Source organism: Astyanax mexicanus, chromosome 1, assembly GCF_023375975.1.
Source record: "Astyanax mexicanus isolate ESR-SI-001 chromosome 1, AstMex3_surface, whole genome shotgun sequence".
Taxonomy (NCBI): Eukaryota; Metazoa; Chordata; class Actinopteri; order Characiformes; family Acestrorhamphidae; genus Astyanax; species Astyanax mexicanus.
Genome location: NC_064408.1, coordinates 43277955 through 43350043, shown reverse-complemented (window position 1 = coordinate 43350043; position 72089 = coordinate 43277955).

Genomic DNA, 72089 nt, shown 5'->3' with positions numbered 1-72089 from the left:
TAATGCGTGCTGGAACCATACTTTAAAAGGCCCCCGTCTCCCAGGCACTAATGTATTGGCTCTGTAGTCATTACTGAACACTGGGAAACTGGTACTTGTCTAAAGTATGTGAAATCAAAAACACAAGGGAAATCTAATGGGAAAAAGTGGGTATTCAGGGAAATAACTGGAATTTATTTATTTATTTACTTTTTTTTTCTGTTTACTATTTTAATCTCTTTTACAAAAGTTTACTTATTTTTCAATCTCCGTCCTACTTCAAATCACATGTTTGTCATGAGCTCTTTAGTGAGTTATTTTTGTTCTTTTTGTGGCACTGGCTTTGCATTTACTGTGTACCTTTTAATATATAAAATAGAAACACACACTGACCCACACAGTGTCATGTGATACTGTGACATAGGCTTTCCCATGATGCATTGGGGTGCAGTTGAATTTTTAAATTTCATTAATAACTAAGGAATTGTGTATGGAGGATTTTTTCTGAGGTATTGTGGTGTTAGTTTGTGGTGAAATAGATGTTTTAGGATTGTTGTTTTGCGTTTTTTGGTGTTTTTGGGTAATTCTGAGCAGTCACCATGAAGAAGTAATGCGTGCTGGAACCATACTTTAAAAGGCCCCCGTCTCCCAGGCACTAATGTATTGGCTATGTAGTCATTACTGAACACTGGGAAACTGGTACTTGTCTAAAGTATGTGAAATCAAAAACACAAGGGAAATCTAATGGGAAAAAGTGGGTATTCAGGGAAATAACTGGAATTTATTTATTTATTTACTTTTTTTTTCTGTTTACTATTTTAATCTCTTTTACAAAAGTTTACTTATTTTTCAATCTCCGTCCTACTTCAAATCACATGTTTGTCATGAGCTCTTTAGTGAGTTACTTTTGTTCTTTTTGTGGCACTGGCTTTGCATTTACTGTGTACCTTTTAATATATAAAATAGAAACACACACTGACCCACACAGTGTCATGTGATACTGTGACATAGGCTTTCCCATGATGCATTGGGGTGCAGTTGAATTTTTAAATTTCATTAATAATTAAGGAATTGTGTATGGAGGATTTTTTCTGAGGTATGGTGGTGTTAGTTTTTGGTGAAATAGATGTTTTAGGGTTGTTGTTTTGCGTTTTTTGGTGTTTTTGGGTAATTCTGAGCAGTCACCATGAAGAAGTAATGCGTGCTGGAACCATACTTTAAAAGGCCCCCGTCTGCCAGGCACTAATGTATTGGCTCTGTAGTCATTACTGAACACTGGGAAACTGGTACTTGTCTAAAGTATGTGAAATCAAAAACACAAGGGAAATCTAATGGGAAAAAGTGGGTATTCAGGGAAATAACTGGAATTTATTTATTTATTATTTTTTTTCTGTTTACTATTTTAATCTCTTTTACAAAAGTTTACTTATTTTTCAATCTCCGTCCTACTTCAAATCACATGTTTGTCATGAGCTCTTTAGTGAGTTACTTTTGTTCTTTTTGTGGCACTGGCTTTGCATTTACTGTGTACCTTTTAATATATAAAATAGAAACACACACTGACCCACACAGTGTCATGTGATACTGTGACATAGGCTTTCCCATGATGCATTGGGGTGCAGTTGAATTTTTAAATTTCATTAATAACTAAGGAATTGTGTATGGAGGATTTTTTCTGAGGTATGGTGGTGTTAGTTTGTGGTGAAATAGATGTTTTAGGGTTGTTGTTTTGCGTTTTTTGGTGTTTTTGGGTAATTCTGAGCAGTCACCATGAAGAAGTAATGCGTGCTGGAACCATACTTTAAAAGGTCCCCGTCTCCCAGGCACTAATGTATTGGCTCTGTAGTCATTACTGAACACTGGGAAACTGGTACTTGTCTAAAGTATGTGAAATCAAAAACACAAGGGAAATCTAATGGGAAAAAGTGGGTATTCAGGGAAATAACTGGAATTTATTTATTTATTTACTTTTTTTTTCTGTTTACTATTTTAATCTCTTTTACAAAAGTTTACTTATTTTTCAATCTCCGTCCTACTTCAAATCACATGTTTGTCATGAGCTCTTTAGTGAGTTACTTTTGTTCTTTTTGTGGCACTGGCTTTGCATTTACTGTGTACCTTTTCATATATAAAATAGAAACACACACTGACCCACACAGTGTCATGTGATACTGTGACATAGGCTTTCCCATGATGCATTGGGGTGCAGTTGAATTTTTAAATTTCATTAATAATTAAGGAATTGTGTATGGAGGATTTTTTCTGAGGTATGGTGGTGTTAGTTTGTGGTGAAATAGATGTTTTAGGGTTGTTGTTTTGCGTTTTTTGGTGTTTTTGGGTAATTCTGAGCAGTCACCATGAAGAAGTAATGCGTGCTGGAACCATACTTTAAAAGGCCCCCGTCTCCCAGGCACTAATGTATTGGCTCTGTAGTCATTACTGAACACTGGGAAACTGGTACTTGTCTAAAGTATGTGAAATCAAAAACACAAGGGAAATCTAATGGGAAAAAGTGGGTATTCAGGGAAATAACTGGAATTTATTTATTTATTTACTTTTTTTTTCTGTTTACTATTTTAATCTCTTTTACAAAAGTTTACTTATTTTTCAATCTCCGTCCTACTTCAAATCACATGTTTGTCATGAGCTCTTTAGTGAGTTACTTTTGTTCTTTTTGTGGCACTGGCTTTGCATTTACTGTGTACCTTTTAATATATAAAATAGAAACACACACTGACCCACACAGTGTCATGTGATACTGTGACATAGGCTTTCCCATGATGCATTGGGGTGCAGTTGAATTTTTAAATTTCATTAATAACTAAGGAATTGTGTATGGAGGATTTTTTCTGAGGTATGGTGGTGTTAGTTTGTGGTGAAATAGATGTTTTAGGGTTGTTGTTTTGCGTTTTTTGGTGTTTTTAGGTAATTCTGAGCAGTCACCATGAAGAAGTAATGCGTGCTGGAACCATACTTTAAAAGGCCCCCGTCTCCCAGGCACTAATGTATTGGCTCTGTAGTCATTACTGAACACTGGGAAACTGGTACTTGTCTAAAGTATGTGAAATCAAAAACACAAGGGAAATCTAATGGGAAAAAGTGGGTATTCAGGGAAATAACTGGAATTTATTTATTTATTTACTTTTTTTTTCTGTTTACTATTTTAATCTCTTTTACAAAAGTTTACTTATTTTTCAATCTCCGTCCTACTTCAAATCACATGTTTGTCATGAGCTCTTTAGTGAGTTACTTTTGTTCTTTTTGTGGCACTGGCTTTGCATTTACTGTGTACCTTTTAATATATAAAATAGAAACACACACTGACCCACACAGTGTCATGTGATACTGTGACATAGGCTTTCCCATGATGCATTGGGGTGCAGTTGAATTTTTAAATTTCATTAATAACTAAGGAATTGTGTATGGAGGATTTTTTCTGAGGTATTGTGGTGTTAGTTTGTGGTGAAATAGATGTTTTAGGGTTGTTGTTTTGCGTTTTTTGGTGTTTTTTGGTAATTCTGAGCAGTCACCATGAAGAATTAATGCGTGCTGGAACCATACTTTAAAAGGCCCCCGTCTCCCAGGCACTAATGTATTGGCTCTGTAGTCATTACTGAACACTGGGAAACTGGTACTTGTCTAAAGTATGTGAAATCAAAAACACAAGGGAAATCTAATGGGAAAAAGTGGGTATTCAGGGAAATAACTGGAATTTATTTATTTATTTACTTTTTTTTTCTGTTTACTATTTTAATCTCTTTTACAAAAGTTTACTTATTTTTCAATCTCCGTCCTACTTCAAATCACATGTTTGTCATGAGCTCTTTAGTGAGTTACTTTTGTTCTTTTTGTGGCACTGGCTTTGCATTTACTGTGTACCTTTTAATATATAAAATAGAAACACACACTGACCCACACAGTGTCATGTGATACTGTGACATAGGCTTTCCCATGATGCATTGGGGTGCAGTTGAATTTTTAAATTTGATTAATAATTAGGGAATTGTGTATGGAGGATTTTTTCTGAGGTATTGTGGTATTAGTTTGTGGTGAAATAGATGTTTTAGGGTTGTTGTTTTGCGTTTTTTGGTGTTTTTTGGTAATTCTGAGCAGTCACCATGAAGAAGTAATGCGTGCTGGAACCATACTTTAAAAGGCCCCCGTCTGCCAGGCACTAATGTATTGGCTCTGTAGTCATTACTGAACACTGGGAAACTGGTACTTGTCTAAAGTATGTGAAATCAAAAACACAAGGGAAATCTAATGGGAAAAAGTGGGTATTCAGGGAAATAACTGGAATTTATTTATTTATTATTTTTTTTCTGTTTACTATTTTAATCTCTTTTACAAAAGTTTACTTATTTTTCAATCTCCGTCCTACTTCAAATCACATGTTTGTCATGAGCTCTTTAGTGAGTTACTTTTGTTCTTTTTGTGGCACTGGCTTTGCATTTACTGTGTACCTTTTAATATATAAAATAGAAACACACACTGACCCACACAGTGTCATGTGATACTGTGACATAGGCTTTCCCATGATGCATTGGGGTGCAGTTGAATTTTTAAATTTCATTAATAACTAAGGAATTGTGTATGGAGGATTTTTTCTGAGGTATGGTGGTGTTAGTTTGTGGTGAAATAGATGTTTTAGGGTTGTTGTTTTGCGTTTTTTGGTGTTTTTGGGTAATTCTGAGCAGTCACCATGAAGAAGTAATGCGTGCTGGAACCATACTTTAAAAGGCCCCCGTCTCCCAGGCACTAATGTATTGGCTCTGTAGTCATTAATGAACACTGGGAAACTGGTACTTGTCTAAAGTATGTGAAATCAAAAACACAAGGGAAATCTAATGGGAAAAAGTGGGTATTCAGGGAAATAATTGGAATTTATTTATTTATTTACTTTTTTTTTCTGTTTACTATTTTAATCTCTTTTACAAAAGTTTACTTATTTTTCAATCTCCGTCCTACTTCAAATCACATGTTTGTCATGAGCTCTTTAGTGAGTTACTTTTGTTCTTTTTGTGGCACTGGCTTTGCATTTACTGTGTACCTTTTAATATATAAAATAGAAACACACACTGACCCACACAGTGTCATGTGATACTGTGACATAGGCTTTCCCATGATGCATTGGGGTGCAGTTGAATTTTTAAATTTCATTAATAATTAAGTAATTGTGTATGGAGGATTTTTTCTGAGGTATGGTGGTGTTAGTTTGTGGTGAAATAGATGTTTTAGGGTTGTTGTTTTGCGTTTTTTGGTGTTTTTTGGTAATTCTGAGCAGTCACCATGAAGAAGTAATGCGTGCTGGAACCATACTTTAAAAGGCCCCCGTCTCCCAGGCACTAATGTATTGGCTCTGTAGTCATTACTGAACACTGGGAAACTGGTACTTGTCTAAAGTATGTGAAATCAAAAACACAAGGGAAATCTAATGGGAAAAAGTGGGTATTCAGGGAAATAACTGGAATTTATTTATTTATTTACTTTTTTTTTCTGTTTACTATTTTAATCTCTTTTACAAAAGTTTACTTATTTTTCAATCTCCGTCCTACTTCAAATCACATGTTTGTCATGAGCTCTTTAGTGAGTTACTTTTGTTCTTTTTGTGGCACTGGCTTTGCATTTACTGTGTACCTTTTAATATATAAAATAGAAACACACACTGACCCACACAGTGTCATGTGATACTGTGACATAGGCTTTCCCATGATGCATTGGGGTGCAGTTGAATTTTTAAATTTCATTAATAACTAAGGAATTGTGTATGGAGGATTTTTTCTGAGGTATGGTGGTGTTAGTTTGTGGTGAAATAGATGTTTTAGGGTTGTTGTTTTGCGTTTTTTGGTGTTTTTAGGTAATTCTGAGCAGTCACCATGAAGAAGTAATGCGTGCTGGAACCATACTTTAAAAGGCCCCCGTCTCCCAGGCACTAATGTATTGGCTCTGTAGTCATTACTGAACACTGGGAAACTGGTACTTGTCTAAAGTATGTGAAATCAAAAACACAAGGGAAATCTAATGGGAAAAAGTGGGTATTCAGGGAAATAACTGGAATTTATTTATTTATTTACTTTTTTTTTCTGTTTACTATTTTAATCTCTTTTACAAAAGTTTACTTATTTTTCAATCTCCGTCCTACTTCAAATCACATGTTTGTCATGAGCTCTTTAGTGAGTTACTTTTGTTCTTTTTGTGGCACTGGCTTTGCATTTACTGTGTACCTTTTAATATATAAAATAGAAACACACACTGACCCACACAGTGTCATGTGATACTGTGACATAGGCTTTCCCATGATGCATTGGGGTGCAGTTGAATTTTTAAATTTCATTAATAATTAAGGAATTGTGTATGGAGGATTTTTTCTGAGGTATTGTGGTGTTAGTTTGTGGTGAAATAGATGTTTTAGGGTTGTTGTTTTGCGTTTTTTGGTGTTTTTTGGTAATTCTGAGCAGTCACCATGAAGAATTAATGCGTGCTGGAACCATACTTTAAAAGGCCCCCGTCTCCCAGGCACTAATGTATTGGCTCTGTAGTCATTACTGAACACTGGGAAACTGGTACTTGTCTAAAGTATGTGAAATCAAAAACACAAGGGAAATCTAATGGGAAAAAGTGGGTATTCAGGGAAATAACTGGAATTTATTTATTTATTTACTTTTTTTTTCTGTTTACTATTTTAATCTCTTTTACAAAAGTTTACTTATTTTTCAATCTCCGTCCTACTTCAAATCACATGTTTGTCATGAGCTCTTTAGTGAGTTACTTTTGTTCTTTTTGTGGCACTGGCTTTGCATTTACTGTGTACCTTTTAATATATAAAATAGAAACACACACTGACCCACACAGTGTCATGTGATACTGTGACATAGGCTTTCCCATGATGCATTGGGGTGCAGTTGAATTTTTAAATTTCATTAATAATTAAGGAATTGTGTATGGAGGATTTTTTCTGAGGTATTGTGGTGTTAGTTTGTGGTGAAATAGATGTTTTAGGGTTGTTGTTTTGCGTTTTTTGGTGTTTTTTGGTAATTCTGAGCAGTCACCATGAAGAAGTAATGCGTGCTGGAACCATACTTTAAAAGGCCCCCGTCTGCCAGGCACTAATGTATTGGCTCTGTAGTCATTACTGAACACTGGGAAACTGGTACTTGTCTAAAGTATGTGAAATCAAAAACACAAGGGAAATCTAATGGGAAAAAGTGGGTATTCAGGGAAATAACTGGAATTTATTTATTTATTATTTTTTTTCTGTTTACTATTTTAATCTCTTTTACAAAAGTTTACTTATTTTTCAATCTCCGTCCTACTTCAAATCACATGTTTGTCATGAGCTCTTTAGTGAGTTACTTTTGTTCTTTTTGTGGCACTGGCTTTGCATTTACTGTGTACCTTTTAATATATAAAATAGAAACACACACTGACCCACACAGTGTCATGTGATACTGTGACATAGGCTTTCCCATGATGCATTGGGGTGCAGTTGAATTTTTAAATTTCATTAATAACTAAGGAATTGTGTATGGAGGATTTTTTCTGAGGTATGGTGGTGTTAGTTTGTGGTGAAATAGATGTTTTAGGGTTGTTGTTTTGCGTTTTTTGGTGTTTTTGGGTAATTCTGAGCAGTCACCATGAAGAAGTAATGCGTGCTGGAACCATACTTTAAAAGGCCCCCGTCTCCCAGGCACTAATGTATTGGCTCTGTAGTCATTAATGAACACTGGGAAACTGGTACTTGTCTAAAGTATGTGAAATCAAAAACACAAGGGAAATCTAATGGGAAAAAGTGGGTATTCAGGGAAATAACTGGAATTTATTTATTTATTTACTTTTTTTTTCTGTTTACTATTTTAATCTCTTTTACAAAAGTTTACTTATTTTTCAATCTCCGTCCTACTTCAAATCACATGTTTGTCATGAGCTCTTTAGTGAGTTACTTTTGTTCTTTTTGTGGCACTGGCTTTGCATTTACTGTGTACCTTTTAATATATAAAATAGAAACACACACTGACCCACACAGTGTCATGTGATACTGTGACATAGGCTTTCCCATGATGCATTGGGGTGCAGTTGAATTTTTAAATTTCATTAATAATTAAGTAATTGTGTATGGAGGATTTTTTCTGAGGTATGGTGGTGTTAGTTTGTGGTGAAATAGATGTTTTAGGGTTGTTGTTTTGCGTTTTTTGGTGTTTTTTGGTAATTCTGAGCAGTCACCATGAAGAAGTAATGCGTGCTGGAACCATACTTTAAAAGGCCCCCGTCTCCCAGGCACTAATGTATTGGCTCTGTAGTCATTACTGAACACTGGGAAACTGGTACTTGTCTAAAGTATGTGAAATCAAAAACACAAGGGAAATCTAATGGGAAAAAGTGGGTATTCAGGGAAATAACTGGAATTTATTTATTTATTTACTTTTTTTTTCTGTTTACTATTTTAATCTCTTTTACAAAAGTTTACTTATTTTTCAATCTCCGTCCTACTTCAAATCACATGTTTGTCATGAGCTCTTTAGTGAGTTACTTTTGTTCTTTTTGTGGCACTGGCTTTGCATTTACTGTGTACCTTTTAATATATAAAATAGAAACACACACTGACCCACACAGTGTCATGTGATACTGTGACATAGGCTTTCCCATGATGCATTGGGGTGCAGTTGAATTTTTAAATTTCATTAATAATTAAGTAATTGTGTATGGAGGATTTTTTCTGAGGTATGGTGGTGTTAGTTTGTGGTGAAATAGATGTTTTAGGGTTGTTGTTTTGCGTTTTTTGGTGTTTTTTGGTAATTCTGAGCAGTCACCATGAAGAAGTAATGCGTGCTGGAACCATACTTTAAAAGGCCCCCGTCTCCCAGGCACTAATGTATTGGCTCTGTAGTCATTACTGAACACTGGGAAACTGGTACTTGTCTAAAGTATGTGAAATCAAAAACACAAGGGAAATCTAATGGGAAAAAGTGGGTATTCAGGGAAATAACTGGAATTTATTTATTTATTTACTTTTTTTTTCTGTTTACTATTTTAATCTCTTTTACAAAAGTTTACTTATTTTTCAATCTCCGTCCTACTTCAAATCACATGTTTGTCATGAGCTCTTTAGTGAGTTACTTTTGTTCTTTTTGTGGCACTGGCTTTGCATTTACTGTGTACCTTTTAATATATAAAATAGAAACACACACTGACCCACACAGTGTCATGTGATACTGTGACATAGGCTTTCCCATGATGCATTGGGGTGCAGTTGAATTTTTAAATTTCATTAATAATTAAGGAATTGTGTATGGAGGATTTTTTCTGAGGTATTGTGGTGTTAGTTTGTGGTGAAATAGATGTTTTAGGGTTGTTGTTTTGCGTTTTTTGGTGTTTTTTGGTAATTCTGAGCAGTCACCATGAAGAATTAATGCGTGCTGGAACCATACTTTAAAAGGCCCCCGTCTCCCAGGCACTAATGTATTGGCTCTGTAGTCATTACTGAACACTGGGAAACTGGTACTTGTCTAAAGTATGTGAAATCAAAAACACAAGGGAAATCTAATGGGAAAAAGTGGGTATTCAGGGAAATAACTGGAATTTATTTATTTATTTACTTTTTTTTTCTGTTTACTATTTTAATCTCTTTTACAAAAGTTTACTTATTTTTCAATCTCCGTCCTACTTCAAATCACATGTTTGTCATGAGCTCTTTAGTGAGTTACTTTTGTTCTTTTTGTGGCACTGGCTTTGCATTTACTGTGTACCTTTTAATATATAAAATAGAAACACACACTGACCCACACAGTGTCATGTGATACTGTGACATAGGCTTTCCCATGATGCATTGGGGTGCAGTTGAATTTTTAAATTTCATTAATAATTAAGGAATTGTGTATGGAGGATTTTTTCTGAGGTATTGTGGTGTTAGTTTGTGGTGAAATAGATGTTTTAGGGTTGTTGTTTTGCGTTTTTTGGTGTTTTTTGGTAATTCTGAGCAGTCACCATGAAGAAGTAATGCGTGCTGGAACCATACTTTAAAAGGCCCCCGTCTGCCAGGCACTAATGTATTGGCTCTGTAGTCATTACTGAACACTGGGAAACTGGTACTTGTCTAAAGTATGTGAAATCAAAAACACAAGGGAAATCTAATGGGAAAAAGTGGGTATTCAGGGAAATAAGTGGAATTTATTTATTTATTATTTTTTTTCTGTTTACTATTTTAATCTCTTTTACAAAAGTTTACTTATTTTTCAATCTCCGTCCTACTTCAAATCACATGTTTGTCATGAGCTCTTTAGTGAGTTACTTTTGTTCTTTTTGTGGCACTGGCTTTGCATTTACTGTGTACCTTTTAATATATAAAATAGAAACACACACTGACCCACACAGTGTCATGTGATACTGTGACATAGGCTTTCCCATGATGCATTGGGGTGCAGTTGAATTTTTAAATTTCATTAATAACTAAGGAATTGTGTATGGAGGATTTTTTCTGAGGTATGGTGGTGTTAGTTTGTGGTGAAATAGATGTTTTAGGGTTGTTGTTTTGCGTTTTTTGGTGTTTTTGGGTAATTCTGAGCAGTCACCATGAAGAAGTAATGCGTGCTGGAACCATACTTTAAAAGGCCCCCGTCTCCCAGGCACGAATGTATTGGCTCTGTAGTCATTACTGAACACTGGGAAACTGGTACTTGTCTAAAGTATGTGAAATCAAAAACACAAGGGAAATCTAATGGGAAAAAGTGGGTATTCAGGGAAATAACTGGAATTTATTTATTTATTTACTTTTTTTTTCTGTTTACTATTTTAATCTCTTTTACAAAAGTTTACTTATTTTTCAATCTCCGTCCTACTTCAAATCACATGTTTGTCATGAGCTCTTTAGTGAGTTACTTTTGTTCTTTTTGTGGCACTGGCTTTGCATTTACTGTGTACCTTTTAATATATAAAATAGAAACACACACTGACCCACACAGTGTCATGTGATACTGTGACATAGGCTTTCCCATGATGCATTGGGGTGCAGTTGAATTTTTAAATTTCATTAATAATTAAGGAATTGTGTATGGAGGATTTTTTCTGAGGTATTGTGGTGTTAGTTTGTGGTGAAATAGATGTTTTAGGGTTGTTGTTTTGCGTTTTTTGGTGTTTTTAGGTAATTCTGAGCAGTCACCATGAAGAAGTAATGCGTGCTGGAACCATACTTTAAAAGGCCCCCGTCTGCCAGGCACTAATGTATTGGCTCTGTAGTCATTACTGAACACTGGGAAACTGGTACTTGTCTAAAGTATGTGAAATCAAAAACACAAGGGAAATCTAATGGGAAAAAGTGGGTATTCAGGGAAATAAGTGGAATTTATTTATTTATTATTTTTTTTCTGTTTACTATTTTAATCTCTTTTACAAAAGTTTACTTATTTTTCAATCTCCGTCCTACTTCAAATCACATGTTTGTCATGAGCTCTTTAGTGAGTTACTTTTGTTCTTTTTGTGGCACTGGCTTTGCATTTACTGTGTACCTTTTAATATATAAAATAGAAACACACACTGACCCACACAGTGTCATGTGATACTGTGACATAGGCTTTCCCATGATGCATTGGGGTGCAGTTGAATTTTTAAATTTCATTAATAATTAAGGAATTGTGTATGGAGGATTTTTTCTGAGGTATTGTGGTGTTAGTTTGTGGTGAAATAGATGTTTTAGGGTTGTTGTTTTGCGTTTTTTGGTGTTTTTAGGTAATTCTGAGCAGTCACCATGAAGAATTAATGCGTGCTGGAACCATACTTTAAAAGGCCCCCGTCTCCCAGGCACTAATGTATTGGCTCTGTAGTCATTACTGAACACTGGGAAACTGGTACTTGTCTAAAGTATGTGAAATCAAAAACACAAGGGAAATCTAATGGGAAAAAGTGGGTATTCAGGGAAATAACTGGAATTTATTTATTTATTTACTTTTTTTTTCTGTTTACTATTTTAATCTCTTTTACAAAAGTTTACTTATTTTTCAATCTCCGTCCTACTTCAAATCACATGTTTGTCATGAGCTCTTTAGTGAGTTACTTTTGTTCTTTTTGTGGCACTGGCTTTGCATTTACTGTGTACCTTTTAATATATAAAATAGAAACACACACTGACCCACACAGTGTCATGTGATACTGTGACATAGGCTTTCCCATGATGCATTGGGGTGCAGTTGAATTTTTAAATTTCATTAATAATTAAGGAATTGTGTATGGAGGATTTTTTCTGAGGTATTGTGGTGTTAGTTTGTGGTGAAATAGATGTTTTAGGGTTGTTGTTTTGCGTTTTTTGGTGTTTTTAGGTAATTCTGAGCAGTCACCATGAAGAAGTAATGCGTGCTGGAACCATACTTTAAAAGGCCCCCGTCTGCCAGGCACTAATGTATTGGCTCTGTAGTCATTACTGAACACTGGGAAACTGGTACTTGTCTAAAGTATGTGAAATCAAAAACACAAGGGAAATCTAATGGGAAAAAGTGGGTATTCAGGGAAATAACTGGAATTTATTTATTTATTTACTTTTTTTTTCTGTTTACTATTTTAATCTCTTTTACAAAAGTTTACTTATTTTTCAATCTCCGTCCTACTTCAAATCACATGTTTGTCATGAGCTCTTTAGTGAGTTACTTTTGTTCTTTTTGTGGCACTGGCTTTGCATTTACTGTGTACCTTTTAATATATAAAATAGAAACACACACTGACCCACACAGTGTCATGTGATACTGTGACATAGGCTTTCCCATGATGCATTGGGGTGCAGTTGAATTTTTAAATTTCATTAATAATTAAGGAATTGTGTATGGAGGATTTTTTCTGAGGTATTGTGGTGTTAGTTTGTGGTGAAATAGATGTTTTAGGGTTGTTGTTTTGCGTTTTTTGGTGTTTTTGGGTAATTCTGAGCAGTCACCATGAAGAATTAATGCGTGCTGGAACCATACTTTAAAAGGCCCCCGTCTCCCAGGCACTAATGTATTGGCTCTGTAGTCATTACTGAACACTGGGAAACTGGTACTTGTCTAAAGTATGTGAAATCAAAAACACAAGGGAAATCTAATGGGAAAAAGTGGGTATTCAGGGAAATAACTGGAATTTATTTATTTATTATTTTTTTTCTGTTTACTATTTTAATCTCTTTTACAAAAGTTTACTTATTTTCCAATCTCCGTCCTACTTCAAATCACATGTTTGTCATGAGCTCTTTAGTGAGTTACTTTTGTTCTTTTTGTGGCACTGGCTTTGCATTTACTGTGTACCTTTTAATATATAAAATAGAAACACACACTGACCCACACAGTGTCATGTGATACTGTGACATAGGCTTTCCCATGATGCATTGGGGTGCAGTTGAATTTTTAAATTTCATTAATAACTAAGGAATTGTGTATGGAGGATTTTTTCTGAGGTATGGTGGTGTTAGTTTGTGGTGAAATAGATGTTTTAGGGTTGTTGTTTTGCGTTTTTTGGTGTTTTTGGGTAATTCTGAGCAGTCACCATGAAGAAGTAATGCGTGCTGGAACCATACTTTAAAAGGCCCCCGTCTCCCAGGCACTAATGTATTGGCTCTGTAGTCATTAATGAACACTGGGAAACTGGTACTTGTCTAAAGTATGTGAAATCAAAAACACAAGGGAAATCTAATGGGAAAAAGTGGGTATTCAGGGAAATAACTGGAATTTATTTATTTATTTACTTTTTTTTTCTGTTTACTATTTTAATCTCTTTTACAAAAGTTTACTTATTTTTCAATCTCCGTCCTACTTCAAATCACATGTTTGTCATGAGCTCTTTAGTGAGTTACTTTTGTTCTTTTTGTGGCACTGGCTTTGCATTTACTGTGTACCTTTTAATATATAAAATAGAAACACACACTGACCCACACAGTGTCATGTGATACTGTGACATAGGCTTTCCCATGATGCATTGGGGTGCAGTTGAATTTTTAAATTTCATTAATAATTAAGTAATTGTGTATGGAGGATTTTTTCTGAGGTATGGTGGTGTTAGTTTGTGGTGAAATAGATGTTTTAGGGTTGTTGTTTTGCGTTTTTTGGTGTTTTTTGGTAATTCTGAGCAGTCACCATGAAGAAGTAATGCGTGCTGGAACCATACTTTAAAAGGCCCCCGTCTCCCAGGCACTAATTTATTGGCTCTGTAGTCATTACTGAACACTGGGAAACTGGTACTTGTCTAAAGTATGTGAAATCAAAAACACAAGGGAAATCTAATGGGAAAAAGTGGGTATTCAGGGAAATAACTGGAATTTATTTATTTATTTACTTTTTTTTTCTGTTTACTATTTTAATCTCTTTTACAAAAGTTTACTTATTTTTCAATCTCCGTCCTACTTCAAATCACATGTTTGTCATGAGCTCTTTAGTGAGTTACTTTTGTTCTTTTTGTGGCACTGGCTTTGCATTTACTGTGTACCTTTTAATATATAAAATAGAAACACACACTGACCCACACAGTGTCATGTGATACTGTGACATAGGCTTTCCCATGATGCATTGGGGTGCAGTTGAATTTTTAAATTTCATTAATAACTAAGGAATTGTGTATGGAGGATTTTTTCTGAGGTATGGTGGTGTTAGTTTGTGGTGAAATAGATGTTTTAGGGTTGTTGTTTTGCGTTTTTTGGTGTTTTTGGGTAATTCTGAGCAGTCACCATGAAGAAGTAATGCGTGCTGGAACCATACTTTAAAAGGCCCCCGTCTCCCAGGCACTAATTTATTGGCTCTGTAGTCATTACTGAACACTGGGAAACTGGTACTTGTCTAAAGTATGTGAAATCAAAAACACAAGGGAAATCTAATGGGAAAAAGTGGGTATTCAGGGAAATAACTGGAATTTATTTATTTATTTACTTTTTTTTTCTGTTTACTATTTTAATCTCTTTTACAAAAGTTTACTTATTTTTCAATCTCCGTCCTACTTCAAATCACATGTTTGTCATGAGCTCTTTAGTGAGTTACTTTTGTTCTTTTTGTGGCACTGGCTTTGCATTTACTGTGTACCTTTTAATATATAAAATAGAAACACACACTGACCCACACAGTGTCATGTGATACTGTGACATAGGCTTTCCCATGATGCATTGGGGTGCAGTTGAATTTTTAAATTTCATTAATAATTAAGGAATTGTGTATGGAGGATTTTTTCTGAGGTATTGTGGTGTTAGTTTGTGGTGAAATAGATGTTTTAGGGTTGTTGTTTTGCGTTTTTTGGTGTTTTTTGGTAATTCTGAGCAGTCACCATGAAGAATTAATGCGTGCTGGAACCATACTTTAAAAGGCCCCCGTCTCCCAGGCACTAATGTATTGGCTCTGTAGTCATTACTGAACACTGGGAAACTGGTACTTGTCTAAAGTATGTGAAATCAAAAACACAAGGGAAATCTAATGGGAAAAAGTGGGTATTCAGGGAAATAAGTGGAATTTATTTATTTATTATTTTTTTTCTGTTTACTATTTTAATCTCTTTTACAAAAGTTTACTTATTTTTCAATCTCCGTCCTACTTCAAATCACATGTTTGTCATGAGCTCTTTAGTGAGTTACTTTTGTTCTTTTTGTGGCACTGGCTTTGCATTTACTGTGTACCTTTTAATATATAAAATAGAAACACACACTGACCCACACAGTGTCATGTGATACTGTGACATAGGCTTTCCCATGATGCATTGGGGTGCAGTTGAATTTTTAAATTTCATTAATAACTAAGGAATTGTGTATGGAGGATTTTTTCTGAGGTATGGTGGTGTTAGTTTGTGGTGAAATAGATGTTTTAGGGTTGTTGTTTTGCGTTTTTTGGTGTTTTTGGGTAATTCTGAGCAGTCACCATGAAGAAGTAATGCGTGCTGGAACCATACTTTAAAAGGCCCCCGTCTCCCAGGCACGAATGTATTGGCTCTGTAGTCATTACTGAACACTGGGAAACTGGTACTTGTCTAAAGTATGTGAAATCAAAAACACAAGGGAAATCTAATGGGAAAAAGTGGGTATTCAGGGAAATAGCTGGAATTTATTTATTTATTTACTTTTTTTTTCTGTTTACTATTTTAATCTCTTTTACAAAAGTTTACTTATTTTTCAATCTCCGTCCTACTTCAAATCACATGTTTGTCATGAGCTCTTTAGTGAGTTACTTTTGTTCTTTTTGTGGCACTGGCTTTGCATTTACTGTGTACCTTTTAATATATAAAATAGAAACACACACTGACCCACACAGTGTCATGTGATACTGTGACATAGGCTTTCCCATGATGCATTGGGGTGCAGTTGAATTTTTAAATTTCATTAATAATTAAGGAATTGTGTATGGAGGATTTTTTCTGAGGTATTGTGGTGTTAGTTTGTGGTGAAATAGATGTTTTAGGGTTGTTGTTTTGCGTTTTTTGGTGTTTTTTGGTAATTCTGAGCAGTCACCATGAAGAATTAATGCGTGCTGGAACCATACTTTAAAAGGCCCCCGTCTCCCAGGCACTAATGTATTGGCTCTGTAGTCATTACTGAACACTGGGAAACTGGTACTTGTCTAAAGTATGTGAAATCAAAAACACAAGGGAAATCTAATGGGAAAAAGTGGGTATTCAGGGAAATAACTGGAATTTATTTATTTATTTACTTTTTTTTTCTGTTTACTATTTTAATCTCTTTTACAAAAGTTTACTTATTTTTCAATCTCCGTCCTACTTCAAATCACATGTTTGTCATGAGCTCTTTAGTGAGTTACTTTTGTTCTTTTTGTGGCACTGGCTTTGCATTTACTGTGTACCTTTTAATATATAAAATAGAAACACACACTGACCCACACAGTGTCATGTGATACTGTGACATAGGCTTTCCCATGATGCATTGGGGTGCAGTTGAATTTTTAAATTTCATTAATAATTAAGGAATTGTGTATGGAGGATTTTTTCTGAGGTATTGTGGTGTTAGTTTGTGGTGAAATAGATGTTTTAGGGTTGTTGTTTTGCGTTTTTTGGTGTTTTTAGGTAATTCTGAGCAGTCACCATGAAGAATTAATGCGTGCTGGAACCATACTTTAAAAGGCCCCCGTCTCCCAGGCACTAATGTATTGGCTCTGTAGTCATTACTGAACACTGGGAAACTGGTACTTGTCTAAAGTATGTGAAATCAAAAACACAAGGGAAATCTAATGGGAAAAAGTGGGTATTCAGGGAAATAACTGGAATTTATTTATTTATTTACTTTTTTTTTCTGTTTACTATTTTAATCTCTTTTACAAAAGTTTACTTATTTTTCAATCTCCGTCCTACTTCAAATCACATGTTTGTCATGAGCTCTTTAGTGAGTTACTTTTGTTCTTTTTGTGGCACTGGCTTTGCATTTACTGTGTACCTTTTAATATATAAAATAGAAACACACACTGACCCACACAGTGTCATGTGATACTGTGACATAGGCTTTCCCATGATGCATTGGGGTGCAGTTGAATTTTTAAATTTCATTAATAATTAAGGAATTGTGTATGGAGGATTTTTTCTGAGGTATTGTGGTGTTAGTTTGTGGTGAAATAGATGTTTTAGGGTTGTTGTTTTGCGTTTTTTGGTGTTTTTAGGTAATTCTGAGCAGTCACCATGAAGAAGTAATGCGTGCTGGAACCATACTTTAAAAGGCCCCCGTCTGCCAGGCACTAATGTATTGGCTCTGTAGTCATTACTGAACACTGGGAAACTGGTACTTGTCTAAAGTATGTGAAATCAAAAACACAAGGGAAATCTAATGGGAAAAAGTGGGTATTCAGGGAAATAACTGGAATTTATTTATTTATTTACTTTTTTTTTCTGTTTACTATTTTAATCTCTTTTACAAAAGTTTACTTATTTTTCAATCTCCGTCCTACTTCAAATCACATGTTTGTCATGAGCTCTTTAGTGAGTTACTTTTGTTCTTTTTGTGGCACTGGCTTTGCATTTACTGTGTACCTTTTCATATATAAAATAGAAACACACACTGACCCACACAGTGTCATGTGATACTGTGACATAGGCTTTCCCATGATGCATAGGGGTGCAGTTGAATTTTTAAATTTCATTAATAACTAAGGAATTGTGTATGGAGGATTTTTTCTGAGGTATGGTGGTGTTAGTTTGTGGTGAAATAGATGTTTTAGGGTTGTTGTTTTGCGTTTTTTGGTGTTTTTAGGTAATTCTGAGCAGTCACCATGAAGAATTAATGCGTGCTGGAACCATACTTTAAAAGGCCCCCGTCTCCCAGGCACTAATGTATTGGCTCTGTAGTCATTACTGAACACTGGGAAACTGGTACTTGTCTAAAGTATGTGAAATCAAAAACACAAGGGAAATCTAATGGGAAAAAGTGGGTATTCAGGGAAATAAGTGGAATTTATTTATTTATTTACTTTTTTTTTCTGTTTACTATTTTAATCTCTTTTACAAAAGTTTACTTATTTTTCAATCTCCGTCCTACTTCAAATCACATGTTTGTCATGAGCTCTTTAGTGAGTTACTTTTGTTCTTTTTGTGGCACTGGCTTTGCATTTACTGTGTACCTTTTAATATATAAAATAGAAACACACACTGACCCACACAGTGTCATGTGATACTGTGACATAGGCTTTCCCATGATGCATTGGGGTGCAGTTGAATTTTTAAATTTCATTAATAATTAAGGAATTGTGTATGGAGGATTTTTTCTGAGGTATTGTGGTGTTAGTTTGTGGTGAAATAGATGTTTTAGGGTTGTTGTTTTGCGTTTTTTGGTGTTTTTGGGTAATTCTGAGCAGTCACCATGAAGAATTAATGCGTGCTGGAACCATACTTTAAAAGGCCCCCGTCTCCCAGGCACTAATGTATTGGCTCTGTAGTCATTACTGAACACTGGGAAACTGGTACTTGTCTAAAGTATGTGAAATCAAAAACACAAGGGAAATCTAATGGGAAAAAGTGGGTATTCAGGGAAATAACTGGAATTTATTTATTTATTTACTTTTTTTTCTGTTTACTATTTTAATCTCTTTTACAAAAGTTTACTTATTTTTCAATCTCCGTCCTACTTCAAATCACATGTTTGTCATGAGCTCTTTAGTGAGTTACTTTTGTTCTTTTTGTGGCACTGGCTTTGCATTTACTGTGTACCTTTTAATATATAAAATAGAAACACACACTGACCCACACAGTGTCATGTGATACTGTGACATAGGCTTTCCCATGATGCATTGGGGTGCAGTTGAATTTTTAAATTTCATTAATAACTAAGGAATTGTGTATGGAGGATTTTTTCTGAGGTATTGTGGTGTTAGTTTGTGGTGAAATAGATGTTTTAGGGTTGTTGTTTTGCGTTTTTTGGTGTTTTTGGGTAATTCTGAGCAGTCACCATGAAGAAGTAATGCGTGCTGGAACCATACTTTAAAAGGCCCCCGTCTCCCAGGCACTAATGTATTGGCTCTGTAGTCATTACTGAACACTGGGAAACTGGTACTTGTCTAAAGTATGTGAAATCAAAAACACAAGGGAAATCTAATGGGAAAAAGTGGGTATTCAGGGAAATAACTGGAATTTATTTATTTATTTACTTTTTTTTTCTGTTTACTATTTTAATCTCTTTTACAAAAGTTTACTTATTTTTCAATCTCCGTCCTACTTCAAATCACATGTTTGTCATGAGCTCTTTAGTGAGTTACTTTTGTTCTTTTTGTGGCACTGGCTTTGCATTTACTGTGTACCTTTTAATATATAAAATAGAAACACACACTGACCCACACAGTGTCATGTGATACTGTGACATAGGCTTTCCCATGATGCATTGGGGTGCAGTTGAATTTTTAAATTTCATTAATAACTAAGGAATTGTGTATGGAGGATTTTTTCTGAGGTATTGTGGTGTTAGTTTGTGGTGAAATAGATGTTTTAGGGTTGTTGTTTTGCGTTTTTTGGTGTTTTTGGGTAATTCTGAGCAGTCACCATGAAGAAGTAATGCGTGCTGGAACCATACTTTAAAAGGCCCCCGTCTCCCAGGCACTAATGTATTGGCTCTGTAGTCATTACTGAACACTGGGAAACTGGTACTTGTCTAAAGTATGTGAAATCAAAAACACAAGGGAAATCTAATGGGAAAAAGTGGGTATTCAGGGAAATAAGTGGAATTTATTTATTTATTTATTATTTTTTTTCTGTTTACTATTTTAATCTCTTTTACAAAAGTTTACTTATTTTTCAATCTCCGTCCTACTTCAAATCACATGTTTGTCATGAGCTCTTTAGTGAGTTACTTTTGTTCTTTTTGTGGCACTGGCTTTGCATTTACTGTGTACCTTTTAATATATAAAATAGAAACACACACTGACCCACACAGTGTCATGTGATACTGTGACATAGGCTTTCCCATGATGCATTGGGGTGCAGTTGAATTTTTAAATTTCATTAATAATTAAGGAATTGTGTATGGAGGATTTTTTCTGAGGTATTGTGGTGTTAGTTTGTGGTGAAATAGATGTTTTAGGGTTGTTGTTTTGCGTTTTTTGGTGTTTTTGGGTAATTCTGAGCAGTCACCATGAAGAAGTAATGCGTGCTGGAACCATACTTTAAAAGGCCCCCGTCTGCCAGGCACTAATGTATTGGCTCTGTAGTCATTACTGAACACTGGGAAACTGGTACTTGTCTAAAGTATGTGAAATCAAAAACACAAGGGAAATCTAATGGGAAAAAGTGGGTATTCAGGGAAATAACTGGAATTTATTTATATATTATTTTTTTTCTGTTTACTATTTTAATCTCTTTTACAAAAGTTTACTTATTTTTCAATCTCCGTCCTACTTCAAATCACATGTTTGTCATGAGCTCTTTAGTGAGTTACTTTTGTTCTTTTTGTGGCACTGGCTTTGCATTTACTGTGTACCTTTTAATATATAAAATAGAAACACACACTGACCCACACAGTGTCATGTGATACTGTGACATAGGCTTTCCCATGATGCATTGGGGTGCAGTTGAATTTTTAAATTTCATTAATAACTAAGGAATTGTGTATGGAGGATTTTTTCTGAGGTATGGTGGTGTTAGTTTGTGGTGAAATAGATGTTTTAGGGTTGTTGTTTTGCGTTTTTTGGTGTTTTTGGGTAATTCTGAGCAGTCACCATGAAGAAGTAATGCGTGCTGGAACCATACTTTAAAAGGCCCCCGTCTCCCAGGCACTAATGTATTGGCTCTGTAGTCATTACTGAACACTGGGAAACTGGTACTTGTCTAAAGTATGTGAAATCAAAAACACAAGGGAAATCTAATGGGAAAAAGTGGGTATTCAGGGAAATAACTGGAATTTATTTATTTATTTACTTTTTTTTTCTGTTTACTATTTTAATCTCTTTTACAAAAGTTTACTTATTTTTCAATCTCCGTCCTACTTCAAATCACATGTTTGTCATGAGCTCTTTAGTGAGTTACTTTTGTTCTTTTTGTGGCACTGGCTTTGCATTTACTGTGTACCTTTTAATATATAAAATAGAAACACACACTGACCCACACAGTGTCATGTGATACTGTGACATAGGCTTTCCCATGATGCATTGGGGTGCAGTTGAATTTTTAAATTTCATTAATAATTAAGGAATTGTGTATGGAGGATTTTTTCTGAGGTATTGTGGTGTTAGTTTGTGGTGAAATAGATGTTTTAGGGTTGTTGTTTTGCGTTTTTTGGTGTTTTTGGGTAATTCTGAGCAGTCACCATGAAGAAGTAATGCGTGCTGGAACCATACTTTAAAAGGCCCCCGTCTGCCAGGCACTAATGTATTGGCTCTGTAGTCATTACTGAACACTGGGAAACTGGTACTTGTCTAAAGTATGTGAAATCAAAAACACAAGGGAAATCTAATGGGAAAAAGTGGGTATTCAGGGAAATAACTGGAATTTATTTATTTATTTTTTTTTTTCTGTTTACTATTTTAATCTCTTTTACAAAAGTTTACTTATTTTTCAATCTCCGTCCTACTTCAAATCACATGTTTGTCATGAGCTCTTTAGTGAGTTACTTTTGTTCTTTTTGTGGCACTGGCTTTGCATTTACTGTGTACCTTTTAATATATAAAATAGAAACACACACTGACCCACACAGTGTCATGTGATACTGTGACATAGGCTTTCCCATGATGCATTGGGGTGCAGTTGAATTTTTAAATTTCATTAATAACTAAGGAATTGTGTATGGAGGATTTTTTCTGAGGTATTGTGGTGTTAGTTTGTGGTGAAATAGATGTTTTAGGGTTGTTGTTTTGCGTTTTTTGGTGTTTTTGGGTAATTCTGAGCAGTCACCATGAAGAAGTAATGCGTGCTGGAACCATACTTTAAAAGGCCCCCGTCTCCCAGGCACTAATGTATTGGCTCTGTAGTCATTACTGAACACTGGGAAACTGGTACTTGTCTAAAGTATGTGAAATCAAAAACACAAGGGAAATCTAATGGGAAAAAGTGGGTATTCAGGGAAATAACTGGAATTTATTTATTTATTTACTTTTTTTTTCTGTTTACTATTTTAATCTCTTTTACAAAAGTTTACTTATTTTTCAATCTCCGTCCTACTTCAAATCACATGTTTGTCATGAGCTCTTTAGTGAGTTACTTTTGTTCTTTTTGTGGCACTGGCTTTGCATTTACTGTGTACCTTTTCATATATAAAATAGAAACACACACTGACCCACACAGTGTCATGTGATACTGTGACATAGGCTTTCCCATGATGCATTGGGGTGCAGTTGAATTTTTAAATTTCATTAATAATTAAGGAATTGTGTATGGAGGATTTTTTCTGAGGTATTGTGGTGTTAGTTTGTGGTGAAATAGATGTTTTAGGGTTGTTGTTTTGCGTTTTTTGGTGTTTTTAGGTAATTCTGAGCAGTCACCATGAAGAATTAATGCGTGCTGGAACCATACTTTAAAAGGCCCCCGTCTCCCAGGCACTAATGTATTGGCTCTGTAGTCATTACTGAACACTGGGAAACTGGTACTTGTCTAAAGTATGTGAAATCAAAAACACAAGGGAAATCTAATAGGAAAAAGTGGGTATTCAGGGAAATAACTGGAATTTATTTATTTATTATTTTTTTTCTGTTTACTATTTTAATCTCTTTTACAAAAGTTTACTTATTTTTCAATCTCCGTCCTACTTCAAATCACATGTTTGTCATGAGCTCTTTAGTGAGTTACTTTTGTTCTTTTTGTGGCACTGGCTTTGCATTTACTGTGTACCTTTTAATATATAAAATAGAAACACACACTGACCCACACAGTGTCATGTGATACTGTGACATAGGCTTTCCCATGATGCATTGGGGTGCAGTTGAATTTTTAAATTTCATTAATAACTAAGGAATTGTGTATGGAGGATTTTTTCTGAGGTATGGTGGTGTTAGTTTGTTGTGAAATAGATGTTTTAGGGTTGTTGTTTTGCGTTTTTTGGTGTTTTTGGGTAATTCTGAGCAGTCACCATGAAGAAGTAATGCGTGCTGGAACCATACTTTAAAAGGCCCCCGTCTCCCAGGCACTAATGTATTGGCTCTGTAGTCATTACTGAACACTGGGAAACTGGTACTTGTCTAAAGTATGTGAAATCAAAAACACAAGGGAAATCTAATGGGAAAAAGTGGGTATTCAGGGAAATAACTGGAATTTATTTATTTATTTACTTTTTTTTTCTGTTTACTATTTTAATCTCTTTTACAAAAGTTTACTTATTTTTCAATCTCCGTCCTACTTCAAATCACATGTTTGTCATGAGCTCTTTAGTGAGTTACTTTTGTTCTTTTTGTGGCACTGGCTTTGCATTTACTGTGTACCTTTTCATATATAAAATAGAAACACACACTGACCCACACAGTGTCATGTGATACTGTGACATAGGCTTTCCCATGATGCATTGGGGTGCAGTTGAATTTTTAAATTTCATTAATAATTAAGGAATTGTGTATGGAGGATTTTTTCTGAGGTATTGTGGTGTTAGTTTGTGGTGAAATAGATGTTTTAGGGTTGTTGTTTTGCGTTTTTTGGTGTTTTTAGGTAATTCTGAGCAGTCACCATGAAGAATTAATGCGTGCTGGAACCATACTTTAAAAGGCCCCCGTCTCCCAGGCACTAATGTATTGGCTCTGTAGTCATTACTGAACACTGGGAAACTGGTACTTGTCTAAAGTATGTGAAATCAAAAACACAAGGGAAATCTAATAGGAAAAAGTGGGTATTCAGGGAAATAACTGGAATTTATTTATTTATTATTTTTTTTCTGTTTACTATTTTAATCTCTTTTACAAAAGTTTACTTATTTTTCAATCTCCGTCCTACTTCAAATCACATGTTTGTCATGAGCTCTTTAGTGAGTTACTTTTGTTCTTTTTGTGGCACTGGCTTTGCATTTACTGTGTACCTTTTAATATATAAAATAGAAACACACACTGACCCACACAGTGTCATGTGATACTGTGACATAGGCTTTCCCATGATGCATTGGGGTGCAGTTGAATTTTTAAATTTCATTAATAACTAAGGAATTGTGTATGGAGGATTTTTTCTGAGGTATGGTGGTGTTAGTTTGTTGTGAAATAGATGTTTTAGGGTTGTTGTTTTGCGTTTTTTGGTGTTTTTGGGTAATTCTGAGCAGTCACCATGAAGAAGTAATGCGTGCTGGAACCATACTTTAAAAGGCCCCCGTCTCCCAGGCACTAATGTATTGGCTCTGTAGTCATTACTGAACACTGGGAAACTGGTACTTGTCTAAAGTATGTGAAATCAAAAACACAAGGGAAATCTAATGGGAAAAAGTGGGTATTCAGGGAAATAACTGGAATTTATTTATTTATTTACTTTTTTTTTCTGTTTACTATTTTAATCTCTTTTACAAAAGTTTACTTATTTTTCAATCTCCGTCCTACTTCAAATCACATGTTTGTCATGAGCTCTTTAGTGAGTTACTTTTGTTCTTTTTGTGGCACTGGCTTTGCATTTACTGTGTACCTTTTAATATATAAAATAGAAACACACACTGACCCACACAGTGTCATGTGATACTGTGACATAGGCTTTCCCATGATGCATTGGGGTGCAGTTGAATTTTTAAATTTCATTAATAATTAAGGAATTGTGTATGGAGGATTTTTTCTGAGGTATTGTGGTGTTAGTTTGTGGTGAAATAGATGTTTTAGGGTTGTTGTTTTGCGTTTTTTGGTGTTTTTTGGTAATTCTGAGCAGTCACCATGAAGAAGTAATGCGTGCTGGAACCATACTTTAAAAGGCCCCCGTCTGCCAGGCACTAATGTATTGGCTCTGTAGTCATTACTGAACACTGGGAAACTGGTACTTGTCTAAAGTATGTGAAATCAAAAACACAAGGGAAATCTAATGGGAAAAAGTGGGTATTCAGGGAAATAACTGGAATTTATTTATTTATTATTTTTTTTCTGTTTACTATTTTAATCTCTTTTACAAAAGTTTACTTATTTTTCAATCTCCGTCCTACTTCAAATCACATGTTTGTCATGAGCTCTTTAGTGAGTTACTTTTGTTCTTTTTGTGGCACTGGCTTTGCATTTACTGTGTACCTTTTAATATATAAAATAGAAACACACACTGACCCACACAGTGTCATGTGATACTGTGACATAGGCTTTCCCATGATGCATTGGGGTGCAGTTGAATTTTTAAATTTCATTAATAACTAAGGAATTGTGTATGGAGGATTTTTTCTGAGGTATGGTGGTGTTAGTTTGTGGTGAAATAGATGTTTTAGGGTTGTTGTTTTGCGTTTTTTGGTGTTTTTGGGTAATTCTGAGCAGTCACCATGAAGAAGTAATGCGTGCTGGAACCATACTTTAAAAGGCCCCCGTCTCCCAGGCACTAATGTATTGGCTCTGTAGTCATTACTGAACACTGGGAAACTGGTACTTGTCTAAAGTATGTGAAATCAAAAACACAAGGGAAATCTAATGGGAAAAAGTGGGTATTCAGGGAAATAACTGGAATTTATTTATTTATTTACTTTTTTTTTCTGTTTACTATTTTAATCTCTTTTACAAAAGTTTACTTATTTTTCAATCTCCGTCCTACTTCAAATCACATGTTTGTCATGAGCTCTTTAGTGAGTTACTTTTGTTCTTTTTGTGGCACTGGCTTTGCATTTACTGTGTACCTTTTAATATATAAAATAGAAACACACACTGACCCACACAGTGTCATGTGATACTGTGACATAGGCTTTCCCATGATGCATTGGGGTGCAGTTGAATTTTTAAATTTCATTAATAACTAAGGAATTGTGTATGGAGGATTTTTTCTGAGGTATTGTGGTGTTAGTTTGTGGTGAAATAGATGTTTTAGGGTTGTTGTTTTGCGTTTTTTGGTGTTTTTGGGTAATTCTGAGCAGTCACCATGAAGAAGTAATGCGTGCTGGAACCATACTTTAAAAGGCCCCCGTCTCCCAGGCACTAATGTATTGGCTCTGTAGTCATTACTGAACACTGGGAAACTGGTACTTGTCTAAAGTATGTGAAATCAAAAACACAAGGGAAATCTAATGGGAAAAAGTGGGTATTCAGGGAAATAACTGGAATTTATTTATTTATTTACTTTTTTTTTCTGTTTACTATTTTAATCTCTTTTACAAAAGTTTACTTATTTTTCAATCTCCGTCCTACTTCAAATCACATGTTTGTCATGAGCTCTTTAGTGAGTTACTTTTGTTCTTTTTGTGGCACTGGCTTTGCATTTACTGTGTACCTTTTAATATATAAAATAGAAACACACACTGACCCACACAGTGTCATGTGATACTGTGACATAGGCTTTCCCATGATGCATTGGGGTGCAGTTGAATTTTTAAATTTCATTAATAACTAAGGAATTGTGTATGGAGGATTTTTTCTGAGGTATTGTGGTGTTAGTTTGTGGTGAAATAGATGTTTTAGGGTTGTTGTTTTGCGTTTTTTGGTGTTTTTGGGTAATTCTGAGCAGTCACCATGAAGAAGTAATGCGTGCTGGAACCATACTTTAAAAGGCCCCCGTCTGCCAGGCACTAATGTATTGGCTCTGTAGTCATTACTGAACACTGGGAAACTGGTACTTGTCTAAAGTATGTGAAATCAAAAACACAAGGGAAATCTAATGGGAAAAAGTGGGTATTCAGGGAAATAACTGGAATTTATTTATTTATTATTTTTTTTCTGTTTACTATTTTAATCTCTTTTACAAAAGTTTACTTATTTTTCAATCTCCGTCCTACTTCAAATCACATGTTTGTCATGAGCTCTTTAGTGAGTTACTTTTGTTCTTTTTGTGGCACTGGCTTTGCATTTACTGTGTACCTTTTAATATATAAAATAGAAACACACACTGACCCACACAGTGTCATGTGATACTGTGACATAGGCTTTCCCATGATGCATTGGGGTGCAGTTGAATTTTTAAATTTCATTAATAATTAAGGAATTGTGTATGGAGGATTTTTTCTGAGGTATTGTGGTGTTAGTTTGTGGTGAAATAGATGTTTTAGGGTTGTTGTTTTGCGTTTTTTGGTGTTTTTAGGTAATTCTGAGCAGTCACCATGAAGAATTAATGCGTGCTGGAACCATACTTTAAAAGGCCCCCGTCTCCCAGGCACTAATGTATTGGCTCTGTAGTCATTACTGAACACTGGGAAACTGGTACTTGTCTAAAGTATGTGAAATCAAAAACACAAGGGAAATCTAATGGGAAAAAGTGGGTATTCAGGGAAATAACTGGAATTTATTTATTTATTATTTTTTTTCTGTTTACTATTTTAATCTCTTTTACAAAAGTTTACTTATTTTTCAATCTCCGTCCTACTTCAAATCACATGTTTGTCATGAGCTCTTTAGTGAGTTACTTTTGTTCTTTTTGTGGCACTGGCTTTGCATTTACTGTGTACCTTTTAATATATAAAATAGAAACACACACTGACCCACACAGTGTCATGTGATACTGTGACATAGGCTTTCCCATGATGCATTGGGGTGCAGTTGAATTTTTAAATTTCATTAATAACTAAGGAATTGTGTATGGAGGATTTTTTCTGAGGTATGGTGGTGTTAGTTTGTGGTGAAATAGATGTTTTAGGGTTGTTGTTTTGCGTTTTTTGGTGTTTTTGGGTAATTCTGAGCAGTCACCATGAAGAAGTAATGCGTGCTGGAACCATACTTTAAAAGGCCCCCGTCTCCCAGGCACTAATGTATTGGCTCTGTAGTCATTACTGAACACTGGGAAACTGGTACTTGTCTAAAGTATGTGAAATCAAAAACACAAGGGAAATCTAATGGGAAAAAGTGGGTATTCAGGGAAATAAGTGGAATTTATTTATTTATTTATTTACTTTTTTTTTCTGTTTACTATTTTAATCTCTTTTACAAAAGTTTACTTATTTTTCAATCTCCGTCCTACTTCAAATCACATGTTTGTCATGAGCTCTTTAGTGAGTTACTTTTGTTCTTTTTGTGGCACTGGCTTTGCATTTACTGTGTACCTTTTAATATATAAAATAGAAACACACACTGACCCACACAGTGTCATGTGATACTGTGACATAGGCTTTCCCATGATGCATTGGGGTGCAGTTGAATTTTTAAATTTCATTAATAATTAAGGAATTGTGTATGGAGGATTTTTTCTGAGGTATTGTGGTGTTAGTTTGTGGTGAAATAGATGTTTTAGGGTTGTTGTTTTGCGTTTTTTGGTGTTTTTTGGTAATTCTGAGCAGTCACCATGAAGAAGTAATGCGTGCTGGAACCATACTTTAAAAGGCCCCCGTCTGCCAGGCACTAATGTATTGGCTCTGTAGTCATTACTGAACACTGGGAAACTGGTACTTGTCTAAAGTATGTGAAATCAAAAACACAAGGGAAATCTAATGGGAAAAAGTGGGTATTCAGGGAAATAACTGGAATTTATTTATTTATTATTTTTTTTCTGTTTACTATTTTAATCTCTTTTACAAAAGTTTACTTATTTTTCAATCTCCGTCCTACTTCAAATCACATGTTTGTCATGAGCTCTTTAGTGAGTTACTTTTGTTCTTTTTGTGGCACTGGCTTTGCATTTACTGTGTACCTTTTAATATATAAAATAGAAACACACACTGACCCACACAGTGTCATGTGATACTGTGACATAGGCTTTCCCATGATGCATTGGGGTGCAGTTGAATTTTTAAATTTCATTAATAACTAAGGAATTGTGTATGGAGGATTTTTTCTGAGGTATGGTGGTGTTAGTTTGTGGTGAAATAGATGTTTTAGGGTTGTTGTTTTGCGTTTTTTGGTGTTTTTAGGTAATTCTGAGCAGTCACCATGAAGAAGTAATGCGTGCTGGAACCATACTTTAAAAGGCCCCCGTCTCCCAGGCACTAATGTATTGGCTCTGTAGTCATTACTGAACACTGGGAAACTGGTACTTGTCTAAAGTATGTGAAATCAAAAACACAAGGGAAATCTAATGGGAAAAAGTGGGTATTCAGGGAAATAACTGGAATTTATTTATTTATTTACTTTTTTTTTCTGTTTACTATTTTAATCTCTTTTACAAAAGTTTACTTATTTTTCAATCTCCGTCCTACTTCAAATCACATGTTTGTCATGAGCTCTTTAGTGAGTTACTTTTGTTCTTTTTGTGGCACTGGCTTTGCATTTACTGTGTACCTTTTAATATATAAAATAGAAACACACACTGACCCACACAGTGTCATGTGATACTGTGACATAGGCTTTCCCATGATGCATTGGGGTGCAGTTGAATTTTTAAATTTCATTAATAACTAAGGAATTGTGTATGGAGGATTTTTTCTGAGGTATGGTGGTGTTAGTTTTTGGTGAAATAGATGTTTTAGGGTTGTTGTTTTGCGTTTTTTGGTGTTTTTTGGTAATTCTGAGCAGTCACCATGAAGAATTAATGCGTGCTGGAACCATACTTTAAAAGGCCCCCGTCTCCCAGGCACTAATGTATTGGCTCTGTAGTCATTACTGAACACTGGGAAACTGGTACTTGTCTAAAGTATGTGAAATCAAAAACACAAGGGAAATCTAATGGGAAAAAGTGGGTATTCAGGGAAATAACTGGAATTTATTTATTTATTTATTATTTTTTTTCTGTTTACTATTTTAATCTCTTTTACAAAAGTTTACTTATTTTTCAATCTCCGTCCTACTTCAAATCACATGTTTGTCATGAGCTCTTTAGTGAGTTACTTTTGTTCTTTTTGTGGCACTGGCTTTGCATTTACTGTGTACCTTTTAATATATAAAATAGAAACACACACTGACCCACACAGTGTCATGTGATACTGTGACATAGGCTTTCCCATGATGCATTGGGGTGCAGTTGAATTTTTAAATTTCATTAATAACTAAGGAATTGTGTATGGAGGATTTTTTCTGAGGTATGGTGGTGTTAGTTTGTGGTGAAATAGATGTTTTAGGGTTGTTGTTTTGCGTTTTTTGGTGTTTTTGGGTAATTCTGAGCAGTCACCATGAAGAAGTAATGCGTGCTGGAACCATACTTTAAAAGGCCCCCGTCTCCCAGGCACTAATGTATTGGCTCTGTAGTCATTACTGAACACTGGGAAACTGGTACTTGTCTAAAGTATGTGAAATCAAAAACACAAGGGAAATCTAATGGGAAAAAGTGGGTATTCAGGGAAATAACTGGAATTTATTTATTTATTTACTTTTTTTTCTGTTTACTATTTTAATCTCTTTTACAAAAGTTTACTTATTTTTCAATCTCCGTCCTACTTCAAATCACATGTTTGTCATGAGCTCTTTAGTGAGTTACTTTTGTTCTTTTTGTGGCACTGGCTTTGCATTTACTGTGTACCTTTTAATATATAAAATAGAAACACACACTGACCCACACAGTGTCATGTGATACTGTGACATAGGCTTTCCCATGATGCATTGGGGTGCAGTTGAATTTTTAAATTTCATTAATAATTAAGGAATTGTGTATGGAGGATTTTTTCTGAGGTATTGTGGTGTTAGTTTGTGGTGAAATAGATGTTTTAGGGTTGTTGTTTTGCGTTTTTTGGTGTTTTTGGGTAATTCTGAGCAGTCACCATGAAGAAGTAATGCGTGCTGGAACCATACTTTAAAAGGCCCCCGTCTCCCAGGCACTAATGTATTGGCTCTGTAGTCATTACTGAACACTGGGAAACTGGTACTTGTCTAAAGTATGTGAAATCAAAAACACAAGGGAAATCTAATGGGAAAAAGTGGGTATTCAGGGAAATAAGGGGAATTTATTTATTTATTTATTATTTTTTTCTGTTTACTATTTTAATCTCTTTTACAAGAGTTTACTTATTTTTCAATCTCCGTCCTACTTCAAATCACATGTTTGTCATGAGCTCTTTAGTGAGTTACTTTTGTTCTTTTTGTGGCACTGGCTTTGCATTTACTGTGTACCTTTTAATATATAAAATAGAAACACACACTGACCCACACAGTGTCATGTGATACTGTGACATAGGCTTTCCCATGATGCATTGGGGTGCAGTTGAATTTTTAAATTTCATTAATAACTAAGGAATTGTGTATGGAGGATTTTTTCTGAGGTATGGTGGTGTTAGTTTTTGGTGAAATAGATGTTTTAGGGTTGTTGTTTTGCGTTTTTTGGTGTTTTTTGGGTAATTCTGAGCAGTCACCATGAAGAATTAATGCGTGCTGGAACCATACTTTAAAAGGCCCCCGTCTCCCAGGCACTAATGTATTGGCTCTGTAGTTATTACTGAACACTGGGAAACTGGTACTTGTCTAAAGTATGTGAAATCAAAAACACAAGGGAAATCTAATGGGAAAAAGTGGGTATTCAGGGAAATAACTGGAATTTATTTATTTATTTACTTTTTTTTTCTGTTTACTATTTTAATCTCTTTTACAAAAGTTTACTTATTTTTCAATCTCCCTCCTACTTCAAATCACATGTTTGTCATGAGCTCTTTAGTGAGTTACTTTTGTTCTTTTTGTGGCACTGGCTTTGCATTTACTGTGTACCTTTTAATATATAAAATAGAAACACACACTGACCCACACAGTGTCATGTGATACTGTGACATAGGCTTTCCCATGATGCATTGGGGTGCAGTTGAATTTTTAAATTTCATTAATAACTAAGGAATTGTGTATGGAGGATTTTTTCTGAGGTATGGTGGTGTTAGTTTGTGGTGAAATAGATGTTTTAGGGTTGTTGTTTTGCGTTTTTTGGTGTTTTTGGGTAATTCTGAGCAGTCACCATGAAGAAGTAATGCGTGCTGGAACCATACTTTAAAAGGCCCCCGTCTCCCAGGCACTAATGTATTGGCTCTGTAGTCATTACTGAACACTGGGAAACTGGTACTTGTCTAAAGTATGTGAAATCAAAAACACAAGGGAAATCTAATGGGAAAAAGTGGGTATTCAGGGAAATAACTGGAATTTATTTATTTATTTACTTTTTTTCTGTTTACTATTTTAATCTCTTTTACAAAAGTTTACTTATTTTTCAATCTCCGTCCTACTTCAAATCACATGTTTGTCATGAGCTCTTTAGTGAGTTACTTTTGTTCTTTTTGTGGCACTGGCTTTGCATTTACTGTGTACCTTTTAATATATAAAATAGAAACACACACTGACCCACACAGTGTCATGTGATACTGTGACATAGGCTTTCCCATGATGCATTGGGGTGCAGTTGAATTTTTAAATTTCATTAATAACTAAGGAATTGTGTATGGAGGATTTTTTCTGAGGTATGGTGGTGTTAGTTTGTGGTGAAATAGATGTTTTAGGGTTGTTGTTTTGCGTTTTTTGGTGTTTTTAGGTAATTCTGAGCAGTCACCATGAAGAAGTAATGCGTGCTGGAACCATACTTTAAAAGGCCCCCGTCTCCCAGGCACTAATGTATTGGCTCTGTAGTCATTACTGAACACTGGGAAACTGGTACTTGTCTAAAGTATGTGAAATCAAAAACACAAGGGAAATCTAATGGGAAAAAGTGGGTATTCAGGGAAATAACTGGAATTTATTTATTTATTTACTTTTTTTTTCTGTTTACTATTTTAATCTCTTTTACAAAAGTTTACTTATTTTTCAATCTCCCTCCTACTTCAAATCACATGTTTGTCATGAGCTCTTTAGTGAGTTACTTTTGTTCTTTTTGTGGCACTGGCTTTGCATTTACTGTGTACCTTTTAATATATAAAATAGAAACACACACTGACCCACACAGTGTCATGTGATACTGTGACATAGGCTTTCCCATGATGCATTGGGGTGCAGTTGAATTTTTAAATTTCATTAATAATTAAGGAATTGTGTATGGAGGATTTTTTCTGAGGTATTGTGGTGTTAGTTTGTGGTGAAATAGATGTTTTAGGGTTGTTGTTTTGCGTTTTTTGGTGTTTTTGGGTAATTCTGAGCAGTCACCATGAAGAAGTAATGCGTGCTGGAACCATACTTTAAAAGGCCCCCGTCTGCCAGGCACTAATGTATTGGCTCTGTAGTCATTACTGAACACTGGGAAACTGGTACTTGTCTAAAGTATGTGAAATCAAAAACACAAGGGAAATCTAATGGGAAAAAGTGGGTATTCAGGGAAATAACTGGAATTTATTTATTTATTATTTTTTTTCTGTTTACTATTTTAATCTCTTTTACAAAAGTTTACTTATTTTTCAATCTCCGTCCTACTTCAAATCACATGTTTGTCATGAGCTCTTTAGGGAGTTACTTTTGTTCTTTTTGTGGCACTGGCTTTGCATTTACTGTGTACCTTTTAATATATAAAATAGAAACACACACTGACCCACACAGTGTCATGTGATACTGTGACATAGGCTTTCCCATGATGCATTGGGGTGCAGTTGAATTTTTAAATTTCATTAATAACTAAGGAATTGTGTATGGAGGATTTTTTCTGAGGTATGGTGGTGTTAGTTTGTGGTGAAATAGATGTTTTAGGGTTGTTGTTTTGCGTTTTTTGGTGTTTTTAGGTAATTCTGAGCAGTCACCATGAAGAAGTAATGCGTGCTGGAACCATACTTTAAAAGGCCCCCGTCTGCCAGGCACTAATGTATTGGCTCTGTAGTCATTACTGAACACTGGGAAACTGGTACTTGTCTAAAGTATGTGAAATCAAAAACACAAGGGAAATCTAATGGGAAAAAGTGGGTATTCAGGGAAATAACTGGAATTTATTTATTTATTATTTTTTTTCTGTTTACTATTTTAATCTCTTTTACAAAAGTTTACTTATTTTTCAATCTCCGTCCTACTTCAAATCACATGTTTGTCATGAGCTCTTTAGTGAGTTACTTTTGTTCTTTTTGTGGCACTGGCTTTGCATTTACTGTGTACCTTTTAATATATAAAATAGAAACACACACTGACCCACACAGTGTCATGTGATACTGTGACATAGGCTTTCCCATGATGCATTGGGGTGCAGTTGAATTTTTAAATTTCATTAATAACTAAGGAATTGTGTATGGAGGAATTTTTCTGAGGTATGGTGGTGTTAGTTTGTGGTGAAATAGATGTTTTAGGGTTGTTGTTTTGCGTTTTTTGGTGTTTTTTGGTAATTCTGAGCAGTCACCATGAAGAAGTAATGCGTGCTGGAACCATACTTTAAAAGGCCCCCGTCTCCCAGGCACTAATGTATTGGCTCTGTAGTCATTACTGAACACTGGGAAACTGGTACTTGTCTAAAGTATGTGAAATCAAAAACATAAGGGAAATCTAATGGGAAAAAGTGGGTATTCAGGGAAATAACTGGAATTTATTTATTTATTTATTTATTTATTTACTTTTTTTTCTGTTTACTATTTTAATCTCTTTTACAAAAGTTTACTTATTTTTCAATCTCCGTCCTACTTCAAATCACATGTTTGTCATGAGCTCTTTAGTGAGTTACTTTTGTACTTTATGTGGCACTGGCTTTGCATTTACAGTACTGTGTACCTTTTAATATATAAAATAGAAACACACACTGACCCACACAGTGTCATGTGATACTGTGACATAGGCTTTCCCATGATGCATTGGGGTGCAGTTGAATTTTTAAATTTCATTAATAATTAAGGAATTGTGTATGGAGGATTTTTTCTGAGGTATGGTGGTGTTAGTTTGTGGTGAAATAGATGTTTTAGGGTTGTTGTTTTGCGTTTTTTGGTGTTTTTAGGTAATTCTGAGCAGTCACCATGAAGAAGTAATGCGTGCTGGAACCATACTTTAAAAGGCCCCCGTCTCCCAGGCACTAATGTATTGGCTCTGTAGTCATTACTGAACACTGGGAAACTGGTACTTGTCTAAAGTATGTGAAATCAAAAACACAAGGGAAATCTAATGGGAAAAAGTGGGTATTCAGGGAAATAACTGGAATTTATTTATTTATTATTTTTTTTCTGTTTACTATTTTAATCTCTTTTACAAAAGTTTACTTATTTTTCAATCTCCGTCCTACTTCAAATCACATGTTTGTCATGAGCTCTTTAGTGAGTTACTTTTGTTCTTTTTGTGGCACTGGCTTTGCATTTACTGTGTACCTTTTAATATATAAAATAGAAACACACACTGACCCACACAGTGTCATGTGATACTGTGACATAGGCTTTCCCATGATGCATTGGGGTGCAGTTGAATTTTTAAATTTCATTAATAATTAAGGAATTGTGTATGGAGGATTTTTTCTGAGGTATTGTGGTGTTAGTTTGTGGTGAAATAGATGTTTTAGGGTTGTTGTTTTGCGTTTTTTGGTGTTTTTGGGTAATTCTGAGCAGTCACCATGAAGAAGTAATGCGTGCTGGAACCATACTTTAAAAGGCCCCCGTCTCCCAGGCACTAATGTATTGGCTCTGTAGTCATTACTGAACACTGGGAAACTGGTACTTGTCTAAAGTATGTGAAATCAAAAACACAAGGGAAATCTAATGGGAAAAAGTGGGTATTCAGGGAAATAAGTGGAATTTATTTATTTATTTATTATTTTTTTTCTGTTTACTATTTTAATCTCTTTTACAAAAGTTTACTTATTTTTCAATCTCCGTCCTACTTCAAATCACATGTTTGTCATGAGCTCTTTAGTGAGTTACTTTTGTTCTTTTTGTGGCACTGGCTTTGCATTTACTGTGTACCTTTTCATATATAAAATAGAAACACACACTGACCCACACAGTGTCATGTGATACTGTGACATAGGCTTTCCCATGATGCATTGGGGTGCAGTTGAATTTTTAAATTTCATTAATAACTAAGGAATTGTGTATGGAGGATTTTTTCTGAGGTATGGTGGTGTTAGTTTGTGGTGAAATAGATGTTTTAGGGTTGTTGTTTTGCGTTTTTTGGTGTTTTTAGGTAATTCTGAGCAGTCACCATGAAGAAGTAATGTGTGCTGGAACCATACTTTAAAAGGCCCCCGTCTCCCAGGCACTAATGTATTGGCTCTGTAGTCATTACTGAACACTGGGAAACTGGTACTTGTCTAAAGTATGTGAAATCAAAAACACAAGGGAAATCTAATGGGAAAAAGTGGGTATTCAGGGAAATAACTGGAATTTATTTATTTATTTACTTTTTTTTCTGTTTACTATTTTAATCTCTTTTACAAAAGTTTACTTATTTTTCAATCTCCGTCCTACTTCAAATCACATGTTTGTCATGAGCTCTTTAGTGAGTTACTTTTGTTCTTTTTGTGGCACTGGCTTTGCATTTACTGTGTACCTTTTAATATATAAAATAGAAACACACACTGACCCACACAGTGTCATGTGATACTGTGACATAGGCTTTCCCATGATGCATTGGGGTGCAGTTGAATTTTTAAATTTCATTAATAACTAAGGAATTGTGTATGGAGGATTTTTTCTGAGGTATGGTGGTGTTAGTTTGTGGTGAAATAGATGTTTTAGGGTTGTTGTTTTGCGTTTTTTGGTGTTTTTGGGTAATTCTGAGCAGTCACCATGAAGAAGTAATGCGTGCTGGAACCATACTTTAAAAGGCCCCCGTCTCCCAGGCACTAATGTATTGGCTCTGTAGTCATTACTGAACACTGGGAAACTGGTACTTGTCTAAAGTATGTGAAATCAAAAACACAAGGGAAATCTAATGGGAAAAAGTGGGTATTCAGGGAAATAACTGGAATTTATTTATTTATTATTTTTTTTCTGTTTACTATTTTAATCTCTTTTACAAAAGTTTACTTATTTTCCAATCTCCGTCCTACTTCAAATCACATGTTTGTCATGAGCTCTTTAGTGAGTTACTTTTGTTCTTTTTGTGGCACTGGCTTTGCATTTACTGTGTACCTTTTAATATATAAAATAGAAACACACACTGACCCACACAGTGTCATGTGATACTGTGACATAGGCTTTCCCATGATGCATTGGGGTGCAGTTGAATTTTTAAATTTCATTAATAACTAAGGAATTGTGTATGGAGGATTTTTTCTGAGGTATGGTGGTGTTAGTTTGTGGTGAAATAGATGTTTTAGGGTTGTTGTTTTGCGTTTTTTGGTGTTTTTTGGTAATTCTGAGCAGTCACCATGAAGAAGTAATGCGTGCTGGAACCATACTTTAAAAGGCCCCCGTCTCCCAGGCACTAATGTATTGGCTCTGTAGTCATTGCTGAACACTGGGAAACTGGTACTTGTCTAAAGTATGTGAAATCAAAAACACAAGGGAAATCTAATGGGAAAAAGTGGGTATTCAGGGAAATAACTGGAATTTATTTATTTATTATTTTTTTTCTGTTTACTATTTTAATCTCTTTTACAAAAGTTTACTTATTTTTCAATCTCCGTCCTACTTCAAATCACATGTTTGTCATGAGCTCTTTAGTGAGTTACTTTTGTTCTTTTTGTGGCACTGGCTTTGCATTTACTGTGTACCTTTTAATATATAAAATAGAAACACACACTGACCCACACAGTGTCATGTGATACTGTGACATAGGCTTTCCCATGATGCATTGGGGTGCAGTTGAATTTTTAAATTTCATTAATAATTAAGGAATTGTGTATGGAGGATTTTTTCTGAGGTATTGTGGTGTTAGTTTGTGGTGAAATAGATGTTTTAGGGTTGTTGTTTTGCGTTTTTTGGTGTTTTTGGGTAATTCTGAGCAGTCACCATGAAGAAGTAATGCGTGCTGGAACCATACTTTAAAAGGCCCCCGTCTCCCAGGCACTAATGTATTGGCTCTGTAGTCATTACTGAACACTGGGAAACTGGTACTTGTCTAAAGTATGTGAAATCAAAAACACAAGGGAAGTCTAATGGGAAAAAGTGGGTATTCAGGGAAATAACTGGAATTTATTTATTTATTATTTTTTTTCTGTTTACTATTTTAATCTCTTTTACAAAAGTTTACTTATTTTTCAATCTCCGTCCTACTTCAAATCACATGTTTGTCATGAGCTCTTTAGTGAGTTACTTTTGTTCTTTTTGTGGCACTGGCTTTGCATTTACTGTGTACCTTTTAATATATAAAATAGAAACACACACTGACCCACACAGTGTCATGTGATACTGTGACATAGGCTTTCCCATGATGCATTGGGGTGCAGTTGAATTTTTAAATTTCATTAATAATTAAGGAATTGTGTATGGAGGATTTTTTCTGAGGTATTGTGGTGTTAGTTTGTGGTGAAATAGATGTTTTAGGGTTGTTGTTTTGCGTTTTTTGGTGTTTTTGGGTAATTCTGAGCAGTCACCATGAAGAAGTAATGCGTGCTGGAACCATACTTTAAAAGGCCCCCGTCTCCCAGGCACTAATGTATTGGCTCTGTAGTCATTACTGAACACTGGGAAACTGGTACTTGTCTAAAGTATGTGAAATCAAAAACACAAGGGAAATCTAATGGGAAAAAGTGGGTATTCAGGGAAATAACTGGAATTTATTTATTTATTATTTTTTTTCTGTTTACTATTTTAATCTCTTTTACAAAAGTTTACTTATTTTTCAATCTCCGTCCTACTTCAAATCACATGTTTGTCATGAGCTCTTTAGTGAGTTACTTTTGTTCTTTTTGTGGCACTGGCTTTGCATTTACTGTGTACCTTTTAATATATAAAATAGAAACACACACTGACCCACACAGTGTCATGTGATACTGTGACATAGGCTTTCCCATGATGCATTGGGGTGCAGTTGAATTTTTAAATTTCATTAATAACTAAGGAATTGTGTATGGAGGATTTTTTCTGAGGTATGGTGGTGTTAGTTTGTGGTGAAATAGATGTTTTAGGGTTGTTGTTTTGCGTTTTTTGGTGTTTTTTGGTAATTCTGAGCAGTCACCATGAAGAAGTAATGCGTGCTGGAACCATACTTTAAAAGGCCCCCGTCTCCCAGGCACTAATGTATTGGCTCTGTAGTCATTACTGAACACTGGGAAACTGGTACTTGTCTAAAGTATGTGAAATCAAAAACACAAGGGAAATCTAATGGGAAAAAGTGGGTATTCAGGGAAATAACTGGAATTTATTTATTTATTATTTTTTTTCTGTTTACTATTTTAATCTCTTTTACAAAAGTTTACTTATTTTTCAATCTCCGTCCTACTTCAAATCACATGTTTGTCATGAGCTCTTTAGTGAGTTACTTTTGTTCTTTTTGTGGCACTGGCTTTGCATTTACTGTGTACCTTTTAATATATAAAATAGAAACACACACTGACCCACACAGTGTCATGTGATACTGTGACATAGGCTTTCCCATGATGCATTGGGGTGCAGTTGAATTTTTAAATTTCATTAATAACTAAGGAATTGTGTATGGAGGATTTTTTCTGAGGTATTGTGGTGTTAGTTTGTGGTGAAATAGATGTTTTAGGGTTGTTGTTTTGCGTTTTTTGGTGTTTTTGGGTAATTCTGAGCAGTCACCATGAAGAAGTAATGCGTGCTGGAACCATACTTTAAAAGGCCCCCGTCTGCCAGGCACTAATGTATTGGCTCTGTAGTCATTACTGAACACTGGGAAACTGGTACTTGTCTAAAGTATGTGAAATCAAAAACACAAGGGAAATCTAATGGGAAAAAGTGGGTATTCAGGGAAATAACTGGAATTTATTTATTTATTATTTTTTTTCTGTTTACTATTTTAATCTCTTTTACAAAAGTTTACTTATTTTTCAATCTCCGTCCTACTTCAAATCACATGTTTGTCATGAGCTCTTTAGTGAGTTACTTTTGTTCTTTTTGTGGCACTGGCTTTGCATTTACTGTGTACCTTTTAATATATAAAATAGAAACACACACTGACCCACACAGTGTCATGTGATACTGTGACATAGGCTTTCCCATGATGCATTGGGGTGCAGTTGAATTTTTAAATTTCATTAATAATTAAGGAATTGTGTATGGAGGATTTTTTCTGAGGTATGGTGGTGTTAGTTTGTGGTGAAATAGATGTTTTAGGGTTGTTGTTTTGCGTTTTTTGGTGTTTTTGGGTAATTCTGAGCAGTCACCATGAAGAAGTAATGCGTGCTGGAACCATACTTTAAAAGGCCCCCGTCTCCCAGGCACTAATGTATTGGCTCTGTAGTCATTACTGAACACTGGGAAACTGGTACTTGTCTAAAGTATGTGAAATCAAAAACACAAGGGAAATCTAATGGGAAAAAGTGGGTATTCAGGGAAATAACTGGAATTTATTTATTTATTATTTTTTTTCTGTTTACTATTTTAATCTCTTTTACAAAAGTTTACTTATTTTTCAATCTCCGTCCTACTTCAAATCACATGTTTGTCATGAGCTCTTTAGTGAGTTACTTTTGTTCTTTTTGTGGCACTGGCTTTGCATTTACTGTGTACCTTTTCATATATAAAATAGAAACACACACTGACCCACACAGTGTCATGTGATACTGTGACATAGGCTTTCCCATGATGCATTGGGGTGCAGTTGAATTTTTAAATTTCATTAATAATTAAGGAATTGTGTATGGAGGATTTTTTCTGAGGTATGGTGGTGTTAGTTTGTGGTGAAATAGATGTTTTAGGGTTGTTGTTTTGCGTTTTTTGGTGTTTTTGGGTAATTCTGAGCAGTCACCATGAAGAAGTAATGCGTGCTGGAACCATACGTTAAAAGGCCCCCGTCTCCCAGGCACTAATGTATTGGCTCTGTAGTCATTACTGAACACTGGGAAACTAGTGCTTGTCTAAAGTATGTGAAATCAAAAACACAAGGGAAATCTAATGGGAAAAAGTGGGTATTCAGGGAAATAACTGGAATTTATTTATTTATTATTTTTTTTCTGTTTACTATTTTAATCTCTTTTACAAAAGTTTACTTATTTTTCAATCTCCGTCCTACTTCAAATCACATGTTTGTCATGAGCTCTTTAGTGAGTTACTTTTGTTCTTTTTGTGGCACTGGCTTTGCATTTACTGTGTACCTTTTAATATATAAAATAGAAACACACACTGACCCACACAGTGTCATGTGATACTGTGACATAGGCTTTCCCATGATGCATTGGGGTGCAGTTGAATTTTTAAATTTCATTAATAATTAAGGAATTGTGTATGGAGGATTTTTTCTGAGGTATGGTGGTGTTAGTTTGTGGTGAAATAGATGTTTTAGGGTTGTTGTTTTGCGTTTTTTGGTGTTTTTGGGTAATTCTGAGCAGTCACCATGAAGAAGTAATGCGTGCTGGAACCATACTTTAAAAGGCCCCCGTCTGCCAGGCACTAATGTATTGGCTCTGTAGTCATTACTGAACACTGGGAAACTGGTACTTGTCTAAAGTATGTGAAATCAAAAACACAAGGGAAATCTAATGGGAAAAAGTGGGTATTCAGGGAAATAACTGGAATTTATTTATTTATTATTTTTTTTCTGTTTACTATTTTAATCTCTTTTACAAAAGTTTACTTATTTTTCAATCTCCGTCCTACTTCAAATCACATGTTTGTCATGAGCTCTTTAGTGAGTTACTTTTGTTCTTTTTGTGGCACTGGCTTTGCATTTACTGTGTACCTTTTAATATATAAAATAGAAACACACACTGACCCACACAGTGTCATGTGATACTGTGACATAGGCTTTCCCATGATGCATTGGGGTGCAGTTGAATTTTTAAATTTCATTAATAATTAAGGAATTGTGTATGGAGGATTTTTTCTGAGGTATGGTGGTGTTAGTTTGTGGTGAAATAGATGTTTTAGGGTTGTTGTTTTGCGTTTTTTGGTGTTTTTGGGTAATTCTGAGCAGTCACCATGAAGAAGTAATGCGTGCTGGAACCATACTTTAAAAGGCCCCCGTCTGCCAGGCACTAATGTATTGGCTCTGTAGTCATTACTGAACACTGGGAAACTGGTACTTGTCTAAAGTATGTGAAATCAAAAACACAAGGGAAATCTAATGGGAAAAAGTGGGTATTCAGGGAAATAACTGGAATTTATTTATTTATTTACTTTTTTTTTCTGTTTACTATTTTAATCTCTTTTACAAAAGTTTACTTATTTTTCAATCTCCGTCCTACTTCAAATCACATGTTTGTCATGAGCTCTTTAGTGAGTTACTTTTGTTCTTTTTGTGGCACTGGCTTTGCATTTACTGTGTACCTTTTAATATATAAAATAGAAACACACACTGACCCACACAGTGTCATGTGATACTGTGACATAGGCTTTCCCATGATGCATTGGGGTGCAGTTGAATTTTTAAATTTCATTAATAACTAAGGAATTGTGTATGGAGGATTTTTTCTGAGGTATTGTGGTGTTAGTTTGTGGTGAAATAGATGTTTTAGGATTGTTGTTTTGCGTTTTTTGGTGTTTTTGGGTAATTCTGAGCAGTCACCATGAAGAAGTAATGCGTGCTGGAACCATACTTTAAAAGGCCCCCGTCTCCCAGGCACTAATGTATTGGCTCTGTAGTCATTACTGAACACTGGGAAACTGGTACTTGTCTAAAGTATGTGAAATCAAAAACACAAGGGAAATCTAATGGGAAAAAGTGGGTATTCAGGGAAATAACTGGAATTTATTTATTTATTTACTTTTTTTTTCTGTTTACTATTTTAATCTCTTTTACAAAAGTTTACTTATTTTTCAATCTCCGTCCTACTTCAAATCACATGTTTGTCATGAGCTCTTTAGTGAGTTACTTTTGTTCTTTTTGTGGCACTGGCTTTGCATTTACTGTGTACCTTTTAATATATAAAATAGAAACACACACTGACCCACACAGTGTCATGTGATACTGTGACATAGGCTTTCCCATGATGCATTGGGGTGCAGTTGAATTTTTAAATTTCATTAATAACTAAGGAATTGTGTATGGAGGATTTTTTCTGAGGTATTGTGGTGTTAGTTTGTGGTGAAATAGATGTTTTAGGGTTGTTGTTTTGCGTTTTTTGGTGTTTTTGGGTAATTCTGAGCAGTCACCATGAAGAAGTAATGCGTGCTGGAACCATACTTTAAAAGGCCCCCGTCTCCCAGGCACTAATGTATTGGCTCTGTAGTCATTACTGAACACTGGGAAACTGGTACTTGTCTAAAGTATGTGAAATCAAAAACACAAGGGAAATCTAATGGGAAAAAGTGGGTATTCAGGGAAATAACTGGAATTTATTTATTTATTTATTATTTTTTTTCTGTTTACTATTTTAATCTCTTTTACAAAAGTTTACTTATTTTTCAATCTCCGTCCTACTTCAAATCACATGTTTGTCATGAGCTCTTTAGTGAGTTACTTTTGTTCTTTTTGTGGCACATGCTTTGCATTTACTGTGTACCTTTTAATATATAAAATAGAAACACACACTGACCCACACAGTGTCATGTGATACTGTGACATAGGCTTTCCCATGATGCATTGGGGTGCAGTTGAATTTTTAAATTTCATTAATAATTAAGGAATTGTGTATGGAGGATTTTTTCTGAGGTATTGTGGTGTTAGTTTGTGGTGAAATAGATGTTTTAGGGTTGTTGTTTTGCGTTTTTTGGTGTTTTTGGGTAATTCTGAGCAGTCACCATGAAGAAGTAATGCGTGCTGGAACCATACTTTAAAAGGCCGCCGTCTCCCAGGCACTAATGTATTGGCTCTGTAGTCATTACTGAACACTGGGAAACTGGTACTTGTCTAAAGTATGTGAAATCAAAAACACAAGGGAAATCTAATGGGAAAAAGTGGGTATTCAGGGAAATAACTGGAATTTATTTATTTATTTACTTTTTTTTCTGTTTACTATTTTAATCTCTTTTACAAAAGTTTACTTATTTTTCAATCTCCGTCCTACTTCAAATCACATGTTTGTCATGAGCTCTTTAGTGAGTTACTTTTGTTCTTTTTGTGGCACTGGCTTTGCATTTACTGTGTACCTTTTAATATATAAAATAGAAACACACACTGACCCACACAGTGTCATGTGATACTGTGACATAGGCTTTCCCATGATGCATTGGGGTGCAGTTGAATTTTTAAATTTCATTAATAATTAAGGAATTGTGTATGGAGGATTTTTTCTGAGGTATTGTGGTGTTAGTTTGTGGTGAAATAGATGTTTTAGGGTTGTTGTTTTGCGTTTTTTGGTGTTTTTGGGTAATTCTGAGCAGTCACCATGAAGAAGTAATGCGTGCTGGAACCATACTTTAAAAGGCCCCCGTCTCCCAGGCACTAATGTATTGGCTCTGTAGTCATTACTGAACACTGGGAAACTGATACTTGTCTAAAGTATGTGAAATCAAAAACACAAGGGAAATCTAATGGGAAAAAGTGGGTATTCAGGGAAATAACTGGAATTTATTTATTTATTATTTTTTTTCTGTTTACTATTTTAATCTCTTTTACAAAAGTTTACTTATTTTCCAATCTCCGTCCTACTTCAAATCACATGTTTGTCATGAGCTCTTTAGTGAGTTACTTTTGTTCTTTTTGTGGCACTGGCTTTGCATTTACTGTGTACCTTTTAATATATAAAATAGAAACACACACTGACCCACACAGTGTCATGTGATACTGTGACATAGGCTTTCCCATGATGCATTGGGGTGCAGTTGAATTTTTAAATTTCATTAATAACTAAGGAATTGTGTATGGAGGATTTTTTCTGAGGTATGGTGGTGTTAGTTTGTGGTGAAATAGATGTTTTAGGGTTGTTGTTTTGCGTTTTTTGGTGTTTTTGGGTAATTCTGAGCAGTCACCATGAAGAAGTAATGCGTGCTGGAACCATACTTTAAAAGGCCCCCGTCTCCCAGGCACTAATGTATTGGCTCTGTAGTCATTACTGAACACTGGGAAACTGGTACTTGTCTAAAGTATGTGAAATCAAAAACACAAGGGAAATGTAATGGGAAAAAGTGGGTATTCAGGGAAATAACTGGAATTTATTTATTTATTATTTTTTTTCTGTTTACTATTTTAATCTCTTTTACAAAAGTTTACTTATTTTTCAATCTCCGTCCTACTTCAAATCACATGTTTGTCATGAGCTCTTTAGTGAGTTACTTTTGTTCTTTTTGTGGCACTGGCTTTGCATTTACTGTGTACCTTTTAATATATAAAATAGAAACACACACTGACCCACACAGTGTCATGTGATACTGTGACATAGGCTTTCCCATGATGCATTGGGGTGCAGTTGAATTTTTAAATTTCATTAATAATTAAGGAATTGTGTATGGAGGATTTTTTCTGAGGTATTGTGGTGTTAGTTTGTGGTGAAATAGATGTTTTAGGGTTGTTGTTTTGCGTTTTTTGGTGTTTTTGGGTAATTCTGAGCAGTCACCATGAAGAAGTAATGCGTGCTGGAACCATACTTTAAAAGGCCCCCGTCTCCCAGGCACTAATGTATTGGCTCTGTAGTCATTACTGAACACTGGGAAACTGGTACTTGTCTAAAGTATGTGAAATCAAAAACACAAGGGAAGTCTAATGGGAAAAAGTGGGTATTCAGGGAAATAACTGGAATTTATTTATTTATTATTTTTTTTCTGTTTACTATTTTAATCTCTTTTACAAAAGTTTACTTATTTTTCAATCTCCGTCCTACTTCAAATCACATGTTTGTCATGAGCTCTTTAGTGAGTTACTTTTGTTCTTTTTGTGGCACTGGCTTTGCATTTACTGTGTACCTTTTAATATATAAAATAGAAACACACACTGACCCACACAGTGTCATGTGATACTGTGACATAGGCTTTCCCATGATGCATTGGGGTGCAGTTGAATTTTTAAATTTCATTAATAATTAAGGAATTGTGTATGGAGGATTTTTTCTGAGGTATTGTGGTGTTAGTTTGTGGTGAAATAGATGTTTTAGGGTTGTTGTTTTGCGTTTTTTGGTGTTTTTGGGTAATTCTGAGCAGTCACCATGAAGAAGTAATGCGTGCTGGAACCATACTTTAAAAGGCCCCCGTCTCCCAGGCACTAATGTATTGGCTCTGTAGTCATTACTGAACACTGGGAAACTGGTACTTGTCTAAAGTATGTGAAATCAAAAACACAAGGGAAATCTAATGGGAAAAAGTGGGTATTCAGGGAAATAACTGGAATTTATTTATTTATTATTTTTTTTCTGTTTACTATTTTAATCTCTTTTACAAAAGTTTACTTATTTTTCAATCTCCGTCCTACTTCAAATCACATGTTTGTCATGAGCTCTTTAGTGAGTTACTTTTGTTCTTTTTGTGGCACTGGCTTTGCATTTACTGTGTACCTTTTAATATATAAAATAGAAACACACACTGACCCACACAGTGTCATGTGATACTGTGACATAGGCTTTCCCATGATGCATTGGGGTGCAGTTGAATTTTTAAATTTCATTAATAACTAAGGAATTGTGTATGGAGGATTTTTTCTGAGGTATGGTGGTGTTAGTTTGTGGTGAAATAGATGTTTTAGGGTTGTTGTTTTGCGTTTTTTGGTGTTTTTTGGTAATTCTGAGCAGTCACCATGAAGAAGTAATGCGTGCTGGAACCATACTTTAAAAGGCCCCCGTCTCCCAGGCACTAATGTATTGGCTCTGTAGTCATTACTGAACACTGGGAAACTGGTACTTGTCTAAAGTATGTGAAATCAAAAACACAAGGGAAATCTAATGGGAAAAAGTGGGTATTCAGGGAAATAACTGGAATTTATTTATTTATTATTTTTTTTCTGTTTACTATTTTAATCTCTTTTACAAAAGTTTACTTATTTTTCAATCTCCGTCCTACTTCAAATCACATGTTTGTCATGAGCTCTTTAGTGAGTTACTTTTGTTCTTTTTGTGGCACTGGCTTTGCATTTACTGTGTACCTTTTAATATATAAAATAGAAACACACACTGACCCACACAGTGTCATGTGATACTGTGACATAGGCTTTCCCATGATGCATTGGGGTGCAGTTGAATTTTTAAATTTCATTAATAACTAAGGAATTGTGTATGGAGGATTTTTTCTGAGGTATTGTGGTGTTAGTTTGTGGTGAAATAGATGTTTTAGGGTTGTTGTTTTGCGTTTTTTGGTGTTTTTGGGTAATTCTGAGCAGTCACCATGAAGAAGTAATGCGTGCTGGAACCATACTTTAAAAGGCCCCCGTCTGCCAGGCACTAATGTATTGGCTCTGTAGTCATTACTGAACACTGGGAAACTGGTACTTGTCTAAAGTATGTGAAATCAAAAACACAAGGGAAATCTAATGGGAAAAAGTGGGTATTCAGGGAAATAACTGGAATTTATTTATTTATTATTTTTTTTCTGTTTACTATTTTAATCTCTTTTACAAAAGTTTACTTATTTTTCAATCTCCGTCCTACTTCAAATCACATGTTTGTCATGAGCTCTTTAGTGAGTTACTTTTGTTCTTTTTGTGGCACTGGCTTTGCATTTACTGTGTACCTTTTAATATATAAAATAGAAACACACACTGACCCACACAGTGTCATGTGATACTGTGACATAGGCTTTCCCATGATGCATTGGGGTGCAGTTGAATTTTTAAATTTCATTAATAATTAAGGAATTGTGTATGGAGGATTTTTTCTGAGGTATGGTGGTGTTAGTTTGTGGTGAAATAGATGTTTTAGGGTTGTTGTTTTGCGTTTTTTGGTGTTTTTGGGTAATTCTGAGCAGTCACCATGAAGAAGTAATGCGTGCTGGAACCATACTTTAAAAGGCCCCCGTCTCCCAGGCACTAATGTATTGGCTCTGTAGTCATTACTGAACACTGGGAAACTGGTACTTGTCTAAAGTATGTGAAATCAAAAACACAAGGGAAATCTAATGGGAAAAAGTGGGTATTCAGGGAAATAACTGGAATTTATTTATTTATTATTTTTTTTCTGTTTACTATTTTAATCTCTTTTACAAAAGTTTACTTATTTTTCAATCTCCGTCCTACTTCAAATCACATGTTTGTCATGAGCTCTTTAGTGAGTTACTTTTGTTCTTTTTGTGGCACTGGCTTTGCATTTACTGTGTACCTTTTCATATATAAAATAGAAACACACACTGACCCACACAGTGTCATGTGATACTGTGACATAGGCTTTCCCATGATGCATTGGGGTGCAGTTGAATTTTTAAATTTCATTAATAATTAAGGAATTGTGTATGGAGGATTTTTTCTGAGGTATGGTGGTGTTAGTTTGTGGTGAAATAGATGTTTTAGGGTTGTTGTTTTGCGTTTTTTGGTGTTTTTGGGTAATTCTGAGCAGTCACCATGAAGAAGTAATGCGTGCTGGAACCATACTTTAAAAGGCCCCCGTCTGCCAGGCACTAATGTATTGGCTCTGTAGTCATTACTGAACACTGGGAAACTGGTACTTGTCTAAAGTATGTGAAATCAAAAACACAAGGGAAATCTAATGGGAAAAAGTGGGTATTCAGGGAAATAACTGGAATTTATTTATTTATTTACTTTTTTTTTCTGTTTACTATTTTAATCTCTTTTACAAAAGTTTACTTATTTTTCAATCTCCGTCCTACTTCAAATCACATGTTTGTCATGAGCTCTTTAGTGAGTTACTTTTGTTCTTTTTGTGGCACTGGCTTTGCATTTACTGTGTACCTTTTAATATATAAAATAGAAACACACACTGACCCACACAGTGTCATGTGATACTGTGACATAGGCTTTCCCATGATGCATTGGGGTGCAGTTGAATTTTTAAATTTCATTAATAACTAAGGAATTGTGTATGGAGGATTTTTTCTGAGGTATGGTGGTGTTAGTTTGTGGTGAAATAGATGTTTTAGGGTTGTTGTTTTGCGTTTTTTGGTGTTTTTTGGTAATTCTGAGCAGTCACCATGAAGAAGTAATGCGTGCTGGAACCATACTTTAAAAGGCCCCCGTCTGCCAGGCACTAATGTATTGGCTCTGTAGTCATTACTGAACACTGGGAAACTGGTACTTGTCTAAAGTATGTGAAATCAAAAACACAAGGGAAATCTAATGGGAAAAAGTGGGTATTCAGGGAAATAACTGGAATTTATTTATTTATTATTTTTTTTCTGTTTACTATTTTAATCTCTTTTACAAAAGTTTACTTATTTTTCAATCTCCGTCCTACTTCAAATCACATGTTTGTCATGAGCTCTTTAGTGAGTTACTTTTGTTCTTTTTGTGGCACTGGCTTTGCATTTACTGTGTACCTTTTAATATATAAAATAGAAACACACACTGACCCACACAGTGTCATGTGATACTGTGACATAGGCTTTCCCATGATGCATTGGGGTGCAGTTGAATTTTTAAATTTCATTAATAACTAAGGAATTGTGTATGGAGGATTTTTTCTGAGGTATTGTGGTGTTAGTTTGTGGTGAAATAGATGTTTTAGGATTGTTGTTTTGCGTTTTTTGGTGTTTTTGGGTAATTCTGAGCAGTCACCATGAAGAAGTAATGCGTGCTGGAACCATACTTTAAAAGGCCCCCGTCTCCCAGGCACTAATGTATTGGCTCTGTAGTCATTACTGAACACTGGGAAACTGGTACTTGTCTAAAGTATGTGAAATCAAAAACACAAGGGAAATCTAATGGGAAAAAGTGGGTATTCAGGGAAATAACTGGAATTTATTTATTTATTTACTTTTTTTTTCTGTTTACTATTTTAATCTCTTTTACAAAAGTTTACTTATTTTTCAATCTCCGTCCTACTTCAAATCACATGTTTGTCATGAGCTCTTTAGTGAGTTACTTTTGTTCTTTTTGTGGCACTGGCTTTGCATTTACTGTGTACCTTTTAATATATAAAATAGAAACACACACTGACCCACACAGTGTCATGTGATACTGTGACATAGGCTTTCCCATGATGCATTGGGGTGCAGTTGAATTTTTAAATTTCATTAATAACTAAGGAATTGTGTATGGAGGATTTTTTCTGAGGTATTGTGGTGTTAGTTTGTGGTGAAATAGATGTTTTAGGGTTGTTGTTTTGCGTTTTTTGGTGTTTTTGGGTAATTCTGAGCAGTCACCATGAAGAAGTAATGCGTGCTGGAACCATACTTTAAAAGGCCCCCGTCTCCCAGGCACTAATGTATTGGCTCTGTAGTCATTACTGAACACTGGGAAACTGGTACTTGTCTAAAGTATGTGAAATCAAAAACACAAGGGAAATCTAATGGGAAAAAGTGGGTATTCAGGGAAATAACTGGAATTTATTTATTTATTTATTATTTTTTTTCTGTTTACTATTTTAATCTCTTTTACAAAAGTTTACTTATTTTTCAATCTCCGTCCTACTTCAAATCACATGTTTGTCATGAGCTCTTTAGTGAGTTACTTTTGTTCTTTTTGTGGCACATGCTTTGCATTTACTGTGTACCTTTTAATATATAAAATAGAAACACACACTGACCCACACAGTGTCATGTGATACTGTGACATAGGCTTTCCCATGATGCATTGGGGTGCAGTTGAATTTTTAAATTTCATTAATAATTAAGGAATTGTGTATGGAGGATTTTTTCTGAGGTATTGTGGTGTTAGTTTGTGGTGAAATAGATGTTTTAGGGTTGTTGTTTTGCGTTTTTTGGTGTTTTTGGGTAATTCTGAGCAGTCACCATGAAGAAGTAATGCGTGCTGGAACCATACTTTAAAAGGCCGCCGTCTCCCAGGCACTAATGTATTGGCTCTGTAGTCATTACTGAACACTGGGAAACTGGTACTTGTCTAAAGTATGTGAAATCAAAAACACAAGGGAAATCTAATGGGAAAAAGTGGGTATTCAGGGAAATAACTGGAATTTATTTATTTATTTACTTTTTTTTTCTGTTTACTATTTTAATCTCTTTTACAAAAGTTTACTTATTTTTCAATCTCCGTCCTACTTCAAATCACATGTTTGTCATGAGCTCTTTAGTGAGTTACTTTTGTTCTTTTTGTGGCACATGCTTTGCATTTACTGTGTACCTTTTAATATATAAAATAGAAACACACACTGACCCACACAGTGTCATGTGATACTGTGACATAGGCTTTCCCATGATGCATTGGGGTGCAGTTGAATTTTTAAATTTCATTAATAATTAAGGAATTGTGTATGGAGGATTTTTTCTGAGGTATTGTGGTGTTAGTTTGTGGTGAAATAGATGTTTTAGGGTTGTTGTTTTGCGTTTTTTGGTGTTTTTGGGTAATTCTGAGCAGTCACCATGAAGAAGTAATGCGTGCTGGAACCATACTTTAAAAGGCCCCCGTCTGCCAGGCACTAATGTATTGGCTCAGTAGTCATTACTGAACACTGGGAAACTGGTACTTGTCTAAAGTATGTGAAATCAAAAACACAAGGGAAATCTAATGGGAAAAAGTGGGTATTCAGGGAAATAACTGGAATTTATTTATTTATTATTTTTTTTCTGTTTACTATTTTAATCTCTTTTACAAAAGTTTACTTATTTTTCAATCTCCGTCCTACTTCAAATCACATGTTTGTCATGAGCTCTTTAGTGAGTTACTTTTGTTCTTTTTGTGGCACTGGCTTTGCATTTACTGTGTACCTTTTAATATATAAAATAGAAACACACACTGACCCACACAGTGTCATGTGATACTGTGACATAGGCTTTCCCATGATGCATTGGGGTGCAGTTGAATTTTTAAATTTCATTAATAACTAAGGAATTGTGTATGGAGGATTTTTTCTGAGGTATTGTGGTGTTAGTTTGTGGTGAAATAGATGTTTTAGGGTTGTTGTTTTGCGTTTTTTGGTGTTTTTTGGTAATTCTGAGCAGTCACCATGAAGAAGTAATGCGTGCTGGAACCATACTTTAAAAGGCCCCCGTCTCCCAGGCACTAATGTATTGGCTCTGTAGTCATTACTGAACACTGGGAAACTGGTACTTGTCTAAAGTATGTGAAATCAAAAACACAAGGGAAATCTAATGGGAAAAAGTGGGTATTCAGGGAAATAACTGGAATTTATTTATTTATTTACTTTTTTTTTTCTGTTTACTATTTTAATCTCTTTTACAAAAGTTTACTTATTTTTCAATCTCCGTCCTACTTCAAATCACATGTTTGTCATGAGCTCTTTAGTGAGTTACTTTTGTTCTTTTTGTGGCACTGGCTTTGCATTTACTGTGTACCTTTTAATATATAAAATAGAAACACACACTGACCCACACAGTGTCATGTGATACTGTGACATAGGCTTTCCCATGATGCATTGGGGTGCAGTTGAATTTTTAAATTTCATTAATAACTAAGGAATTGTGTATGGAGGATTTTTTCTGAGGTATGGTGGTGTTAGTTTGTGGTGAAATAGATGTTTTAGGGTTGTTGTTTTGCGTTTTTTGGTGTTTTTGGGTAATTCTGAGCAGTCACCATGAAGAAGTAATGCGTGCTGGAACCATACTTTAAAAGGCCCCCGTCTCCCAGGCACTAATGTATTGGCTCTGTAGTCATTACTGAACACTGGGAAACTGGTACTTGTCTAAAGTATGTGAAATCAAAAACACAAGGGAAATCTAATGGGAAAAAGTGGGTATTCAGGGAAATAACTGGAATTTATTTATTTATTTACTTTTTTTTTCTGTTTACTATTTTAATCTCTTTTACAAAAGTTTACTTATTTTTCAATCTCCGTCCTACTTCAAATCACATGTTTGTCATGAGCTCTTTAGTGAGTTACTTTTGTTCTTTTTGTGGCACTGGCTTTGCATTTACTGTGTACCTTTTAATACATAAAATAGAAACACACACTGACCCACACAGTGTCATGTGATACTGTGACATAGGCTTTCCCATGATGCATTGGGGTGCAGTTGAATTTTTAAATTTCATTAATAACTAAGGAATTGTGTATGGAGGATTTTTTCTGAGGTATGGTGGTGTTAGTTTGTGGTGAAATAGATGTTTTAGGGTTGTTGTTTTGCGTTTTTTGGTGTTTTTAGGTAATTCTGAGCAGTCACCATGAAGAAGTAATGCGTGCTGGAACCATACTTTAAAAGGCCCCCGTCTCCCAGGCACTAATGTATTGGCTCTGTAGTCATTACTGAACACTGGGAAACTGGTACTTGTCTAAAGTATGTGAAATCAAAAACACAAGGGAAATCTAATGGGAAAAAGTGGGTATTCAGGGAAATAACTGGAATTTATTTATTTATTTATTTACTTTTTTTGTTCTGTTTACTATTTTAATCTCTTTTACAAAAGTTTACTTATTTTTCAATCTCCGTCCTACTTCAAATCACATGTTTGTCATGAGCTCTTTAGTGAGTTACTTTTGTTCTTTTTGTGGCACTGGCTTTGCATTTACTGTGTACCTTTTAATATATAAAATAGAAACACACACTGACCCACACAGTGTCATGTGATACTGTGACATAGGCTTTCCCATGATGCATTGGGGTGCAGTTGAATTTTTAAATTTCATTAATAACTAAGGAATTGTGTATGGAGGATTTTTTCTGAGGTATTGTGGTGTTAGTTTGTGGTGAAATAGATGTTTTAGGGTTGTTGTTTTGCGTTTTTTGGTGTTTTTGGGTAATTCTGAGCAGTCACCATGAAGAAGTAATGCGTGCTGGAACCATACTTTAAAAGGCCCCCGTCTCCCAGGCACTAATGTATTGGCTCTGTAGTCATTACTGAACACTGGGAAACTGGTACTTGTCTAAAGTATGTGAAATCAAAAACACAAGGGAAATCTAATGGGAAAAAGTGGGTATTCAGGGAAATAACTGGAATTTATTTATTTATTTATTTACTTTTTTTTTCTGTTTACTATTTTAATCTCTTTTACAAAAGTTTACTTATTTTTCAATCTCCGTCCTACTTCAAATCACATGTTTGTCATGAGCTCTTTAGTGAGTTACTTTTGTTCTTTTTGTGGCACTGGCTTTGCATTTACTGTGTACCTTTTAATATATAAAATAGAAACACACACTGACCCACACAGTGTCATGTGATACTGTGACATAGGCTTTCCCATGATGCATTGGGGTGCAGTTGAATTTTTAAATTTCATTAATAACTAAGGAATTGTGTATGGAGGATTTTTTCTGAGGTATTGTGGTGTTAGTTTGTGGTGAAATAGATGTTTTAGGGTTGTTGTTTTGCGTTTTTTGGTGTTTTTGGGTAATTCTGAGCAGTCACCATGAAGAAGTAATGCGTGCTGGAACCATGTGTGGCGGGGAGCGAGCGGTAGGACTTAATAAAAATAATTAATTTACCTAAACTATGTAAATACCTTAGTTACCCTTACACCAGTGCAGCCAACTACGCCACTTTGGGAATTGCACCCAAAGAAATTTAACACTTCAGGTTCGTGGGTACCAGAAAGTACAAAGACAAGGATTTCAATTAACCAAAAAGATTTTATTAATCAAAATAGGCTTATAAAAAAAATAAAACAACAATAGATAGATAGACAGATACACACGGCTGCAAAACAGAGAAAATTTTAATATTAATATCACCAGAACCACTCAATGCTCAAAAACACATTAAAATCAACAACAGGTCATTTGAGTTAAGAAATTACAAAGAAGCTAATTATTTTAATTGTTGTAGGGCTGAAGCTCACCAGGTGGGGGCCAAAATTTAACTAAAAAAATATCAAAATCACAACAAAAGTCACCCGTGCCAGAAAATAAATCAAATGCCAACCAGTAAAGCAAAGTGAAAATAATACTTAAATCTCCCCTCCTGGATCCCTCATGCACCTACTCCACAACTACCAAATAAAATCAGAAATATAAAAAGGACCACAATACAATGGCTCAAAATACAGTTTAGATTGGATTAACTATTGCACACAGCAAACAATTTACAGATGAAGCATCAGTGCACAAAAATAACAATGCATACACCACAGGTGTAATATAGTTGCACTGATAGTAGACGGAGTTTTATAAACAAATAGTAAGTAAGTGTAGAGCTTTTCAGCTATAAAACAGTGTGCATGAGCACAAGCTGCAGTCCGATAATTCAGCACAGAATGATATAGGTTCCCACCACAGTTATCAACACACTTAAGAGAATAAAAGTGTCTTAGAGCTTCATTAAACTTCTCTGGAGGCAAAACGGCAGCTTATTTCACCGTTACAGGATGCTATCTTCATGCAACAGCCAGTAATCACACCAGATCGGCTGGACCCGCTAAATTAAAAACACAGAAGGCATAAATATAAAGTTTAAACCCATTTTACTACCCCCTGACTAGATAAGCGGTTCGTATACTTACAGAGCTGATGAAAATGCCGTCAGGCAGCGTTACAATTGGTCAGACGCCAACAATTCCCACTGAGGAGTTAAACTGAAACCAAAACAAACAGTAACTCACGGGTACAGCGCTATACTACCAAATTACGCTGCATATACGGAGCATTTACCTGAGAACTGGGATAAGCCAGACTCGAGTGCAGTTTCAGAGGATGAGACAGCAACAAAACGCTCTAAATAAAACAAATAAATTAACTAAACGCCGACTTACACGTGCGTTTCTCCCTCACACACAAAGCCAAACATACCTCTGAGCCACGCGGTGAAGCGGAAGGGGGAGGGGGGAACCCAAGGCAGACGCTGCAGCATGCAAAAAGAAGCCCTTTTATAGGAGCCCCAAATAACTAACTCACATCAACCACCCGGTAATCATAATTTAAATTAAATACTACCAAACATTAACAAAAAAAGGTACCCCCAAATTATTATTATTATTATTATTACCATTATTATTATTATTATTATTATTATTATTATTATTACCATTATTATTAGAAATAATTAGTCCTGCCACAATCCACCCCCCTTTTGTTTCCATTACCGTCCCGGTAATGGCTTTAATCTTCTCCCCCAATAACTCAATGCCAGGGCCTAAAGTAGTGAGACACTGACTCCGGAACAGATACACTAGCCAAATTTCCCACTGCCCTAGGAAGGTGGTTAGGATTAGAGTGGTGACCAGCGGTCGTACGAGTGGTCTTGCGCACCACCAAATTACTTGCCACCGGTGGATCACTTAGTGGCCCCGCAACTGGTCCTACCCCAGTAATGGAACGAGATGCCTCAGAAAGAGACTGCCCTGGAACGGGCACTGCAGGAGCAATTTGCGTAGAAACAGGAACTACAGCTTGCAACCCTCCAAACCCTGGGGCCCGATCAGACATTAAAACATACAGATCCCCCTCAGCGGAAGATTCTCCACCCTCCTGTTCTTGTTGTACTACCTCAGTGACACATTCTTCCAAGCTATCAGGTGTACGCCCCTGAATCTGAGCTTTTAACAGGGAACGATGTACATGCTTAACTGTACTCAGGTTATCTACAGGTGCAATAGTATACACTGAGCCAGAACCCCTAGGGGCCTTCAGTACCTTATACACTACAGAGCTCCAAAAGTCTTGCATCTTATGACGACCTCTTACCCCATAGTTACGGAGGTAAACTAACTGTCCTTCCTTTAATGTAACATCCTTTACCTGCTGATCATGACGCTCCTTGCGATGGCTAGCAGCCACAGCCATGCGATCCCTGGCCCCCTCAAAAGCTACCTGGAGCTGAGTCTGATGTTCCAAGATCCAGTCGTTGACCGTACCAGCCACCGGTTCAGGCACTCTACCCAACAGAAAATCAACAGGTAACTGTGGTTCTTGACCAAACATCAGAAAATGCGGAGACTCACCAGTTGCCTGATGTGGAGTGGTATTGTAATAGAAGGTCAAATGAGGAAGACAAGACACCCAACCCCTCTTCCTAGAAGGAGGTAGAGTTCGCAACAGGTTATGCAACGTTCGGTTAAAACGTTCACATTGTCCATTTCCTGCGGGATGACACGGGGTAGTACGAGATTTGTGAACACCATACAAGTGACATAACTGTTGGATAAGGGCACTCTCAAAACTACGACCTTGATCAGAATGCAATCGACTTGGCACCCCAAACTTACAGAACCATTCACTCACCAAAACCTGGGCCACCGTTTGAGCTCGCTGATCTCGAGTAGGAATGGCTAATGTATATTTACTGAACACATCAGTCAGGACCAAAACGTTCTCTATTCCATTTCCAGAAGGCTCCAGCACAGTAAAATCCATGGCCAGGATCTCATTAGGACGTGAGGCCAAAAGATGGCCCATGAAACTGTGGGCCACTGGTTGAGCATCCTTAGACACTTGACAGCGCTCACACTCCCTACACCAGCGTTTCACATCTGCAGACATACCCGGCCAGTAACACCGCTGACGAACCAGCTCCATGGTGCGCTCAGTGCCTTGATGACCATGTTCTTGATGGAGTTGCCTCAACACATCCTCTTTCAGATGTGCTGGTAGAACTAGCTGATAAACCTCTTCATGGCCATCAGGCCACCAAATCTTCCGATAAGTCAAACCGTTTTTCTCCACCAACCTGTCCCATTGACGCAGCAATACCAATGCAGGCGGAGAAAGACTCTTCCGTTCTTCTGGATTTGGGGGTCTATTTCTTCGCAGAAAAACCAACGCTTCCTGTAGGACTGGATCAGCTTCCTGTAAAGCCTGCATTTCAGCAGAAGTGTGAGAAGGAAAAATAGAAACAACATTTTGGGTCACTTTGAAACTTGGTTCTGTGACATGCTCAAGAGAAGGGGGAACAGAAATGCCAGGGACCAAACTGTCCAACACACCAGGCTTATACTGTCGGGACAAAGCATCAGCGTTACCATTGCTCCTTCCTGAACGATACTTGATCTCGAAGTCAAAAGAAGCCAGCTGGGCAGCCCATCGTTGCTCCAAAGCACCCAGTTTCGCTGAGGACAAATGACTGAGAGGGTTGTTGTCAGTATAGACCACACACTTATGCCCCAACAAGTATTCGCGGAACTTCTCGGTCATAGCCCACTTGAGTGCCAAAAACTCCAGCTTCATGGAGCTATAATTTGACATATTGCGCTCCGTGGGCCTAAGACCCCGACTAGCGAAGGCAATAGGTCTAACCTTACCTTCCTGCTTCTGAGAAAGGACAGCTCCCAACCCACTATGACTTGCATCTACCTCCAAAATAAAGGGAAGCGTGAAATCAGCATAGGCCAGCACTGGAGACCCAATAAGCCTAGTTTTCAATTCGGCAAAACTCTCCTCACAATGATCAGTCCAGGCATCGGAAAAGCTCTGCCCTGACCCCTTTCGGGACTTTGACCCACCCAACTGAGCTACCAACCTATGCAGTGGAGCTGCCAATTTAGCAAAGCCTTCTACGAAGCGTCGATAATAGCTGGCAAAGCCTAGAAATTAACGCAACTCAGAAACATTAGAAGGTCGCTGCCAATTTGACACTGCCTCAATCTTACCCGGATCAGTGGAGACGCCAGCACTGGAAATAACATGACCCAAATACTTAACTTCAGGTTTGAAAAAGGCACATTTCTCCAGCTTCACCTTGAGTCCCTCCTGTTGCAAGCGCCCCAGCACAAGCTCCAGCCTAGCCAAGTGCTGTGAAACAGAAGAGGAAAAGACCACAACATCATCTAGGTATAATAACAGAGATTGGCACTGCTGGTCACCAAACAGTCGCTGCATCAATCTCTGGAAGGTACTAGGTGCGTTGCAAAGGCCAAAAGGCATCCTATTCCATTCGAATAAGCCAAACGGTGTACAGAATGCAGTCTTTGCTTTATCTCCCTCTGCAACTGGCACTTGATTATATCCACTGGTTAAATCTAAAGTAGAAAACCAGCGGGCCCCTGAAAGTGCATCAAGTGATTCTTCAATGCGAGGTAAGGGAAAGGCATCCTTTCTGGTCCTACTGTTTAACTGGCGGTAGTCTACACACATGCGAAGTGTACCATCTTTTTTCTTCACCAAAACTATAGGTGATGCATATGGGCTGCAACTTTCCCGAATAACTTGAGTCTCCAAAAGCTGATCAATATGGGCCTTTACGACCTCATATTCAGATGGGGGTATTCTTCTATAACGTTGTCTCACTGGAACCTCATCCAACAGTGGGATCTCATGGGAAAGAAGGTTTGTACACCCCAGATCTCCATCATGAGCAGAAAAGACTGACCAATATTTGGACAACAGAGACCTTACCTGTTCCTGTTCCTGACCAGACAATGATGACAACTCGATGGTCTCCAAACTCTCCTGGAGCGCCATAGCTGCAGTTGAGGCCCCACCAGTGTTCATGGCTCGCACCTCTGCAACTCCTGCTGGTAAACTAACAACCTGAACATTACTCAAAGTCCCCAACTGAGTATGAGGATGAAGAAGCACATCTTTGGTACCCACGTTAACAATAGGGACATACACCGTCCCGTTATGCCAGCTTACCAAAGCGGATGAGGCCAAAAGGCCTTCTGGTAACCCCACATCAGCAGGCTCAAACAAAATTGGGCCACTACACTGTGGACTCCAACCGGTTACCGGCACAAACTTTGTGGTGCCCCCAGGAACACGCTGAACCCTTCTGCCACACACCTTTGCCTTACCACATCCCCTGTAAACAGGTTGAGCAGAGGCTCTATGACAATGCTGCAGCGCCTGAAGAACCAAGCTTGGAGCCTGCAACAAAGAAGGAGAGTCAAACAAACATGAGCCATGTTGTCCAAACAATTCTTGATAACACTTGCCGATCACGTTCATTCCCAGCACACCGGGAACATCACTAGGGGAGCCGCCTAAAGGGTCTTTAACCACCAACACCCCACACTTTTGTACTACCTTATCACACAGCTCCACATCCAACTCCAGGTATCCAAGGTAAGGGATAGAGAGCCCATTTGCTGCCCGAAGCTGCAACCAGTGACAGGAATTAAGGTGATCTGGACCCCAGGGCTTATAGTGCTGCAAGAAAAAGCTTTCAGTGATAGTGGACACCATTGACCCAGTGTCCACTAAACATGGCACCCTTACCCCCCCAATAAGAACATCAATATGAGGACATGATGCAATTAACTTTGGACCAATACCTGAGGCATTTCCAGTTTTAGAGCCAGTAAGCTCCCCACCCGGACTGTGGCTCCGCAATACGGTGGGTGCTAGTTTTCCGATACCTGGTTGGAATAAGATGACCCACGCAAATTTGAGGGTGGTTCTCTACCAGAAAAAGAAGGATACCTTGATGTCCCTGTCTCCCTACACTCTCTAGCAAAGTGCCCTGGTCTTTGGCACTGTCTACAGACCACTCTACCCATCTGGGGGGGCCTAGACCTATGTGACTCTTGTAAAGAAGCTACCGTCTGCACCAGTGTGTTTAACTGATCCTGTTGGCGTTTCAAGATGTCCTTCAATTCCCCCAACTCAGATCCCATTACTACACCAGCCTCTGCCTGGGTACCCCCTTGAACCCCATACTGAATACCATAAGCGGGAACTGACTGACTTCTTGCTCGGATGCCCCCCAACATACCTTCCTGTTCCCACCGGATGGCTTCTGAACGAACTTCCAACAAAGAGATAGTGGGCCGACGTCGGACCAATTGTTTCAGCTCCCTGCGCAAGGCACATTCGGCAACATGTTCAGCAAATTGATCACGCAACAATGCTTCAGCATTTGGCATACCTGTCGGTGCACCTTGTTTAACCCTTTCCATAAGACTTAATAACGCTAAAGAGAACTCATGTAAAGTCTCACCATCCTGTTGCTTTCTAGAAAAGAATGCTTCCTGTAGGGCTACATAGGACTGGGAACACCCGTATAATTCCTGCAATATTTCAATTACCTTGGCTGGATCTCCCCTTTCTGCACTAGAACGGTACTTAATCTCCTCTCTTGCCTCACCTTCTAGATGGTCAAAGAGAAAGAAAGCTTGATCAGCATGAGATAAGTGACGAGAACGCATACAGGCCTGCACTTCCTCCACCCATTCATCTATACAAATACCAGACTTTCCTCTAAACATAGGACATTTTCTATCTCTAGGTATATACACCAATCTTTCAGTTACAGAAACATTACTAGCACCATTATTGACTGGAGTTTCTAACGGTGGAGTTACCCTGGAGGTTGTTGCAGCGGTTGCTGCAACCTGCTCTTGACGCAGTCGCTCATTATCGGCTTTTAACTGTAACACCAACTCTCGAAGTTGCTGCATTTCTTCCTCCATAATTACTGTACACTACGGTAACTTACCAAAAAAAAAATGGTGCCACTAATCAAGGGAGATCACCTACTTGCAGGCCCTGGTCCTCTGCTGCCGTTTTGCCTCACCTATTGAATACTTAACACAAATCACAAAAAAAAAAAAAAAATCACAACTTCAAAGAAAGAGAAAAAAAAAAAAAAAAGAAGAAATCCAAGTCTAAGTCTAAATATGGTACCCAAACCCTGCCGACTACGCCAGAATGTGGCGGGGAGCGAGCGGTAGGACTTAATAAAAATAATTAATTTACCTAAACTATGTAAATACCTTAGTTACCCTTACACCAGTGCAGCCAACTACGCCACTTTGGGAATTGCACCCAAAGAAATTTAACACTTCAGGTTCGTGGGTACCAGAAAGTACAAAGACAAGGATTTCAATTAACCAAAAAGATTTTATTAATCAAAATAGGCTTATAAAAAAAATAAAACAACAATAGATAGATAGACAGATAGATAGACAGATACACACGGCTGCAAAACAGAGAAAATTTTAATATTAATATCACCAGAACCACTCAATGCTCAAAAACACATTAAAATCAACAACAGGTCATTTGAGTTAAGAAATTACAAAGAAGCTAATTATTTTAATTGTTGTAGGGCTGAAGCTCACCAGGTGGGGGCCAAAATTTAACTAAAAAAATATCAAAATCACAACAAAAGTCACCCGTGCCAGAAAATAAATCAAATGCCAACCAGTAAAGCAAAGTGAAAATAATACTTAAATCTCCCCTCCTGGATCCCTCATGCACCTACTCCACAACTACCAAATAAAATCAGAAATATAAAAAGGACCACAATACAATGGCTCAAAATACAGTTTAGATTGGATTAACTATTGCACACAGCAAACAATTTACAGATGAAGCATCAGTGCACAAAAATAACAATGCATACACCACAGGTGTAATATAGTTGCACTGATAGCAGACGGAGTTTTATAAACAAATAGTAAGTAAGTGTAGAGCTTTTCAGCTATAAAACAGTGTGCATGAGCACAAGCTGCAGTCCGATAATTCAGCACAGAATGATATAGGTTCCCACCACAGTTATCAACACACTTAAGAGAATAAAAGTGTCTTAGAGCTTCATTAAACTTCTCTGGAGGCAAAACGGCAGCTTATTTCACCGTTACAGGATGCTATCTTCATGCAACAGCCAGTAATCACACCAGATCGGCTGGACCCGCTAAATTAAAAACACAGAAGGCATAAATATAAAGTTTAAACCCATTTTACTACCCCCTGACTAGATAAGCGGTTCGTATACTTACAGAGCTGATGAAAATGCCGTCAGGCAGCGTTACAATTGGTCAGACGCCAACAATTCCCACTGAGGAGTTAAACTGAAACCAAAACAAACAGTAACTCACGGGTACAGCGCTATACTACCAAATTACGCTGCATATACGGAGCATTTACCTGAGAACTGGGATAAGCCAGACTCGAGTGCAGTTTCAGAGGATGAGACAGCAACAAAACGCTCTAAATAAAACAAATAAATTAACTAAACGCCGACTTGCACGTGCGTTTCTCCCTCACACACAAAGCCAAACATACCTCTGAGCCACGCGGTGAAGCGGAAGAGGGAGGGGGGAACCCAAGGCAGACGCTGCAGCATGCAAAAAGAAGCCCTTTTATAGGAGCCCCAAATAACTAACTCACATCAACCACCCGGTAATCATAATTTAAATTATTTAAATTAATACTACCAAACATTAACAAAAAAAGGTACCCCCAAATTATTATTATTATTATTATTACCATTATTATTATTATTATTATTATTATTATTATTACCATTATTATTAGAAATAATTAGTCCTGCCACACATGCTTTAAAAGGCCCCCGTCTCCCAGGCACTAATGTATTGGCTCTGTAGTCATTACTGAACACTGGGAAACTGGTACTTGTCTAAAGTATGTGAAATCAAAAACACAAGGGAAATCTAATGGGAAAAAGTGGGTATTCAGGGAAATAACTGGAATTTATTTATTTATTTACTTTTTTTTCTGTTTACTATTTTAATCTCTTTTACAAAAGTTTACTTATTTTTCAATCTCCGTCCTACTTCAAATCACATGTTTGTCATGAGCTCTTTAGTGAGTTACTTTTGTTCTTTTTGTGGCACTGGCTTTGCATTTACTGTGTACCTTTTAATATATAAAATAGAAACACACACTGACCCACACAGTGTCATGTGATACTGTGACATAGGCTTTCCCATGATGCATTGGGGTGCAGTTGAATTTTTAAATTTCATTAATAACTAAGGAATTGTGTATGGAGGATTTTTTCTGAGGTATTGTGGTGTTAGTTTGTGGTGAAATAGATGTTTTAGGGTTGTTGTTTTGCGTTTTTTGGTGTTTTTGGGTAATTCTGAGCAGTCACCATGAAGAAGTAATGCGTGCTGGAACCATACTTTAAAAGGCCGCCGTCTCCCAGGCACTAATGTATTGGCTCTGTAGTCATTACTGAACACTGGGAAACTGGTACTTGTCTAAAGTATGTGAAATCAAAAACACAAGGGAAATCTAATGGGAAAAAGTGGGTATTCAGGGAAATAACTGGAATTTATTTATTTATTTACTTTTTTTTTCTGTTTACTATTTTAATCTCTTTTACAAAAGTTTACTTATTTTTCAATCTCCGTCCTACTTCAAATCACATGTTTGTCATGAGCTCTTTAGTGAGTTACTTTTGTTCTTTTTGTGGCACTGGCTTTGCATTTACTGTGTACCTTTTAATATATAAAATAGAAACACACACTGACCCACACAGTGTCATGTGATACTGTGACATAGGCTTTCCCATGATGCATTGGGGTGCAGTTGAATTTTTAAATTTCATTAATAACTAAGGAATTGTGTATGGAGGATTTTTTCTGAGGTATTGTGGTGTTAGTTTGTGGTGAAATAGATGTTTTAGGGTTGTTGTTTTGCGTTTTTTGGTGTTTTTGGGTAATTCTGAGCAGTCACCATGAAGAAGTAATGCGTGCTGGAACCATACTTTAAAAGGCCGCCGTCTCCCAGGCACTAATGTATTGGCTCTGTAGTCATTACTGAACACTGGGAAACTGGTACTTGTCTAAAGTATGTGAAATCAAAAACACAAGGGAAATCTAATGGGAAAAAGTGGGTATTCAGGGAAATAACTGGAATTTATTTATTTATTTACTTTTTTTTCTGTTTACTATTTTAATCTCTTTTACAAAAGTTTACTTATTTTTCAATCTCCGTCCTACTTCAAATCACATGTTTGTCATGAGCTCTTTAGTGAGTTACTTTTGTTCTTTTTGTGGCACTGGCTTTGCATTTACTGTGTACCTTTTAATATATAAAATAGAAACACACACTGACCCACACAGTGTCATGTGATACTGTGACATAGGCTTTCCCATGATGCATTGGGGTGCAGTTGAATTTTTAAATTTCATTAATAACTAAGGAATTGTGTATGGAGGATTTTTTCTGAGGTATGGTGGTGTTAGTTTGTGGTGAAATAGATGTTTTAGGGTTGTTGTTTTGCGTTTTTTGGTGTTTTTGGGTAATTCTGAGCAGTCACCATGAAGAAGTAATGCGTGCTGGAACCATACTTTAAAAGGCCCCCGTCTCCCAGGCACTAATGTATTGGCTCTGTAGTCATTACTGAACACTGGGAAACTGGTACTTGTCTAAAGTATGTGAAATCAAAAACACAAGGGAAATCTAATGGGAAAAAGTGGGTATTCAGGGAAATAACTGGAATTTATTTATTTATTTACTTTTTTTTTCTGTTTACTATTTTAATCTCTTTTACAAAAGTTTACTTATTTTTCAATCTCCGTCCTACTTCAAATCACATGTTTGTCATGAGCTCTTTAGTGAGTTACTTTTGTTCTTTTTGTGGCACTGGCTTTGCATTTACTGTGTACCTTTTAATATATAAAATAGAAACACACACTGACCCACACAGTGTCATGTGATACTGTGACATAGGCTTTCCCATGATGCATTGGGGTGCAGTTGAATTTTTAAATTTCATTAATAACTAAGGAATTGTGTATGGAGGATTTTTTCTGAGGTATGGTGGTGTTAGTTTGTGGTGAAATAGATGTTTTAGGGTTGTTGTTTTGCGTTTTTTGGTGTTTTTTGGTAATTCTGAGCAGTCACCATGAAGAAGTAATGCGTGCTGGAACCATACTTTAAAAGGCCCCCGTCTCCCAGGCACTAATGTATTGGCTCTGTAGTCATTACTGAACACTGGGAAACTGGTACTTGTATAAAGTATGTGAAATCAAAAGCACAAGGGAAATCTAATGGGAAAAAGTGGGTATTCAGGGAAATAACTGGAATTTATTTATTTATTTACTTTTTTTTTCTGTTTACTATTTTAATCTCTTTTACAAAAGTTTACTTATTTTTCAATCTCCGTCCTACTTCAAATCACATGTTTGTCATGAGCTCTTTAGTGAGTTACTTTTGTTCTTTTTGTGGCACTGGCTTTGCATTTACTGTGTACCTTTTAATATATAAAATAGAAACACACACTGACCCACACAGTGTCATGTGATACTGTGACATAGGCTTTCCCATGATGCATTGGGGTGCAGTTGAATTTTTAAATTTCATTAATAACTAAGGAATTGTGTATGGAGGATTTTTTCTGAGGTATGGTGGTGTTAGTTTGTGGTGAAATAGATGTTTTAGGGTTGTTGTTTTGCGTTTTTTGGTGTTTTTTGGTAATTCTGAGCAGTCACCATGAAGAAGTAATGCGTGCTGGAACCATGCTTTAAAAGGCCCCCGTCTCCCAGGCACTAATGTATTGGCTCTGTAGTCATTACTGAACACTGGGAAACTGGTACTTGTCTAAAGTATGTGAAATCAAAAACACAAGGGAAATCTAATGGGAAAAAGTGGGTATTCAGGGAAATAACTGGAATTTATTTATTTATTTACTTTTTTTTTCTGTTTACTATTTTAATCTCTTTTACAAAAGTTTACTTATTTTTCAATCTCCGTCCTACTTCAAATCACATGTTTGTCATGAGCTCTTTAGTGAGTTACTTTTGTTCTTTTTGTGGCACTGGCTTTGCATTTACTGTGTACCTTTTAATATATAAAATAGAAACACACACTGACCCACACAGTGTCATGTGATACTGTGACATAGGCTTTCCCATGATGCATTGGGGTGCAGTTGAATTTTTAAATTTCATTAATAACTAAGGAATTGTGTATGGAGGATTTTTTCTGAGGTATTGTGGTGTTAGTTTGTGGTGAAATAGATGTTTTAGGGTTGTTGTTTTGCGTTTTTTGGTGTTTTTTGGTCAGTATGAGCAGTAACCATGAAGAAGTAATGCGTGCTGGAACCATACTTTAAAAGGCCCCCGTCTCCCAGGCACTAATGTATTGGCTCTGTAGTCATTACTGAACACTGGGAAACTGGTACTTGTCTAAAGTATGTGAAATCAAAAGCACAAGGGAAATCTAATGGGAAAAAGTGGGTATTCAGGGAAATAACTGGAATTTATTTATTTATTTACTTTTTTTTTCTGTTTACTATTTTAATCTCTTTTACAAAAGTTTACTTATTTTTCAATCTCCGTCCTACTTCAAATCACATGTTTGTCATGAGCTCTTTAGTGAGTTACTTTTGTTCTTTTTGTGGCACTGGCTTTGCATTTACTGTGTACCTTTTAATATATAAAATAGAAACACACACTGACCCACACAGTGTCATGTGATACTGTGACATAGGCTTTCCCATGATGCATTGGGGTGCAGTTGAATTTTTAAATTTCATTAATAACTAAGGAATTGTGTATGGAGGATTTTTTCTGAGGTATGGTGGTGTTAGTTTGTGGTGAAATAGATGTTTTAGGGTTGTTGTTTTGCGTTTTTTGGTGTTTTTTGGTAATTCTGAGCAGTCACCATGAAGAAGTAATGCGTGCTGGAACCATGCTTTAAAAGGTCCCCGTCTCCCAGGCACTAATGTATTGGCTCTGTAGTCATTACTGAACACTGGGAAACTGGTACTTGTCTAAAGTATGTGAAATCAAAAACACAAGGGAAATCTAATGGGAAAAAGTGGGTATTCAGGGAAATAACTGGAATTTATTTATTTATTTATTTTTTTTTTTCTGTTTACTATTTTAATCTCTTTTACAAAAGTTTACTTATTTTTCAATCTCCGTCCTACTTCAAATCACATGTTTGTCATGAGCTCTTTAGTGAGTTACTTTTGTTCTTTTTGTGGCACTGGCTTTGCATTTACTGTGTACCTTTTAATATATAAAATAGAAACACACACTGACCCACACAGTGTCATGTGATACTGTGACATAGGCTTTCCCATGATGCATTGGGGTGCAGTTGAATTTTTAAATTTCATTAATAACTAAGGAATTGTGTATGGAGGATTTTTTCTGAGGTATGGTGGTGTTAGTTTGTGGTGAAATAGATGTTTTAGGGTTGTTGTTTTGCGTTTTTTGGTGTTTTTGGGTAATTCTGAGCAGTCACCATGAAGAAGTAATGCGTGCTGGAACCATACTTTAAAAGGCCCCCGTCTCCCAGGCACTAATGTATTGGCTCTGTAGTCATTACTGAACACTGGGAAACTGGTACTTGTCTAAAGTATGTGAAATCAAAAACACAAGGGAAATCTAATGGGAAAAAGTGGGTATTCAGGGAAATAACTGGAATTTATTTATTTATTTACTTTTTTTTTCTGTTTACTATTTTAATCTCTTTTACAAAAGTTTACTTATTTTTCAATCTCCGTCCTACTTCAAATCACATGTTTGTCATGAGCTCTTTAGTGAGTTACTTTTGTTCTTTTTGTGGCACTGGCTTTGCATTTACTGTGTACCTTTTAATATATAAAATAGAAACACACACTGACCCACACAGTGTCATGTGATACTGTGACATAGGCTTTCCCATGATGCATTGGGGTGCAGTTGAATTTTTAAATTTCATTAATAACTAAGGAATTGTGTATGGAGGATTTTTTCTGAGGTATTGTGGTGTTAGTTTGTGGTGAAATAGATGTTTTAGGGTTGTTGTTTTGCGTTTTTTGGTGTTTTTTGGTAATTCTGAGCAGTCACCATGAAGAAGTAATGCGTGCTGGAACCATACTTTAAAAGGCCCCCGTCTCCCAGGCACTAATGTATTGGCTCTGTAGTCATTAATGAACACTGGGAAACTGGTACTTGTCTAAAGTATGTGAAATCAAAAACACCAGGGAAATCTAATGGGAAAAAGTGGGTATTCAGGGAAATAACTGGAATTTATTTGTTTATTTATTTATTTATTATTTTTTTTCTGTTTACTTTTTAATCTCTTTTACAAAAGTTTACTTATTTTTCAATCTCCGCCCTACTTCAAATCACATGTTTGTCATGAGCTCTTTAGTGAGTTACTTTTGTTCTTTTTGTGGCACTGGCTTTGCATTTACTGTGTACCTTTTAATATATAAAATAGAAACACACACTGACCCACACAGTGTCATGTGATACTGTGACATAGGCTTTCCCATGATGCATTGGGGTGCAGTTGAATTTTTAAATTTCATTAATAACTAAGGAATTGTGTATGGAGGATTTTTTCTGAGGTATTGTGGTGTTAGTTTGTGGTGAAATAGATGTTTTAGGGTTGTTGTTTTGCGTTTTTTGGTGTTTTTTGGTAATTCTGAGCAGTCACCATGAAGAAGTAATGCGTGCTGGAACCATACTTTAAAAGGCCCCCGTCTCCCAAGCACTAATGTATTGGCTCTGTAGTCATTAATGAACACTGGGAAACTGGTACTTGTCTAAAGTATGTGAAATCAAAAACACAAGGGAAATCTAATGGGAAAAAGTGGGTATTCAGGGAAATAACTGGAATTTATTTATTTATTTATTATTTTTTTTCTGTTTACTATTTTAATCTCTTTTACAAAAGTTTACTTATTTTTTAATCTCCGTCCTACTTCAAATCACATGTTTGTCATGAGCTCTTTAGTGAGTTACTTTTGTTCTTTTTGTGGCACTGGCTTTGCATTTACTGTGTACCTTTTAATATATAAAATAGAAACACACACTGACCCACACAGTGTCATGTGATACTGTGACATACGCTTTCCCATGATGCATTGGGGTGCAGTTGAATTTTTAAATTTCATTAATAATTAAGGAATTGTGTATGGAGGATTTTTTCTGAGGTATTGTGGTGTTAGTTTGTGGTGAAATAGATGTTTTAGGGTTGTTGTTTTGCATTTTTTGATGTTTTTAGGTAATTCTGAGCAGTCACCATGAAGAAGTAATGCGTGCTGGAACCATACTTTAAAAGGCCCCCGTCTCCCATGCACTAATGTATTGGCTCTGTAGTCATTACTGAACACTGGGAAACTGGTACTTGTCTAAAGTATGTGAAATCAAAAACACAAGGGAAATCTAATGGGAAAAAGTGGGTATTCAGGGAAATAACTGGAATTTATTTATTTATTTACTTTTTTTTTCTGTTTACTATTTTAATCTCTTTTACAAAAGTTTACTTATTTTTCAATCTCCGTCCTACTTCAAATCACATGTTTGTCATGAGCTCTTTAGTGAGTTACTTTTGTTCTTTTTGTGGCACTGGCTTTGCATTTACTGTGTACCTTTTAATATATAAAATAGAAACACACACTGACCCACACAGTGTCATGTGATACTGTGACATAGGCTTTCCCATGATGCATTGGGGTGCAGTTGAATTTTTAAATTTCATTAATAACTAAGGAATTGTGTATGGAGGATTTTTTCTGAGGTATTGTGGTGTTAGTTTGTGGTGAAATAGATGTTTTAGGGTTGTTGTTTTGCGTTTTTTGGTGTTTTTGGGTAATTCTGAGCAGTCACCATGAAGAAGTAATGCGTGCTGGAACCATACTTTAAAAGGCCCCCGTCTCCCAAGCACTAATGTATTGGCTCTGTAGTCATTACTGAACACTGGGAAACTGGTACTTGTCTAAAGTATGTGAAATCAAAAACACAAGGGAAATCTAATGGGAAAAAGTGGGTATTCAGGGAAATAACTGGAATTTATTTATTTATTTACTTTTTTTTCTGTTTACTATTTTAATCTCTTTTACAAAAGTTTACTTATTTTTCAATCTCCGTCCTACTTCAAATCACATGTTTGTCATGAGCTCTTTAGTGAGTTACTTTTGTTCTTTTTGTGGCACTGGCTTTGCATTTACTGTGTACCTTTTAATATATAAAATAGAAACACACACTGACCCACACAGTGTCATGTGATACTGTGACATAGGCTTTCCCATGATGCATTGGGGTGCAGTTGAATTTTTAAATTTCATTAATAACTAAGGAATTGTGTATGGAGGATTTTTTCTGAGGTATGGTGGTGTTAGTTTGTGGTGAAATAGATGTTTTAGGGTTGTTGTTTTGCGTTTTTTGGTGTTTTTAGGTAATTCTGAGCAGTCACCATGAAGAAGTAATGCGTGCTGGAACCATACTTTAAAAGGCCCCCGTCTCCCAAGCACTAATGTATTGGCTCTGTAGTCATTAATGAACACTGGGAAACTGGTACTTGTCTAAAGTATGTGAAATCAAAAACACAAGGGAAATCTAATGGGAAAAAGTGGGTATTCAGGGAAATAACTGGAGTTTATTTATTTATTTATTATTTTTTTTCTGTTTACTATTTTAATCTCTTTTACAAAAGTTTACTTATTTTTTAATCTCCGTCCTACTTCAAATCACATGTTTGTCATGAGCTCTTTAGTGAGTTACTTTTGTTCTTTTTGTGGCACTGGCTTTGCATTTACTGTGTACCTTTTAATATATAAAATAGAAACACACACTGACCCACACAGTGTCATGTGATACTGTGACATACGCTTTCCCATGATGCATTGGGGTGCAGTTGAATTTTTAAATTTCATTAATAATTAAGGAATTGTGTATGGAGGATTTTTTCTGAGGTATTGTGGTGTTAGTTTGTGGTGAAATAGATGTTTTAGGGTTGTTGTTTTGCATTTTTTGATGTTTTTAGGTAATTCTGAGCAGTCACCATGAAGAAGTAATGCGTGCTGGAACCATACTTTAAAAGGCCCCCGTCTCCCAGGCACTAATGTATTGGCTCTGTAGTCATTACTGAACACTGGGAAACTGGTACTTGTCTAAAGTATGTGAAATCAAAAACACAAGGGAAATCTAATGGGAAAAAGTGGGTATTCAGGGAAATAACTGGAATTTATTTGTTTATTTATTTATTTTTTTTTTTTTTCTGTTTACTTTTTAATCTCTTTTACAAAAGTTTACTTATTTTTCAATCTCCGTCCTACTTCAAATCACATGTTTGTCATGAGCTCTTTAGTGAGTTACTTTTGTTCTTTTTGTGGCACTGGCTTTGCATTTACTGTGTACCTTTTAATATATAAAATAGAAACACACACTGACCCACACAGTGTCATGTGATACTGTGACATAGGCTTTCCCATGATGCATTGGGGTGCAGTTGAATTTTTAAATTTCATTAATAATTAAGGAATTGTGTATGGAGGATTTTTTCTGAGGTATTGTGGTGTTAGTTTGTGGTGAAATAGATGTTTTAGGGTTGTTGTTTTGCGTTTTTTGATGGTTTTCGGTAATTCTGA